This window comes from Carya illinoinensis, chromosome 3 (assembly GCF_018687715.1).
Source record: "Carya illinoinensis cultivar Pawnee chromosome 3, C.illinoinensisPawnee_v1, whole genome shotgun sequence".
NCBI classification, from domain to species: Eukaryota; Viridiplantae; Streptophyta; class Magnoliopsida; order Fagales; family Juglandaceae; genus Carya; species Carya illinoinensis.
Window position 1 is genome coordinate 28,501,493 of NC_056754.1, and position 72,089 is coordinate 28,573,581.

Below are 72,089 nucleotides of genomic sequence, written 5' to 3' on the forward strand. Positions count from 1 at the left end.
CATGAAACTTAACATCCGATGCCCTACGGTGGAGTCCACAATTAGGTAGATTCGTGGTGGTGGGAAGCTATCCTTTGGGCAAGCCTTATTAAAATTGGAGAAATCTAAACACATTCTTCATTTCCCATTTGACTTCTTCATGAGAACTACGTTTAAAAGCCATTTAGGGTAATGGGTTTCTCTGATGAATCTAGCTGCTAGATCGCTATCGATTGCTTCTGCGATGGCTACACATTTCTTAGTACTAAAACTCCTTTTCTTTGTTTAACTGGCCGCACATTTGGATTGACATGCAATCCGTGTTATGTAACTTTCTCATCAATCTCTAGCATGTCCTATTGCTCCACGTGAAGACTTTCCGATGTTCAACAAGGAGCTACTTCAATTGTTGTCTTTCTTTGACTTGCATTTTGGTCCCAATCCTTACTATGGCCTCAGGGTGAGCTAAGTCTAGGGTGATTAGCTCAAGAGGCTCATTGGCTTTACCCAGCTTTAGGGCTTCTTCATCTTGGATTTCCACTTTGTGTAGCGTGATCTCAGGTGGAGGGGGTGGAAATCGATTGCTAGCTACAAGGGACTCGGCCATTTTGATGTCCTTTTCTCCGTTTCTGAGCTGTTGTACGTAGCATTCTGGAGCAAAAGTATTTGCTAGCTATGAACTTTCCCAATGCATGCTTCTGTCGGAAATTTCATCTTTAGGTGGTATGTGAAAGTAACAACTTTGTGAACTTTCAAAGTTGGTCACCCAATAATGTCGTTGTAAGATGATCGGGTCTGTACCACCAAGAAATCTATCATTGTGGTGGCCATATAGGGCCCAGACCCTAATTAGTCCAATAGGGCAATGGAATCAACAGGCTGCACTATTTCTCCTAAAAACCCTTTCAGCTTGGCGGGCTTTGGAAGTAGTCTACTTTGATTGATTCTCATCTTCATAATAGGTTAATAACTAAATTACTATAAGTATAACTCTATATATTTAGTATGAATGTATTATTATATTTTTTAAGATATAACTATAGTATATTGTACTAGTATATATTAATATAGTATAAGAGTTATAGTATAAATTATAATATAGAAATTATAATATACTAAATCACTATAACAATATAACTAGTACTAATACATAAGCTTTGCTATTCATAAATCCCACACACCACATACCACACTTTCTTTTATTTTTATTATTTTTTAAATTCTTTTAAAAAATATTTTTGGTTTTATTGTTCTTAAAATATTTAAATTATTCTACTCACCACCCATCTATCACACATTTTATAAGAGAAAAAAATTAAAAAAATAATAAAAAGAATAGTGTGTGGTGTATGAGGCTTATGAATAGATTTTTTCCTACTATATAGCTATACTAATAGTCTATTATTAATACTATTATATAGTTATACTAATCACTATAATTAATATTAATATATAGCTATACAGTATACTTATACAGTTGTACTAATACTATTAGACTATTATATAGTCTAAGACTCAATTCTAATATAGGCTATATAGCTATAATTAATACTAATATTTATATTAATACTAATAATGTAGAATATAGTTATACTAACTGACTGATTCAATATAACTAATATTACTAATATAATATAGCTATACTAAATTACTATTAGTTTAATACTAATACTATTATATAGTTATATTAATCATAAATTCATAATAACTAAATCATTATAAGTCTATAACTATATATATATTTAGTATCAATATATTATTATATTATTTAATGTATTACTATTAACTATAATATATAGTAATAGTATATATTAATATATTATAAGAGTTATATTATAAATTATAATATATCATATATGTATAAATTTATAATAGTATTAGTATAGTTAACTTAATATGTTATTATTAAATCAGTATAACTACATAGAGTATTAGTATAACTATATAGAGTATTAGTAAGAAGAGTATTACTATTATTTAATATAGTATTGCATAGTATCATAAAGTATTCATAAATGTGTGGGGTTTGAAGAGATATGGTAATACTAGGGCTGCTAATGTGATCTTTTCATCTTGATAATCCGCCATCATGTGCTCTTTGTTAAAACGAGTGAGGTAAGCCTTCAAGCTTTACTCTTCATGTTGCTTCACGATGAGTAGATACACAGTAGTTCTCCATCTCCTTTTACTCACCATAAACTAGGTTAAGAATTGCTTGCCCAATTCTTCAAAGTTGTATATGGAGCCCGACTGCAACGCTTCGAGCCATCCGTGGGCGGCTCTTTTGAGAGTTAAAGAAAACACCTGGCACACGATCTCCCCGGGAAAACTATGAATTGTCGTTATATGTGCTTTGAATGTTTCTAGATGTTTGATGGGATCTTTGGATCCATCGTACATTTAGACCAACGGGACTTTGATCTTCAACATGAGAGGTATTGCCATGATCTTTGCACTATATGGTAAGTTGGTGCTAGTCAGCATCTAGTCTACCGATGAAGATAAGCCTATCTTTCGGGTTGTTTCTTCATATTTGTCTATGAGGCTTCGTAGATCGTGGTGCATTTTTATTTTCTCATCCTCATTTCCAAGTGATTTGCTTGTACTCTACGAGTTTGCCTTTGCCCAATCAACAAGGCTGGACACGGCATCCTCCCTTGAAGCAACATTCTTGTGCTTCAAGACCTCATTTTCTAGCTGGAAAGCCTCCAGTTTCGTTGTCACTCTCCTCAGTCTATGCTTCATTTCTACTAATCTTCCCTCCATGTTATGGAAGTAGCTTCTTAGTCTCAGGTTGCTTGAGAGCATGTTGTTACAAGCATGCAAAATGCACGTTGAGACATAGGAAGGTAAAAAAAAAAAAATTTGGTTTGGATTCATTGTTCGAACTACCTTCTTATTTGACCCCAAGAGGTCATCAAGGGTGACTTGAATTCCCCTGCTGGTCGCAAATCAGTTGATTTTCTTATATATTGATAGTATAGAAAGGCCTGGGCTCATGGCGAGCAGCCCAAGTTGACAACCGGGGTTGTCATGGGCTTCCTCCCTTGGATAGACACGTGGGCGAGGAAGGATTTTGGTCCCTCCACTTTGTTTTTATGTTCATAATTTTTACAATAAGGTGATTAAGAATGTTGATAATTAGTTTACACCTGGCACTAATGCTGCATGACAACCATGCCACAACGTATCTAACGACAGTTTGAATGCATAGAGTTAATTACAAAAAGTTTCAAATCAAAGGATTAATACAATGCTAAATTTTAAAAACAAGGAAACCTTTTGCAAACATGTAAAAATATAAACGACTTATTTTACCTAAACTCATAATAATGATATATAAGTTCAAATATCTTGTCAATGTCTTTCATTAAAAATAAAATAATAGATTTATTTATAAAAATGTGTGAAAAAATCACTTATTTTTTTAGAGTCTACTTTTTATTTTTATTTTTTTTTATTTAAAAAAAAAAACATACGTGAAATGTATGTATTGAAAGCTTGTCCTTAGCATTACTTATTGTTTTATACTACTTGTTGGATTTTAATCTATTGACACGTGATATGCACGATTGTATCGACTGAAGAAGTTACGTGGAAGGAATTAATTGTAAATTAAAATTATAAATTTAAAATATTAAAGTTGAAAATGAGGAGTATTTTGCAAATGTGAAAACTAAGATCTGATTTTGGGTTTCCTAATGATTACCAAATGCGCAAATGTCTAAAAATAGATATTAGTATTTTGAAAATGAGGGTTGTTTGGATACAAGAAACATCTCAACTCATTTTATTTAATTATTATAATTTTTTTTTTTAAATTATCACACAAAATACAATAAACAATTCAAATTTTTTTAAATTTTAAAATAAAAATAATATTTTAACAATATTTTATTTAACTTTCACTTTCAATTTTTATCATATTTCATCTGATCATCTCAAATCAACATCCAAATCTCTCTAAACTTATTTATCAAATTATTGTATAACAAATTAATCAATATAATTTAGACATTTTATTAAAATTGATTTCAATTTTACATTACTATTGAAATAAAGTTATAAAATAATGATAAAAGAATTATAAATCTATTATTTTTCTTTTAAAAAATTTTATTTATAAGGCTGTAAAATAGATATTTTTCGAACAGTTGGTACGACATGTTTTGATTTATAAGAGAAATATAAAATATTAATTTTATAAATTAAATTAGTATTTTCTATATTAATCTGCAAGTGGATTGATTATTTTTTACTTAATTAAAATTAATTTTTTATATAAAAAGACAAATTTATTAAGCACCTTAAAAGATGGCAGGTGGTGGACATGAGCGTGTGTGAACCGAACAAGTGCCACGTAAATTAGTATAAAGAGACGTATCAGTTATCATCCTATCATTGTCATTTTAAAATAATAATAATAATAATAAAAAGAAAAAGAAAAAAGCCACGGTCTGATAATGCCGAGAAGAATCCAGTAACTGTGCCAAGTGTTAAATATACAATTCACGCCGCTGGCGAAGATATTCAATAGTTAAAAGGAAAATTCTAAACATAAACCCACGTATATTTTGTTTTTTCTTATCAAATATTTGATATAGAAATAATGAGTAAAAGGTTTTAATTAATTTAATAAAAATAAATTTTAAAAAATAAAAAATATATGATATGTAATGTGTAGTTTTATGTATAGTAAAGTTCATAAAAATTCAATTTACATCACACATCTCTACTTAAGCAATATGTGAATTGATTTACAAATTTTCATAAAATCAAATATTTAAAATAAGTGAATCCTAGAATATTCCGAAAAACTTATGTAGCTTTCCCCGTTTCATTCTTAAGAGCAGTAGTATTAGACTAGTCAAATGTCAATAAAATTTAAAATATAGTTAAGTTTTGTATAAATGATCTGTATTGAACTAGCTAAAAATTTTTAATTTAGATTTCGAGATACAATAACTCCAACGGAATTTTTAAAATTGAAGTCACTATTCAATTATCAAACTAATATTTTATTCACAAATAATCAACAAAATTTTATTAAATTCTTTTTAAAACTTTTATTAGTAAACAATGCTATATTATGTTTTTATTTAGGAAATATCTTTTGTAAATAAGGCTATATTATGTTGGATAAGTAGGTTGATATAAAAAATAGTTGAGAAATAATAATTTGAAGTAAAAATTAAATTATTAATTAATATATAGAGTGTATTTGTAAAATATTTAAAAAACTATTTAAAAAAATATAATATTATATTATTATTTTGATTTTAAAATAGATAATCTATTGTAAATTAATATCTTCAATGGCTTTTGTTTTAGTTAAAACTTCAACTTTTACCCAAGTTTTAGATCATTACCAATGCTTTAAAATACTGTAATAATATGGCACAATTTATCAACCGCGGCATTTTCATCTTTTGTTTTAAAAAATTAATTGATTTAATAGTTGATAGATAATAACTAGTGTAACAAAAACGGGAAAGGGATTTACACGCACATTTGAGTGTCACATGTACGCACATTTGAAAACCAAGGAGAAGGAAATCCAATTTTATTTTTTAATTTCTCTTTGCAAGTTGACGGGTACTAGGGGGAATTTTCGTTAGGGGCCTAAAGCCCATGTTGATAGCCCCAAACCCATCACCTTCCACTGACCCCATGAGTCTAGATGTCACCGGTCCAAGCCTATGAGGACTCTACCCCCTCCTAGCAACTGGAGCAAAGGCAACCACTCGCGTTGAGATGGGATGTTACTGGAGCAGAGCGAGAAACTTCGGTAGAAGGAAAGGGAGAGAAACATGCCAAGAAGAATGGACGGAACGGAGTAGTAGCACCAGAAGAACACGCTGCATTAAATGAAGATACTAGATACCCAAGCCGTATTAAATGATTGACACCAGATAAAGACAGCATGACGGTGGAGGCTTCGGGAGAGGTCTTCCTCTTCGCCAGAATGCAGGGTATGGCCTCCTAACTTGATGAGCCGAGTATAAAGGGACGCCCTAAATGGCGAGGTAAAAAGGGTGGGATCGATCTAGAATAACAAACTGTTATTAGACTTCTATATTTCTTTTGAAAGCATTTTTCTGGAGAAGAAAACTAACTTAGGCATTGGAGGCTTCCTAGGCTACCAAGAGCCACTACCTTCCTTGTTGTAGGACACTGATCGAGCGAAAGCCAGGACCATGCCCCAAAGACATACAAAATACGACGTTAACAATTAGCGCCATCTGTGGGATTTAACAAATTTTTAAGTCGAGCGTGTCCTCCATATGCCTGTAAGGACCCGTTCTCAGTTGGTACGGGATCACGACGAAGCGATGACGAACGACATGGAAGCAAGAGTGGCTGCTATGGAGTAGCTTGTGGAAAGGCTCACAAATGAGGTGGATATCTTTCGAGAAGAAAATTAGGCCCTTAGGAATAACTTTCTGCGAGTTGTTGCCACCGAAGATCTAAATCCCACCCATGGAAGAGTACGATAGGACCCGAGACCCAGTCGAGCACTTCGAGACCTTCAATGCCCACATGACGGTGCACAGGTTTCTCAAAGAAGTGGCATGAAGAGCCTTCCTGCTGACCCTGAGGGGACCTGTGAGAACATGGTTCGGCTCCCTAGTGCCTAGTTCCATCACTTCGATGAGCTAGCATGCCTATTTCTAACTCACTTCATTGCTAGTTGGAGAAGGAGACGCTCAGCCGCTTTTCTCCTTACCATCAAGTAAAGAGAAGACGAGAACTTGAAAACTTATCTGGCTTGGTTTAATAAGGAGTGAATGATCGTGGAAGATCGAGATGAGAAAATTACGCTGGCAGCATTGCTTGAAGGAGTTTGGAAGATCGGAGTTCATGGCGGAGTTGGCGAAGAAGACTCTCGCGACTTTTCGAGAATTCATGGATCAGGCTAACAACTTCATCAACGTTGAGGATACCCTCCATGCCCTAACTGAGCCAGACGACGGAAGGTAGAGGGAGCACTCAAGAAGGGAAAGGCCTCGACCAAAGATCACGCCCAGGAGAGACGAAACGTAAACAAGGGGAGTCGAGGAGGGAAGAGCCCCCCGCAAGAGGTGCACCGCACAGGCACGACCACTTGACGTTCACCGTCACGAAGGAGGAGAAGAGGCCAACCTCAGAGGAACGTCTTTGCTACACCCACCACCGAATGACCTCCCTCAATACCGAACAATGTTGTCACCTCGGAAAAGCCACGCTCCACCGCGATATCCCCCTTCCTAGTGGCAGGAGTGCCCATGGAGAGGACGCTCCCGGGAAAGGAGCCCTACCAGGGGGTATCGGGGGAGGCGGGAGAACCCGAGGGGAATGAACATCAAGCTCGAACCACCACGCCCTCCCCCTTAACAGATGTCTGCGGGGGAGATTCACACCATCGCAGAAGGGTTCGTTAGTGGAGGGGCAACTTCGTCTGGGAGGAAAGCCCATGCTAGAGAAGCCAGATACTGAGAAGTCTATGTAGCTTCCTACCATCCCAGTAAGTACCTCATAAGTGAACCCACTCTTGTGATCTCGTTTGGAGAAGCCGATGAGGAAGGGGTGTTCTATCCGCATAACGATGCATTAGTAGTCAATATACAAATCGCCAACTTCACAACTAGGAGGATCCTCATCGACAATGGCAGTTCCGTGGATATCTTATTCTATGAGGCGTTCACTCTCATAGGGATAGACACGGCTCAGCTCCGGCCGGCCCCAACGCCTCTCAAAGGTTTTTCCGGGGAAACAGTCTAACCAGCAGGGACAATCGCCATATCAGTCTTGGTGGGCAACCTGCCCTGTATCACCTTGATCATGGTCGACTTTTTGATAGTGAATGCTCCCTTCTCTTGCAACACCATCATCAACTGTCCGACGCTTAACAAGTTGAGGGCCATCACCTCCACTTAGCACTTGAAGGTCAAGTTCCCAACGACCCAAGGAATCGAGGAGAGCAGACCTTGGCACGAGAGTGCTACATGCAGGAGCTGAAATGCACCAAGGGAAGAGCAACACCTAACACGAGCATGCGCCACTCAGGAAGTCGTGACGAGCTCCCATTAAGATGCAAGCTAACTTGACTAGGAGGCGGGATGAGGAGCTATTGCTAAGAAGAAAGGATAGCCAAGGCCCTTCCCATGTCATTTTTTGGTTCCTTGTTTTGTTTCTATAAATTTGGTTTTCCTATCAGTCAATGAGAATGCTAAGTCTCTTTCAAGAAACTTGTGAAACTATTCTCCAATTGCAATCACTTCAATCCTCCCCCGAGGTGACGCACCTCGCCCGGGAAAACTCCCATGAGGGAATGAATGAACCTCCCCCGAGGTGAAGCACCTCTTGTAAAAAAGCTCCTCGGCACGAGAAAGCTTCCTTGAGAGATTGCTCCACAGAGGGAATGAACGATCCTCCCCCGAGATGAGGCACATCGCACGGGAAAGCTCCCATGAAGGAATGAATGATCATTCCTCGAGGTAACACACCTCGCGCAGGAATTCTCTTGAGCGTGGAAAAGCTTCCATGAGGGAATGAATGATTCTTCCCTGAGAGACAGAGCTCACGAGGAAATACTCTCGAGCATGAGAAAGCTGCCCTAAGGGAACGAACGATCCTCCCCCAAAGTGATACACCTTGCTCAAGAAAGCTTCCTTGGGGGAATGAATGATCCTTTCTCGAGGCAATACACCTCAATGGAAATGCTCCCAGGCGTATGAAATCTCCTTTAAGGGAAGGAATGAACCTCCTTGAGGCGACACACCTCGAGCGGAAATGCTCCCAGGCGAGGGAAAGCTCCCCTGAGGGAATTCTTCCTTGAGAGAATGAACGATCCTCCCTTGAGGCAACACACCTCATGCGGGAATGCTCTCGGGCGCAGGAAAGCTCCCTTGAGGGAATGAACGATCCTCCCCTGAGGTGACACATTTCACGCGGGAAAGCTCTCCTAAGGGAATGAACGATCCTCCCCTGAGGCAAGATACTTTGCGCTGGAATGCTCTTGGGCGTGAGACAGCTCCCCTAAGGAAATGAACGATCCTCCCTCGAGGCAACACACCTTGCACAAGAATGCTATAGGGGGTAGGAAAGCTCCCCTAAGGGAATAAACGATCCTCCCCCGAAGTGATACACCTCGCTCAGGAAAGCTTCCCTAAGAGAATGAGCTATTCTCCCCCGAGGTAATACACCTCGCGCAGGAATGCTCTCGGGCGCGGGAAAACTCCTCTGAGGGAATGAACGAACCTTTCCTGAGGAAATACACCTCGCATGGGAATGCTCCTAAGGGCGGGAAAGCTCCCCGATGCAGGAAAGTTCCCCTGAGGGAATGAACAAGCCCCTTTCAAGAAACTGAAGGAAAGGGTATGGTTTAAGGTGCCTCTGCCCCTCCCTTGGTGGAATGCAGACAATACCAAGACTAATCTAGGCCCACGAAGACCTCGAAGTCCCACTGTGTCATTATTGACAGCAAAGGTTGGTAATTATTAAGTAAAGTGTACATATCTGAATTCTTATTGTGCATTATATACGAGGTTGGTAATTCCCATCGGGTTAGCCTGATGAGAATTGGTTGGTTATCTATCAAGGGGAATTTTCGTTGAAGCCTATGCTAACAGCCCCAAGCCCATCACCTTCCCTAGGCCCCATGAGTCTATATGTCACCGATCTAAGCCTGTGATGGTTCTACCCCCCCCCCCCCCCTCCCCCCCTAAAAGCAACTTGGGCGGGCTGGGTTGGAGGGATTCACTCGTGTTGAGATGGGACGTTACTGGAGTAGCGTGGGAAACTTCAATTGGTGGAAAGAGAGATAAACAAGCCAAGAAGAATGGACGGAACGAGGCAGTAACATCATAAGAACACGCCGCATTAAATGAAGATACCAGATAACCACGCCACATTAAATGACTGACAGTAAGAGACCACGCCGCATTAAAGACATCATAGCAGTGGAGGTTCCGAGAGAGGTCTCGCTCTTCCCCAGAACGCAGGGTCTGGCCTCCTGACTTGAGAAGTCGAGTATAAAAGGATGCTCAAAATGGAAGGGGATCGATCTAGAATAGAAAACTGTTATTAGACTTCCATATTTCCTTTGAAAACATTTTTTCGAAGAAGAAAACTAGCTTAGGTATCGGGGGCTTCCCGGGCTACCGAGAGCCACCCCATTTCCTATTGCAGGACATTGATTGAGCAAAGGCTTGAACCGTGAGCAACCTAGCCCAAAGGTGTACAAAACACGACATTAACAATGGGTAAAGACATCTTCTACAATGTTGGGATGATAGAATCATAAAATTTGGTATGTTAGAAAAGTTTGAAAACTAAATTTCTCGCGAATCAAATTCTATCATGTCAATGATATCGAAAATGTGTTCGAATTGAATTTTTCTTGTCATAGAATGAAGAGGGACGATGATCAACAGATATAAACAAGATAGGTTTGTATTAAAACATAATTTAAATAATTAAATTTAATTTTTATTATCGATTTAAATTTTTGAGATAAGATGTGATTTAAAAATGGGATGGATCAGAAAGAAAAAAAAATTTAAAATACTTTATTTTAATAGTAAATAGTTATTCTATTTTTAAAATTGTATTTAGCACATTATTTATATTACCTAAATGATAAAAATTTGATTCGTAAAATTTAAAATTTAAACATCATCTTTTAAATTAAATTATATCATATAAATACTTTATTAAATATATTTTGCACACTGGTTTAAAAATATAATCTTTCAATAAAAAATGTGAGACAAATTAAATAATTAAGTGAAATTCGTTTTATTAAGAAAATAAGGGAAGGCAGACATGCTCCTTATTCCTCGTTGAAAAAAATTTCCCAGAAAAAGAAAATGAAAAGCCAGCCCGTTAAGTAGCAGCTGTCAGCTGAGAGAGGAACTGCATAGTAATTTCTGGAACTTTCTACTGCATTCTCAAATCATCAAAACTAATGAATTTCTGTGCCTTTTCACAAGCACCGCACAACACCACATACAAACTATAAAGCCTACTGCCCCGTTACGCAGGACGATGGCAATTGAATAGGTATAAGAAGAAAGAGCGAGTGAAAAAGTGAGGAAGAGAGAGGTACGAGGTAGATTACTACAAAATGGGTGTGGACTACTACAAGATTCTGCAGGTTGATAAGAATGTCACGGAGGAAGATTTGAAGAAGGCTTACAGGAAGCTTGCCATGAAGTGGCATCCTGATAAGAACCCCAACAACAAGAAAGAAGCTGAAGCCAAATTCAAACAAATTGCTGAAGCTTATGAGGTATTATTCTTCGACAACTCGTCTCTCTATGTACGTGTGCGCTTTTATGGTCCACTAGCGTCCATATAGAATTTTTATACATATGCTTGCCGGTTTTAAGATTATCCATTTAATTGAAGCTCTGAGTCTCGTTGGGTTTTTATTTTTGATATTCATATCTCTGCATATCATGTCTTATTTCCTGGATTTGATTGATTTTTAGTTCTTCTGTTGTATTGGAATCTCAATTTGTCTGGGAAATTTTCTTCTGTTGATGTCTCTGTATTGCTTTCTTTTTGTCTCAAAATTTTGATTTTTATCACAGATTTGTCCGAAATTCACTGGGTTTTTTTTTTTTTTATTGATTCTTAATGGTAATTCTGGTAGGTTCTCAGCGATCCACAAAAGAGAGCCGTATATGATCAGTATGGAGAAGAAGGCCTAAAGGGTCAGGTGCCACCGCCTAATGCTGGTGGCCCAGGCGGAGCTTCGTTCTTTTCGACCGGTGATGGGCCTACGACGTTTCGATTCAATCCTCGAAGCGCTGACGACATTTTCGCTGAGTTTTTCGGATCCTCCAGCCCGTTTGGAGGAATGGGAGGTCGCGGTGGAGGCATGAGAGGGTCGAGCTTCTCAAGTGGGATTTTCGGTGATGATATATTTGCATCTTTTGGGGAAGGAGGAGGAGGGTCTATGAATCAAGGTGCTCTTAGGAAAGCTCCTTCAATTGAGATCAGGTTACCATGTAGTCTTGAAGAGTTATATAAGGGGATTACCAAGAAGATGAAGATCTCTAGAGAAATTGCTGACATCAGTGGGTGAGTAGTTTCTCTTGATTATCTATCTTTATCAGTTTAACTATTTTTTTTTTTGGAATTTATTGGGTGGGTACTGGTGGTCGGTCTGATTACTTGTAAATAAGATGCTCAAAGTCTTGGTATTTTTTTGGTTGTTCAAGAGAATTTAGCCGTTAATTTGAATGTTTGCTGGCATATGACTTGTTTTAGCAGTTAAAGATCACCTCTTTGTATTTGGGTCTGCAATGGAATGTGTCACAGGGGAAAAAGAAGTGGATTTGCACTTCTTAAATGGTGATAACTACTATTTGAAGTGATTTTAAGAGTAGTTTTACGCAATAACTCAGTCATACTTATCTAAATTTGTCTGAATTAAGGACTATAAATATATACATATATTTATATCTATCTATCTATCTTTCTTTCTTTCTTTCTATCTGTCTGTCTGTCTGTCTGTCTAATAATCAGGTGATAATAAAAAATTCCTTCTTTTGGAAGGAGGTTCATGGTGGGAAATTTAGGAATTATCCTTTTCAGGTTATTCAAACAAGTTTTGCATGGTCATGTTTCATCTATTAAGATGATAGCAAGAATGATTTGACATTAACGCTCTAGGATAAGCCGTTTAGGCATTATGTTCTGATGAATTTTAAATATGTTCTGATGAATCTTTCCAACTCTAAAAATTTGACATACCCTTTCTAAGTACAGGATTACTGCTTCTACTCTTTTTATTACTGTTCCTGAATCCACCTCAATTCTAATGAGGCGAGGTTGTGCGCATGAGTCTTATTGGCTTTCAAGGGTCTTTACGTAGGTAAAATAAAGAATAAAGAAAAAGTACAGTTGCAAGCACAATTGTGTACTAATTTGTGTACTAATGTGATATGATTGGTTAAAAAGTAGATTTTATTGAAAACAATGTTAATTTAAATTTTAAGTATGAATAAATCAGTGTTGGTACACAAATTAGTGCGCGACTGTATTTGTATGTAGCAAAATTCTAAAATAAAACCCTCAATAACTCATCTGTAAAAAGTAAAAAATAAAAACACAATGCTCAATATATGGAGTTTTACTATCCTCATATGCTGATTGCCTTGTCATTTGGCTGGTTGATTTAACATAGTTCTATTGGAATGTCGATGTCACACATATTTCTTAATTCTGTTTTGCAGCAAGACCATGCAAGTGGAGGAGATCCTTACCATTAATGTGAAACCTGGTTGGAAGAAGGGCACAAAGATCACCTTCCCTGAAAAAGGGAATGAGCAGCCAAACGTTATCCCTGCAGATATTGTATTTATCGTTGATGAGAAGCCCCACAGTGTGTTTACTCGTGATGGAAACGACTTGATCGTCACCGAGAACATATCGTTGGCAGATGCCTTGACAGGTTATACTGTCCAGCTGACCACTCCCGATGGTAGAAACTTAACAATTCAAATCAATAATGTCATTAATCCAGATTATGAAGAGGTTGTACCTAGGGAAGGAATGCCAATGCAAAAAGACCCAACAAAAAGAGGCAACTTGCGAATTAAGTTCAACATCAAGTTCCCAAGAAGGCTTACCACGGAGCAGAAAGCTGGGATCAAGAAACTCTTGGGTCAATGAGCAAGTAATATGCTCGGCCAAAATGCAGCACTTCTGTGAATATAAAAGTTTTGTATCTTAGATGGTTATACTTGTTTTAGTGTCATAGAATTGACAGAGGTTGATGTTATTAAATACAAATGATAGTGTCATCTTTTCTTTGGTTTTTAGCGTCTCGTTTGTAATTTGACACGACAATTTACCCCTTCATGTCTTCGGAATGATTGGATTTTGGTTGGATGCTTCTGTGATTCTCTGTTTGGAAGTACTCAGATGGGCTAAATAAACGGCTTTACAACTAAATCTTGACATGTTTAGGATGAACTTGGTGCATGCTAGTTAAGTTACCATCAAGTTTAAACTGAAGTTGACTTCCTATCAAGTCAGCTTCGCAAGAATATAATCTCTGGCCCAATCCTTTCTTGGGCGAGAGTCGCCCCTTTCGGGCTTTCATGGATCTTAAGGCTTTTAATGTAGCCCTTCTAGCAAAACGATGCTGGGAATTCTTCAGGACACTCGAATCACTTTTGTATGAGGTGTTCAAGGCGAGATACTTTGTAAATGAATATCTTTGACACTCACGTTTGGGGAGTAATCCATCGTATGCATGGACAAGTATAAAGCAGAGATGATAGTGAAGACTCATTTGGGTTTTAATGGTACTGCAGATCAGATCGTCAGGGGATGCAACAAGCAAGGGGGTTTCAAAATCTGCCTATCAACAAGACTTAAGAATCCGTGGGGAGGGTTCATACGGGATGACAAGCAGGTTTTCTGGAAGAAATTATGGAGTCTTAAGTTGCCAGGTACAATCAATATTTTAGCTGGGAGTGCTTTGTAGTGAGAGTTTGACTAATAAAAGCAACCTAAAGAAGAGAGGAAACACTACAAATGATTTGTGACTATTGCAAGGGAGAAAGTGAAGACAACGGTCATACTATTTATCCCTACCGTGGAGTAACACAGACATATATGGCTAGGAAGAATAAGATCGACTTGTAGCTGCTGAGAGGTCAAGGTAAATGCCTCTCTGGTTCGGAAAATTATGCAAAACAAAGATTTAAGATATCTGGAAGTGTTATTAGCAATCCATTGGGGAATATGTGATGTCCTAGTAGAATAAGAATTATTTTGATGGCTAGCTAAACAACTGAATCTAGAGTTCGACACTGAGGAAATCGCAAACAAGAGAAAACTCTAAAATTAGGGTTTCTTTAAAAAAAAAAAAAAATGTCCTCTAAAACCCACAAGCTGGGCTTAAATAGCTAAAACAAAGGCAAATTTTCAATTATGATCAAATAATAAAATACAGAATAAAATAAGTATCTTACTAAAATCTAGTCCAAAAATCTAAAATAAAATTGTTTTTGAAAATAAATATTACCATAAAAGAAAATTGATTGAAAATGAAAAATAACTTAAAATGACGATTTGAAGAGGGAAATGATTGATTTTGAGATTGAAACAGGGATCACCAGACATAACATGGTGACCACAACTTGTGTTGAAGAGAGCTTTCTAAATTAGATATGTGCGATTTGGATATCTGTAGTTAAAGCTATAGTTAAAATATTGACGTTTGCACAATATCGTTACCTTTTTCTCGCCCAATTGAGAATTGCTAACCTTTCCTTGTCAAATCAAGGAATCTTCACCTTTTTCCACTAGTTTAATGCTGATCTACCTTCTTGAGATAGTCCAGTGCTATAAATGTTGAGTTTACCAACTTAGCATCATCGAACTTGGATCCTCCTACATTAGTCTCCCTGAGTTGGAAAGAACTCAACCTCAAGCTCATGCCATCATCGATAAAGCATGGACTGAGGTGTTTGACATGAACATATATGAAGTCTTTATATGATTGGGAAGATGTAACTTGTATGCATTGTTGTTGATCTTCTGAAGAACTTCACAACGTCCAATCTTCCTGTCCTTCAACTTATTGTACTCGCCAACAAGAAAACAATCACAGGTTATCATAACCCAAACAAAATCCCCAATATAAAAGGTACTTGGCGACACGATTGTCAACCTGGGCCTTGTACGTCTCATGGCTCGCCTAGATTGCTTGTTTAATTAGGTCATGTACTCCTTGAAGGTGCCATACCATCTCCTTGGCTCTAACGTTCATGTGAATTGACCTGTAACGGTTGCTGAGCCAAGTATGTCCAATAGAGTCTACTTGTACATAACCTCAAGTGGGCTCAACTGTGTAAAATTCTGTTCTTGGATCCATTGTAAGCAAACTCGGCCAAAGAGAACGCGATGTCTCACTATTTTGGCTTAGTACCAGCTAAGCTCCGTAGATTGTTGCCCAAAATATGATTCACCACCTTGGTTTGTCCATCTGTTTGGGGATGGTAGGCACTACTAAAGTTTAGCTTCATTCCCATTTTCTCCCACTAACTTTTCCAAAAATTACTCATAAATTCGTCTCTCGGTCTGAGATGATGGACTGAGGACATGTAGGCAAACAATCTCCTTAAAGAAAAGATGGGCAATCCGTGCGACATCCATGGTCTTTCTAAAAGCTACAAAATGGTTTATCTTATAAAATCTGTCAACTATGACCAAGATCGAATCTAAGCTTATTAGATTTGGGCAAACCCAAGACAAAACCCATGTTGACATCAAGCCATGGGCTCTCAGGAACAGGTAGCGAGGTGTGAAGACCAGCAATGGTGAGGGTTCCCTTCATTCATCGACATACAAAACATCTTGCCAAGTAGCATGCAACGTCACTGGTCAATTTGGGTCAATAATAATCTGTGGTGATCAAGGCCAAAGTCTTTTCTCACCCAAAGTGCCCCTCTCCATGTAGTTCCTGTATAATGTGCTCCCTCGAAGAACAATCTGGAACACATGATTGTAGGCGATGAAACAAAAAGTCGTTTTGTAAAATAAAATCACTATGCTTACCCTTAGTTACCTCCATAAAAAATTTTCTAAAGGAAGGATCTTCTGCATATAGATCTCTAAAGGTGTCAAAACCCGTCATTCTGGTACTTATGGTAGTGAGGAGTGAAATCTGTTGACTCAAAGCATATGCAACCCAGTTCACTCCCTAACTGGTGTCTTAGTGAAAACGTAAACTTTTGCAAATAGGCAAGGTTCATTTGGCATGTCACTTTCTCACCTTCTATTGGCTATTGATGTACTTCAACGCCTCATTGTCAATAGTCAAAATAAACTCTTTTTGCACTAAATACTATTGCCAATGCTTCATAGACAGTTCAATGGCCTAGAACTCCAAGTTGTACGTGTATTCTTTGATTTTGATAGCTTCTCATTGAAAAATGTAACGATCTGTCCTTCTTGACTCAAAACACCTCCAATACCCACTTCGGAGGTATTGCAATACACCTCGAATACAAGCCGGAAACTGGTCTCTGCTTCTTTGGACCAATGGATTACTCACCCCTACAAGCACTCTGTGATGGGAGTAATTAGAATGCTGAAATTCTGAATGAATTGGCATTAAAAGGCACCAATCCATGGAAACTCTGCACATCGTTTAGGGTCTTAGGCGTTGGCCACTCCAAAATGGCTTCCACTTTGGACTAATTTGCATGGACACTGTCAGTAAAAACAACAAATCCAAGAAACTGACAAAAGTGGTGAAAAATGAACACTTCTTCCCATTAATGAACAAACACTCATTTCTTCATGTCTTGAATACAACTCGGAGGTGCTCTATATGTGTCTCCCACGTCAGACTATATATGAAGATGTCATCGAAGTACACAACAACAAACTTCCCATTAAACTGTTGCAATACTTGATTCATAAATCTCATAAATGTATTGGGTGCATTGGACAGTCCAAAGTGCATGCTGTCCACTCATACAAACCATGTTGCATCTTGAACTTCATCTTCCATTCATCGCTAGGCCATATCAAGATATGGTGATACCCGCTTTTAAGGTCAATTTTGGAACAGATCTTAGAACCTAAAACTGGTCCAGCATGTCATCTAGGCATGTAATAAAAAACCTGTACTTCACATTGATTCTATTAGTGGCTTTGTGAACCGCACACATACGCCACGAACCATCTTTCTTAGGCACCAGGAGGGTAGAAACTGTACACGAGCTCATGATCCCACGGATGTAGCCCCTCTCCAGCAACTCTTGAGATTCTTTGGGCTAAGGCAATATGCTACTCTGTTGGGCAAACTAGATCTTAGTACCAAGTCAATCTGATATTGTATCTCTCATAGGTGGCTAGGGGGAAGGTCCTCTGGCATTAAATCTGCAAACTTAGATAGCATGTATTGTACTTCTATCAACAAATCAAATCAACTCTACCACTGCACGTGGCACCAAGGTGTACACCACACCCACTTTCTCTGCTTCCTTCTAGAATTTAACCTTAGACAGAAGATTGTTCCCCTTTTTAGCCTCAGGAGCATAAACAACTCCTTCCCTACGTCGTGCTAAAATGATCTTCTAGTAGGTGTTTTTGCACCCATTGTTAACTAGGCTTTTATCATACTGCCACAACCTGTCTAACAGTAAGTTGCAAGCATCCATGGATAACATGTCACACCATGCATTATCAAAATACTTCTAGCCAATCGAAAAAGAGACCAAACATCGTCGGTCGACTTTGACTTTGCTGCCCTTCTTCAACCACGATAGCTTGTATGGCTTCAAGTGATGGTCTATTTTGAGTTGGAGCTTTTGAACTATTTCCTCGAAGACCACATTCTCACAACTACCAGTATCTATAATCAGTTTGCACACTTTCTCAGAAATAGTGCAGATAGTTCAAAAAATATTAGTCCTCAATCAATCTCCACCTGAATCACCCTTGGGAGTTAGTAAAATTTTTCTTACAACAAGGGTCTTATTACCATCTCCGTCAAAAACATCCCCTTCTTCGTCATCCTTATCTAAAAGACTGAATATTACTGGCGCTCGAACTCTGACCTTGAGTTGACTACGAAGTAGGGAGAGTCTTATGTGGACACACTCCATGTGTATTCTGATTGCTCCTAGGCGCATATCACCTTGTCTATTGTTTCTCCACACTCAAAGTGCGTTGTTAGGCCTCGAAAGTAGTCAATAGACAGTGGAGGTTGAGGAGATTTGCAAAGGCTGCCGCAAGCTAGCTAAATATCATGCCACCATCTACTCTACAATCCCAAAAAGATCATTTCAAGCCACCAACTGATAGAACTCCTCAGTGCATTCATCAATGAATCTTGCCCCCTATCTCAACATATGAAGTCGTTGATACAAGATTTGAGTATAACCAAAGGACCAAAAGCGCTACCCTTCATTTTCTCCTAATCACCAAACTTGGCCTTGTGTTGTTGCTCCCGAGACTGTTTCAACTTCTTCAACCAGGCATACATTTGACTCGTCAACTTGATGACGACCAGTTTCACCTTCATACTATCAGAGCCATCCTTGTGATAAAAAATATGCTCCACCTCATGTAATCAATTGATGAATCCTTCTCAACCTACAAAAAACTAGAAAATGTGCTCTGAAGCCTAGGTTCCACCTTGCTCCTCCCTACCATAGTACTTCCAAAACAGAGCACAATTGTGATATGGGTAAATTGGAGTCAAAATATTATCATACGTCTGACCCTCCAAGTTTGTGCCTCTAAACACTGGGATAATTATGCTGTCTGTTTCTACAAATTTGCAATCATCACATCCTGTACGTTTATGATCGCGGTGAGGGACTTCCTTAATTAGAATTTATCCATCCTGACCACAACCTCCACCACCAACCATGAAAACTAATGATAAATCACCTCAAAAAAAAAAAAAAAAGGTTAAAGTTTTGATGCTAGCTGATATTAGAGTAGACTAATAAGTATTATGATGGCTAGCTAAATAACAGAAGCTAGAGATTGAGAAAATCGCAAATAGAGATAAAAATCTAAGATAAAGTCTGAGATTAGGTTTTCCTTTTTCTTTCTTTTTTTTTTTAATTAAAAAAAATCAAATGTCTTCTAAAGGCCATCAACTGGGCTTAAATAGCTAAAAAATTGGCAAAATTTCAATTATAACCAAATAATAAAATACGGAATAAAATAAGTATCTCGCTAAAATCTAACCCAAAAATTCAGAATAAAATCGCACCTAAAAACAAATATTACCATAAAAAAAATGACATAAAATGAAAAAATAACTTAAAATAGCAGTTTGAAGGAAAAAATGGCTGATTTTGGTATAAAAAAGGAGACCATCAGGTATAGCATGGTGACCATGATGTGCACATTGAAGAGATCTTTCCTAAATTGGGGTCATATGCACAATTTTGATATCTATAGCAAAAGTTATATCTAAAATACTAACACGTGTGGAATATCGCCCATTTTTCCTTCGCCCAATCGAGGAGTCTAATCTTTCCTTGCCAAATTGAGGAGTATTTCATAGGTTTTGCACTGATCTACCTTCTCAAGATAATCCAATGCTATTAACGTCGATCTTGCTAGCTCACCATCGTCGGACTCAAATCCTCTTACATCAATATGGAGGCGGATAAATCTAAGAGTGCATGGGGAGACTAGTCATGCTCCTTTGGAAGTGGTAGGTAGCTTTTGGCTAATGTCAAGGGACATAAGATACCAGCTAGTTAGTTGCCTGAAAGGAGTGTATCCTGAGTTGGAAAGCACCCCCAATTGGAAAGGTTAAACTTAACTTTAATGGGCTTTGCTCCAAAATCTTAAGGAAAGAGAGTATGGGGGCTATTTCGAGGAATGACGAAGGAGAAGTTATAATAGCAATGAGTATGTTGGAAGAGATGGATACTGAAGTGAACGACATTGGGACGCTACTCCGAGGGTGGCAGATGATAAGTATAATATGGGATTCAAGGAACTGATTCTCGAAGGGGATGAGATAGAAGATATTAATTCAAGATCTGATAATATCTCTAGGCAGAGAAAAAAAATTATGGAACTCTAGGCATTACGTAAGACACTTGAATGAAGTACTCCATGTAGGTAGGTAGGAGAATGAAGTAGCTGAGCCAAATTTGCTCGACATGTTGACCTTGTGGCTCTATGGTGGTACCAGACTGCTGTGATTGCCTCTAGAGTCAAGGTAGGTTTTGAGTTGTAATCATTCTGCTGTTAAGGATCTTGATAATGAATGATGTTTTTCATATTTCAAAAAGAAAAAAAATGTTTTTCCTATTTCAAAAATAAAAAAAAAAACTGAAAAAGTAATGAATTTGTTGCCGGTGACCCTGGGACAGCAATAATTCTGGGAATAAAAGACAATGCACCATTTCATAATAATATATATATATATATATGTATGTAACCTTTTACTCGGTCCAACACGATTGCAAAACAATTAATACTTTGTCGGGGGCTCAATTTTTTATGGCAATCTATTCTGGTGAAAACTGCCGAAGCCCTTCACTTAAAATAAGTTATATGGCAATATATTCATATCATTCTCGGGAAATTTCTGTGATATCTGGTGCATATGAGGCTATTGCTTTAAGCAACGTTGACAACAATTCTCGGTACACATCCGAGACATGAGAAAAACTTTGGAGGTTAAAATTTCAATATAGGTCAATGCTTTGCCTATGGGAAGTTTGCAGCAACATTTTTAGCAACATTTTTAGATCAGAGCTCTCGTAAGAAATTACCTCCCAATTAATGAAGACCAAGCTCTATGCCCTTAATGCCAAATGAAAGGACTCTTTAACTCATCTATTCCTAAACTGCCCATACTTTCGGATCTTACGAAACAGTCTACATGGCCTCTAGATATCTCTCTTGCTGCATCAAATTCCAAACTGGATCGAGATAATTCTCAATTCATCAGAATACTTTCAATTGTTTGCTAGTCTTGCTATGGACAATATCTAAAAAGAAAAACACAATTGTGCACTAATCTGCACACTAATTTAATGTAATTGGTCAAAAATAAAATTTTATTGAAAACAATATTAATTTAAATTATAAGTATGAAAGAATCAGTATTGGTATGCAGATTAGTAGACGACTTTGTTTATATGTAACAAAACTCATCTAAAAAACCAAAGGAACACAACAATGCTTGGGTTTACAAAATCTAACTACAAAACTCAAGTTTGAAATCCCCTCCCAAAGATCATTTTCATGCGGCAGTGAGAAACATAGGAATCACCGGCCCACCATACGCAGATCTATAGCACCTCAATCTTTGTCAAAACAAGCTTCATTAGCTCCATCGAGAAGCTACTGCCATCCTCATGGCAGTCCAAAAAGCAATACCAAAAACCATAAAAGAGATCATCATCGAGGGAAATTCCCAGATAGTGACTCAGGCAATTGCACAACCACTTCTTGCATCAGATTGGACCATACAATCAAAGCATGGGACAAAAACTATCGTTAAAAAGTTTAGAAAGAATGAATCTTAAAATCATATCGATGAGAGCATGGCACTGTGCAACGGGCAAGCTTCAAACCTGTATGGAAGCATCATCTCATAATAATTCCTCAAGTGAAACACCTACCCAGCTTGAATCTGTAATATTATTTATAAACAGTTTGTAGTACCTTCATCGATGAATCTTGCTTAGCCCAAAAAAGATTGTTTGAGCCTACATATATAGCCAAACAGGCAATTTAAGTTCCGACGTGATTCGTGGGGTGTAAAAAAGGAACAAATTTCAAGTCGGAACAGATGCATGGTTAAGAAAGAATCAAGTTAAAACAACCTGTTGTTCAAATTTTACCGATCCCTCCTTCCAATCCCCCCTTCTGGTCTCCTCCCTTGAGCTTTCCTCAACCTCATTTGAGTTATCAATGTTATAAGCTGTCTGATAATTGTGAATCATCAATGCTTACGTTTAGTAAATGTGCTTTGCACAGTAACAGTAAACTTTATAAATACAGTTGGATTTGAGGATGATTCTGAACCATTGAACCGACATCCCCCAACCCTCCCCTGAGAAAAAGGGAAAACAACGATGAAATATCACTTATACAATAAACATGTGATCTCTTTACTCACTGTACTCCGATGATGTATATCCTGCACCTTGATCTTGGTCAACATTCTGCTCTCTGTCTCCATCACCGTTTTCCTCATCATCCGAGTCACCGTTTATATATTCCTCAACATCAAGATCCCCTTGCTGATCTTCTTCATTTTCATCAGCGTCATCATCATCATCATGTTCCTCTACATCTACATCATAATAGGTCCCTTGAAGCAAGTCATCAGACCTGCCATTATATTGAAGAGCATAGTCATCCATCACCGTATCATCATATTCATCTCCTGTTGCCAGACTGTTTTCATCATCATAACCGGATCTTTCTGAATTACTGGTATTTCCAGCATCCTCAACTTCCAACCTCATTGTTTCATCTTCATTCCACTCCTTCCCGACCAAGTCACTCTGTGATTTCTCAATGATGATCTCTCTGGGGTTATTTCTTTCTGCACCAACAAGAACCACCTTTGCAGATCTCTGCCTGCTTCTAATGCTCCGACGACCTCGCCCACGCCCTCCTCGTCTACGTGGTCTCCCTTTCCATCCCGTTACCTGCCCAAATCTGTCACTTTTCATGGTTGTACTTCTTTTGCCAGACTCAGCCCTGGAACTAATGACCTTTCTCTGTGATCTCCCACCACGAGTACGAGTGCGGCCTCTTCCACGGCCACCTCGTCCACGAACATAGCTATTAAGTCCAATAACGGAGTCAACATGGTTCTCTTCATTCAGATGTTCGGCTTGATATGGTGTATGAGCTGTACCATCATCTTTTGAATTCTTGCCCGCAGCATATTTTGATTGAAGCTTCTGACAAACACAAAAATTGTCAGTTTATTTCTAAATAGAATCAAGACAAAATTAAAAAAAAGAGAGCAGTCATTCATGGGACCTAGAACTACTGGCCACTTGTGGTATCAAGCCACAAAGGTTCACTTCCGTTGTAAAGGGGTGCAGACACTGCCATGACCAAGGTGCCTTTGGTGAGCCTGCAAGAATGTAACCCCATACATGACCCATAGTGCAGACACTGCCATGACCAAGATGCCTTTGGTGAGCCTGCAAGAATGTAACCCCATACATGACCCATAAAATCATATCCCTCAGGCTGATTATAGTTGGAGGCAACAAGAACCATATCCCTGGACCCTCGCTATGCTCCTAGGCACTAAAGTTGGCACCTCCATAGATAGAAGACTGCTTTCACACACACATCCACACTCACACACACGACTGATTTTAGCTTGAGGCAACTAGAATCATATCCCTTGCAGCTCACCATGCTTTTAGGCACTAAAGTTGGAACCTCCATAAATGGATGACTGCTTTTACACACACATCCACACTCACACATGTATACTTAATCTTTTTATACTTGACTGAATATTTGTGCATATATACTCAAATATATATTCACGAATGTATATGTATATACTTTATTTTTTATAATTTCACTGAATATTTGTGTATATATACTCTTCTAGTCTTTCACAAGCAACTTGAGCTTCATTCCGACTTCTACTGCTTGAAGAGGTACTATAACCTATAAAGCTCAGCACTGGATAAATTTAAACGAGGGGGAAATCACCCTCAGTCTTTCTTTGTTACCCAAGTGAAAATCACAAGATATTTGAGGGTGTGATACCCCATACTAAATGATGTGTAGGTAGTGTATAGGATCCCAAATTGCTTGGGAGGGAGAAGTTCTTGTCCTTCATAATGGTTCCAACGGAGCTCTAATTGCACCATTGACTAGTCCTTTTGGAGAGGGCCCAGATGTGCCTTGGGCCTCCCTTGGGGCGTTGCAAGAGGAATTATTTTTCACCCATAAACTAAAATCTGTTTTAACTTTGCACCCCCAAACTACCTATATTTTTCAATTTTTCACCCTTAGTTAAGATAAAACTGTTTGGATGAACTACAAGATTAATGTTTGGGTGTAACTTGAAACTTTTGGTAGTTTAGGGTATAAAGTGAAGAACACATGGTAGTTTGTCAGTGAAAAATGTCACTCCTCCAAATGTTTATCAGACCCTAGACTACAATCCACCATTTATCATCTTTATCGCCACAAGACACAAGCCCATCAGAATTTGATGATTCCACTACTAAAATGTGCTGCTGCTATTCAATCATAGAAATCTGAATTGATCTTATAATGCACGTACATTCACACAGGCTCAGCATGTGAGCTAGGTTTTAGAATTCTGAGTTTCAATTTCTCCAGCTAAAGGAGATTAGAGGACGGGCACACACACGAACATGCACATGTACACATACACACATTATCTTTTAATATGACACTTAAAAAATATATATGAATGTATGTGTGTACACACAAACGTTGATTCCAACTTCTATCTTGTTAAATCATTGTAGTGCATGTCAATGTCCATGCTGAATTTTTCATTTGAGTAGGCTTGAACTATAACTTCAAGAACAAATTATAGAATAACAAGTTGTTCCAATTATTGCCTGGCACAAACACCTCTCTTAACATGAGATACTTGAAAACAGGAAAAATCTTCTTTCCACCAAACTTTCTCTCACCCAATTCTTTGCCTTAAATCGTACATCCTGAAGACAGTAGATAAAAGCCTCTCCAGCCTACTAAATCTAGTGCCTAGGTGAAAGCCACCAGTTAATACAGTTTACTTGTATTAGTTCATTTCGTCAATTTGATATAATTCAGTAGTAATATGAAAGGACTACTCACTATAATCCAGGGTCCCCTGCCCTTCTGAGAGTCCATCTGCTGCTGCAGTATATATGAGATGGAGGCGTCAAATTCCATTAACCTTAGTGCCACAGCAGCAGTTGTATCTGGTATCCATGGAAGTACAGGAACTGTTTTGGGACCACTAGAATAATCTCTAGCAAATCCAGAAGGGTCAGAATAATCCAAAAGATCACTTGTGCTCTCAAAGTTTGAAGACAAATAGTCTCTCTTTATGGCACTTTCCAATGATGTCAGGATCTGAAAAAGAACACAAACAAACACATTCTTTGGTGGGTTCTCCAAAATTATATAAATTGCTTCAATTAAAAAAAAAAGTTTTTTTTTTGTTTGGGGGGGGGGGGGGGGGTGGGCGAGAGAGAGAGAGAGAGAGAGAGAGGGAAAATAAGAAAAACCATGTTAGATATATCAGTATCATCCATGCTATGATTAACAACAGCTTTTGAATATAAGAAACACTAGCCATGAAATCTCCAAATTGGTTTTATCATGAACCAGATAACAAAATTACTAAAATCATGACGGAGGAAATTTCAAAGCATGGAGAGTGAGGGAAGAAACAAACTATGCTCATATTACCCCGACTGGCAAGGTTCAAGCTTTGCCTTTACTCACCATTGTCCTGGATAAGGCGTTAGACAAGGAGAAGGGGAAGCAGGTCAGTGCAGTGCGGGGAGGCATGGAACCTTTTGCCAGAGACATCTGGACCGACGACTGGTACCCTTGCTGAAAAGCTGATGGTACCAGCATCAGAAAATGACGTTTTAGCTCAGAAACAACAATCTGTTGACTTGGAGTACAAGGAAATAATGGGGGAAACTAAGTGCATAGTGCAGGAGGTTGAAATGGAAGGAGCTTCAGTTTTATTTGAGTTTAAAAAGGGAGAGGGGTGGGGGAGGAGAGTGTAACATTTCTTAGAACTGATGGTAGAAGGGAGAGAGTATGCAAGGATGGGAAGGACAACAGCTGAAGGGGAATACCTATCCCTCTTAATTTGTTTCACCCCAGCATGTCCGATTGGGTAATTCAAAAAGCTATGGAATTAAGCATTGTGTAGGGATCACGTGCAAAGGTTTCGAAGATGAATTCATGGCTTTACTTGGGTATAGAGGTTGGATATTCCCACCCTAGCGCAGATCCATCTGTCAATTCAGCCCAAAAAAAAGAAGAGAGAATTAAAGAGGCTTACTTGGGCAATGAATGATGATGTTGGAGATGGGAGCTCTAGCCGGAGGCGGGGTAAAGATGGTCTGTTTATGAAACCAAAACTTATATGGGGGCTGAATGAGAGTAACAAGCAACTCCAAATTAGAAACTTACTTCACCAATGGAAGGGTGATATAATTTGTTTGTAGGAGACCAAGCTGGAATTTATCACAAGCGAATTAATTCGAAGCTTATGGAGATGTCAACATGTTGGCTGGTCCTACTTGCCATCTAAATGGGCATCCGTTGATTTAGTTATGTATGATAAAAGGGTGGTGAAGAAACTAGATGAATGTGTGGGAGAGTTTACAGTGGCTTGCTCCTTTAAGAACATAGATGGACTCATGTGGGCATTTGCAGGAGTACATGGCCCTAACCTTGATATGGAAAGAAGGTTATTGTGGGAAGAGTTGGCGGAGCCTCTTAGCTGGTGGGAATACCATGCTGCATCGAGGGTACTTTAATGTCACTCACTTTCTGAGCGAAAGAGCAGGTATGTCTCACATTAGCCCTGCTATGAGGGATTACTTTGATTTCATTTTCGAAAATGATCTAATGGATATTCCATTAATTGGAGGCATATTCACATAGTCCAACAGCCGCAAACACCAATATTCCATATTGCTGCAATATGAGAGTTACCCCGAAGGCCTCTCCAGGAAGCAAGGAGATCGATCACCCTTCTCAGCATCACCCAAGTTAGTCCCACTTGAGTGAAGAAATCATTTCATAAGGTCACAACAATCTCGCAATGAAGTAATAAATGATCAACAGACTCCCCACTCTTTTTGCACATGCAACACCACTTCATGACAATGACTCGACATTTCCTTATATTGTCAAGTGCGACAATCTTTCCCAAGGAAGCCGTCCATACAAAGAAAAGTGTCTTTAAGGGTACCTTTGTCTTCCAAATACTCTTACATGGGAATGGATTTGTATCATGCGTCTTCATGGCTTTTGATAGGAGCAGCTGATGAACTTCCCTTTCTTGGGCTGATGCCAGAAAATCTTGTAATCAACTTTCTCCCTCTAAGGTCATAAAAATCCAAAATTGCATTGACTTCCCAATCATGTGCATTGCTAAAGGAAGTGACATTCCATTGAGGAACACCATTTGATAGAAACAAAAGGCTCGACAATCGAGGCTTCTTTCATTCTTGCTATAACATAGACTTATGGATAAGCTTCCTTGAGTGTCTTGTCGCCACAGCATACATCATGCCAAAATTTGATTTTGAATCTGTCACTCACCTCAAAGCGAGTATTTCTAAAGTCTGTATCTCATCCTCTTCTAATGTGCTTCCAATGTCCCACCCCATGTGACCCACTTACCTCATTTGAACACCATCCTCCTCATGCTTCACCGTACTTCAATTATCCACAAGGCCCCCCCGCCCATTCTTGATGGAATCTCCCAAGGCTTGAATATGATCATGTTTGGCCCCATTAAATATTAGTGTCCTGAGCAAATAATAAGTGAGATATACTTGCCTCCCCCTCTAAGACTCCACAAAGGAGTCCACCCCCCACAACTCCTAAGATCATCTTGCTAAAGGCTTCCATTATAAAAAAAAAAAAAAAATAGTAAAGATAGAGGATCACCTTGTCGTAAGCCTTGTGAGCTTTTAAAGAATCCCATGGGTGTGCCTGAAAGTTCTTGGATAGAGGATCACCTTGTCGTAAGCCCTGAAAGTTCTTGGATACCTCGTCATCAAAAATAGAATCCCATGGGCGTGCCGTTCACCAAGATAGAGAAACAAGCAGTTTAGATAAAATGGTTGATCCATGAACATCATTTTGAACCAAAGCCACATCGCTCGAGCATGTAAAGCAAAAAAATTCCAATTGACAAGGTCATAAGCCTTTTCCACGTCAAGTTAAAAGTTTGGGTTCCCCCGACTTGAGTCTACTAATTAAACATTTGTAGGCAATAAGCACCGAGTCAAGAATTTGCCTACTTACAAAGGCTTTTTGAGGCTTTGATATTAACTTCTCCACCGCCAAGCACAATCTATTTGCCAAAACCTTTGTCAAGATCTTGTACATCCCACTCGCCAAACTAATGGGTCAATAATCTTTTACCTCTACCACATCGGATTTTTTGGGAATGAAAGCAATAAAAGTAGCATTGAGATTTTTTTCAAAACTTCCATTTTCGGGAAATTCATGAAAGACTATCATAGTGTCATCTTTAATCTTTCCCCAACAAGTATGAAAAGAAGCCAAACAAACTTGGAGCTTTGTCACCCACCATACTTTGTATTGCTTTTTGACACTTTATCTCTGTGAAGGGTCACTCAAGTTGTGCTACTTCTTGTGACCCGAAAGCATCAAAGGTAAGTCCATCTAAGTTCAGTCTCCAAGAAAATTGACCCAAAAGCAAATTCTCATGGTAATTTACAATGTGGTCATTGATCGTTGGTTGGTTTGAAGTAGCCAGCCCATCCACCAACAATGTCTCGATGGCATTGTTCCTCCTATGCGAATTTGCCACCCGGTGGAAAAATAGTGCATATGTCCCCCTTCTATAACCATAAGGCTTTTGATTTTGTCTCCAAGATATTTCCTCCAATAATGAAACCCTTTCAAGTTCCGCATACACTTGGAATTTATGAGCTCTATCCTCTTCAGATAGTTCCCTCATCTCCTCCACACCCTCCAATCCCTTGATTTCTTCAAATAGAGTGTGTTTTTGGCCTTCCACATTTCGAAACACCTGCCCATTCCAAGCCTTCAGATCTTTCTTCAAAGCCTTTTTTTTACATGCCATGACATATGGTTTCCATGAAATTGGTAAGAATATCACCACTGTTAAACTCTCTCAATGAATCCCTCTAATCTCAACCACATAATATCAAAGTTGAAGTACCTTGGGCCTCCATGAATACCTCCACAATCAAGGAGGATGGGAAAATGGTCTAAGCAAAGCCTAGAGAGCCTCTTCTGAATAAGATTCGGGTACTGTGCTTCCCATTCAAATGATACCAAGAATCTACAATCCTTGACCAAGAAGGGCGTTCTCGATTGTTCGACCAAGTGAAGGAGCCACATGCACGAGGAAGATCTAGTAATTCTTGTTCAAACATTAAGCTTTTTTTATTTTTTTTATTTTTATGTAGAAAGACAATTTTATTCCTTTAATGAAATGGGTGAAGCCCATGTACACAGGACGTATACAAAAGAAAACACATGAGTACATTCTACGAAGTAGAAAGCAACAAAAAATATGAACTGAAGCTCCATTAATCACTAGAGCAGAAAACCATTGCAATAAAGATTAATGAGTGCACACAAAAAAATTACGAATTTCCATCATGGTGCACTCCTTGTCATTAAAACACAGCTCATTCCTTTCCCACCAAATGCACTACACAAGACACAAAGGAACCATCTTCCACAAAGCAGCCACATGAGAGCAACTATATAGCCCGTTCCAACACGCAAGAAGATCCACTACTCTCAAAGCTATCACCCAAGGCAACCCAACTCTACTAAAAAACATAAGTTAGAGAATTCTACCATTGCCAAATTGAAAATGAAGCCACCCGATCTTTCACCTGGAAACCGAGTGACGTTGAAGTTACCACCAATATACCAACGTAGGTCCCATATGTTGTTTAATCCAACCAACTCATCCCATAATAGCTTTCTTGCATGATCTAGATTAGGACCATAAACACCTGCAAAGGCCTATTGGAATCCACCCATGACATTCTTGAACAAACAAGCTACCATGAAGTCCCCCACACAATCTTCTATCTTTTCCACCACCATTTTATCCCACATCACTAAGCTGCCTCTTGAGGTTCCATTGGATGGAAAATGAAGCCAACGCACTTGACTGCATCCCCACAAACTTCTAATTGTATTTAATGAGATGAGTTCCAATTTCGTTTCTTGTCAACATACAATGCCTACTTTCTATTTCTGAAGCTGATTTCTGATTTTGAGGTGCTTTTCCAGCTCATTCAGCCCCCTTACATTCCACAAAATGATTTTTGGCTTTCATTGCCCTTCCCTTCGATCTTGCATGGCCTGAACTCCTCTCTCTAGCTTTCTTATGAACTGTACAGTTAAGTTTTTTTTAGTTCTCTAGCTTTTTTCTTTGCTGAACTGAGCTCATTTTCTGAGTGTGTATGACCAGCCTCTATGGCTCTAAGAAGAGGGAATGAATGGTCCTCGAAGCCATCACATATTATCCCTACACAATGTTGGATCTCCTTTGCTTTGTGTAATCTCCATCACATATTGCTGTTTCTACTTGGGTGTACAGAATTCAGCGGGAAGACTTCCACCCAGGTTTCTTCATCACTGTCCATGAAGCTCATCTGGGATACCTTGTCCAGGTCAGATCTCAGCCCTTGATTGTGTTCTCCCATAGCCCCATCAAAATCGTACACCACCATAGCCCCTATCGCCTCTATTAAGTATTCTGTCCCTGCTATATGCATTTTGCAGTGCCCTTCCTCAACTTGAACCCTTTTCAAACTCAACCCTCCTGTGTGTTTCTATACTGCCAGAGGTGTCTTGGTATCAATAATGCTGTTATTTCTGTCTGTTTCCACTGCACGAATGTCATGTTCTGTGTCGAGGGCATGTTTTACAGCCATATCACTTGTCACTGGCGTAATCACCATCAAAGCATCCACCACAGTGCCAGCCACCTGATTGCTGCTTTCCGGTGAAGGTTTCTGTGCAGTCCCCTCCCCAAAAGTCATTGGCGCCAATGACTTTTTCACAGTTCAGACGAGAACCTAGTTTCGAAATGTGCAAACACATGTTTAACCCGCCAACTCCAGATCAGGTTGCTTGTGGGTTGATGGGCTTTATTATTCCCTCTCTCTGTCTGCAAAAAACGCAGCCCATTTGATTTCCTTTTATCTCACAAGCCCAACTTTGGGTCTGAAATGCCAGAATCCTGAGAGCCCATTTTGCTTGTGGGTAAATGGTGCTTATGGTTTGAAAGGAATGGGCAATGTTTTAAAGATAGAGAACACTCAATGGGAGAACTTAGAAAGTTTTTCTTTAGTACTTTGTGTATTTGGGGCAAAGGCTCTTGTATTGAATGGAGATAATCTTCATGATTTGCTTTTAGCTTGTATTTAGGTATTTTCTATTGTATACTTTGTGTGTACTTGGGCTACGCCTAATTACTTGTCAACAAAATTTTCTTATTAAAAAAAAAAAGGTTTCAGTCCAATGTTGGACATCAGCCCTACATAAGAAAACGTCTGAATTGGAAAAACCAAAAACCCTTCTAAAGAGAACAAACTAGTCTTTCTTCCATGCTGCCAAGTAATTTTCAAATTTTTAAACACTTTTATTTGGTTTTACATTCACTTCAGTTTCCCCATAGAGCAGACACGTATATAGAATTCAGAAAGATATAATGTATTCTTTTCATTTTGCCCAAGCAGCTGCAGTATCATTAGCTCTCACACAATAATACTGGACAAGAGAATCAATAAATTTGAAGTCAAGAAAATTTAAAAGATGATGATTGGAACCTCTAATGCATATCCCTTTGAGTAAGGCTAACATATAACCTGAAGAAGGTCTTCAGCCGATGATGAGGACTGCAATTTCATGCCCCAAGATTCTCGATGGCTGTAAGTCCAGAAGGGATGAAGAGCTTCTGGTGGAACTGAAACCTGCCAAGCCAAGATGAAGATGTACAATTTACCAAAAGATTTAGCCAAGGAGAACAAATAAACAGGCAACAAAGCTTGTCAAAATGCAATTCAGAGTGTAAAGTTTGCATTAAAAAATTTACGGAAAAAATGAAGAATAAAATCAAAATTTCAGGAAAAAATAAAGCAAACACCCCTTGTTATATGGGCCTTATGGGTTTTAAAAACCCAGCCTCATATTTTCAGCTTTTGAGACCTGAGTACCTTGTAAAATCTGGCCTCTCTTTCAATCATTCCATTGAAGTACACCAAATATCATATAATATTTTAACTATATCCTATGAATTTATAAATTCTAAGAAAAAATGAAAATTTGGTCTGTGGAAGGCGAACCTCCATAGTTAGCGGTCATGGTGTCAGTGGTCTGTGGCTCCTCCATGCACCAATATTTTTTCACTTGTTTTGAAATTTTTAATTCAGCTATAACTGTAATTTTTATTGTAAATTTAATGAAACGACATCATTATTAAGAAAAAACAGGATGGGGGTTACAATCAAAGGCAGGAAACTTTGGTCTAAAAAACAAAGATTAGAAAGTGGGATCTTAGAAGCCAAGAAGTGTTTGCTATACTTTCCCTAAAACATATAATGTACAAAAAACAAAAGCCTGAAAATCGCAGACATTACCTCAACCAAAGCTAACTGCACTTTAAGCAATCTTATCTGGAGAGGAGCTGAGGGTGAACAGTGCAAAGTACAATAAGGGCCAAGCTTTGATTTCTCTTCACATTTTGACACATGCTCAGAAAAATTTAAGCTTCTCCCAGATGCACTGTATGTCTTATGGCAGGAAGGACAGTGGTTGTCTTCAAAAGAATAAATATCATGACAATAATCACATGTACCCAGCAACTGTGTACACCTTTTCTTCCCATACTTCAAGGCACTTAATACGAAGGAGTTAAAACATTCTTTCCACATCCATTTTTCAAAATCATTATATCTCTTCAAGGCATCATTCTTTTCACTCACAGTGCTTCCAAGCTCAATCGCAAAAGATGTTGATGTCTCTGAAGTATCTGAATCAGCAACACAGACAGTACTTCTAGGGCTATCAGTACCTATGCTGTAATCAGGGCCACGAGGAATTTCAACAGCTCCTGTTTTGACAGAGTCTCCACTATCTCTCATCCTAACACAAGGCATCTTCCTCCTAACCGATTCCTTGAAGGACATCTCAATCTTTTGCAACATCATGTGCAAATGAGATTCTCTAACACCACGTAAATCTAAAGATGACACCAGAGCATCAAAGCCCTGCATGTAGGTAAAAAATAATGAAAACCAGCATACATACTAAGTAGATACCCATTGCTAATTTTAGAAGAATCACACTGTCAATGCTTCAGGATAAGTAGCACTTGAGAACAAGAAGAAAGATAAAATATTAAATTACTACAGCTTTGCCAAAGATAAATACTGAGCATGGCAGAAATGACCGAGTTTTAGCAAACGGAGATTCTAAAGAAGCAAATATCTCTTGCCTCTGATTAGATATTTGCCTCTGATTACATCAGATATTCTAGGGTAAGGACAGTGTAGCAAAGCTGCTACAGAAACAATGTGAAGCACAGAAAATAGATAAAGTTATGATTGTGTCTAAATAGACTGCTAAAGAATGTATTGGCTCATCAAAGAGAAAGTACCTCCTCAGAATCAATGAGCCTCCAACGTCCATCATGCAACTCCACAAAGATCCTGCCACAGCCAGGATCGTTTTGGGAAGTAGATGTAATAAACCGCCAGTATCGATTATGTCTGCGATCCTGACCCAGAGGCAGTGATCTATACACGCACATCTCTTCCGCCTTGTAACTGATGTAGGATTTTAGCTGCGAGCGTGACCTTTCAGCAACATACCCGGCTTGCTGACATGGAAGATTATCTGGGCCAGCACAGTAATCTTGCATTTGCAGGTTCTCTTCAGAGGGCAAACTGTAAAGATAATTTTGCTCATTCTGTACATTTACTTGTTCTTGTTGGACAGCAGCGGCAACAGACATCTCATTGCTTTTGTCATTGCCAATAGGAAATGAACTTTGCCTACCTTCTGCCAAGGACGCCGTAAGGTTAGGTTCAGTCCTGTTCCCCGTAAATGATGAATAATGTGTCTTCATTACAAACTCTTCCTTCATACGACGCTTATCGAGTTGTGCTTCTGCCCACATTTGCTTTTTCAGGGCATTTGCTGCTTCTAAACGTTCCTGAAAAGTATTCTCATTTCAGATCACGGACAATCAAAAGCAACTCAGGAAATTATTTAAAACTAAGAACAAAAAGGAAATAATACCTCAAGAATAGTGCGAATCGAGTTCCCCTCAATTGCCACGCCAATTAAAGCAACAAGTGCATTAAGGCGTTCCTCGACACTCAGATCAGAGTACTCCCCTTCTATAAGTCCCTGAACCCAAGGCTCACCAGGATTGCTCTGGTCGATATCTGTATCTTCTTGACTAACAATGGCCATATTATTTCCAATTCCAGAGACATCAACAGACTGTGCAACAGAGAAACCAGCACCCTCATCCTCATTTAATCCTTTGGCTTGCATTGAAGACAAATCCTCAATATTACCAAGATCTACTTGTGGATTTTCTATAATACCATCACTCCCCATCTCATTTCCCACAGGAGTTTTAGGACTGACTATGGTTTCTTCTTTCAAATTATGGTTCTCTTTGACTGGATTTATTTCAGCACCAACATCATCAACCTCAGGATCCTCTCCTGCGTCACTTTCTGAATCTCCATCTCTTTCAGCATCATCAGCATCTTCTCCATCTACAATCCCACTCGTAAATACCCGGATTCTTTCCCTGGCAGCAGAGAGTATTGCCTCGGCATCAGCTGGGTCCTTCCTATAGGCGGACCGTACACAATACGTTGAAGGAGCTGTCCTCTCAAAAAGTTTTGAATCCCTAGATAAGGCAGCAGCAATAGAGGCTTCGGGTGTCTTGCTTGTTGTGAGATCCCTAAGTCCAGATTTCTAAGAGCAAAATTATAAGCTGATAAACAAATCAGTTAAGCACACAAACTGAAAGTGCATGCACACATCCACCTACAGTTACCTGAATTTTTTCTGCAACTTCTAATATTGTTACGCCTTGACTTCCCTCAAGAGAAAGAACATGAAATGCTGCAAATTTAACAGTTCCAGGAGTCAATCGATGCCTAGATCTGCGTGGATTAGAAAAACCCCTTTCTTGCATTATGGCAACAGCATTTTCAACTGCCGCTCCATTGCGCAAGATAGAAATTGCATCTTCACCATCATTACCCTGCATTGCACCAGGTTAATAAAATAGTAAAACACTGCAAAATGTTTTTAAAAAATATTTGGCTACCACATCTAGACGCACTCTTTTCCAACTTCTGCCAAAGCAAAAAAAAAACAACGAACGAACTCAACAGTGATCTGAGATATGCATGCAATTACTTCCAGATTTAGAACAAGAGAAGAACCAAAACAAATTTGTCAACAATCACCGGTTCATGAAATCCATGTTTCTAATAACTTCTCTTAACAGTTAATGACAGTTCTCACAATCCTTTGGAAACTGTATAAGTCATAGTTTCCTCAATGTTCTGGAAATTTTATTAACACACCTCCAAATGAAAATAATGCCAATGTGAAGATACACACAAAAAATCATTAACATGTAGTAATGCTTTGAAAAAATAACATCAAAACTTTCTAAAGACTAAAACACAAAATTATATAAAAATAAAAAAGTAGGAAAATTGTTGAAAGAATTATTAATACACTAGGAAAAGATAAATATAAAAATCAAATAAGATAAAATAAATTAAGAAAAATTGAAAAAAGGAAAAAGAAAAAAGAGGATGGACTTGTCTGGGGCTGCCAAGGGTGCCACATATCGATCCACTCAAGGGGGCCACTCCGATCATGGCCCAATCTAGGCCACCCCCACCCAAGCCAGGGCCAGCGATCCCAGATAGTGCCCACCAAGGGGAGCCTGATCTAGGCCGCGTAAAGGGGCAGTGTTAATTTATTTTATTAATATTATTTACTATTTTCTTTTTAAAGTGTTTTAATAATTGTCTTTAACAATTTTTTCTGAAAATTGTTATAATTGTATTTTAGAGATTTTAATGTTGTTTTTTAAGATTTAGTTTCTAAATTTTATTACTTATTTCTTAAAAAATAAATTATTGTTTTCTAAGATTTTTGTGTTTTTATTTTTTATTCTGTTGGTTTTCTTGTACATGATGACGTGGCATGCTGATTGTGCATTTTTAAAATTTTTAAATACTAACAGTACCTAATATGACAAGTGTTGTGTTATAATAGGCCATAACATGGAAGTCAATTGCCACATCAGCATTTTCCATTAGGAGAGTAACAAAGTCTTGAAGGTGGGACCATTTTAAAACTTCACCATAGCCATAGGTGCTAGTCTTAAACTTTTTAAACCATATGTACTGGTTTTTAACAAGTGCAAACCTACGGATTCGAACAGTAATTTCCGCAAAAAAAAGACTGCTGGTTATTTCCAATTATTTTCACCAGAAAACTATCTATAACTATCATTTTTCATAATTCAATATCTTTTCATTTATTTTTTCTCTCACTTTACTATGGAATTCTTTTCTCGGTTATTTAAAAATATCAACTTTTGGCATTAGTGGGGATTTCTGTGGTATGAATTGCCAAGAGAAGGGGTATTGCAATTAATTTCCTTAGCAGGGTCAGTGTTGAGTGGCTTCAGGCAACAGGGGAAGACTAGTGACAAACTGATGAAATGAAGGAAATTGTAAGCTTTTACTGTATTGGAAACAGAGCGTTGAACACATAATGGTGCACTAATTCCTTTGGATGGTATTTTTTTTCTCACTACGTATGGAGGGGCGGTGTTCATAGTGGGTATGTTATTATCCTAGAGATGCTCGTGAAGATGGGTTTCATCTTTTGTTGGCTTAGAAAATAGAGGATACAAAGTTCATAGTTTTTCCTAGTCATCTAGTTTGGGGAGTAAGTTATCGGTGGAGGGTCAAAAAATTCCAAGTGTTCTGGCAAGTCCCAAGTGATATACGGAGGTGCTGGACTGCTGGTAGAGCAGAGGTGGACTCCAATTTTGACCATCATTAAACCACTTGGGGATATATTGAACAACAATAACAATAAGATAAGATATTTCATTTTGATAAGTAACAAGAGGAAGTCAGGATCAACACGATCCCCGACCTTGACAAAGGGCATAAGTGTGGGTTGGCCACCCAAAACTTTCAAGGAAAAATGTTTTATGATGGGGCAAAATGTTTTATCAATGCTTTTTAAAGACAATATGTTAACAACTCTTTTACAATATGACTGAGTGTTCGATTTGTTTTTATGTTTTAAAATGTCCTAGTTAACAATGAGGATGAGTATGCAGGCCAAAGTCAGTCGAGGAGACAATGAGCCAGTGAATCCAATGAAGGCCATTAGAATCTTTGTTTGAATATGCTGAATTTCATTCATTTATTATTTTGAGATCTTAACAATGTGATCAGTAGTGTTTGAAGTCTACATTCTTGAACTCTTAATACCTGGTGCTATGGAAAATGTGAAGGGGTGTTACATACAAGAATCATCAAGCAGACTTTGTATATACTCAAAACAAAGCTCATATCCCTTGACAGTAAATGTAACTTGATTCATTCGAGACTGAAAAAAGAAATAAGAACATATAAAGTACGTTCTGACGTTCTGGGCTTTGTTTAATGCAACTTGTCTCAGCATTGCATTTTAACCAGACTCGTTTTACCATGAAGAACACATCAGGCTAAATTATCAAATATGTAGAAGAGCTCTCTTTGGAGAACTTGATCAACAACAAGATTATCAAAATCTATAATGAAATAGGAATCAAGCTAATGTAACACAAACAGGCAGTTTACCACTAATATAAGAAATGATAACAAATCGTAGCCACTTTTTAATTGATTTAAGTTTTGAATTGAAAATAATGTCACCTCCTTGTCCTCGCGAAGATATGTCTGTTCAGCATTCCTTCTCTTCAGTTGTGGCCCAAAACCTGCTGATAAAGCAAATTGCCGCAAAATCTCTGGCCATGTCAAGGGATTTAAGTGGCGCTGCCAGTTACATATATCAAAACCCCAAGCATATGCCTGATACAGAATCCAAGTGACAAAAAAATAGAAAACAATAAGTATTTTGTATGGGAGGGAGCGAGGGGGAAAGACCAAAGAAGTGGAACAAAACAGCAGCAGTTACGACCACTACTCAATTGTTTACCACTTACAACTGATTGTGTTTGGCAATAAAAAAATAGTTTACCCCTTCAATAACCAGTGGGTGTCCACCTCCAGGATTAGCAGCACAATTTTGAGTTGCTCCCAGCCCAGTAGAGGGTGTTCTGGCAACATCCTCTATATCTTTTATGATGGATCTGAGAAGAGCAACATGTATCTCACCCAACAACCTTGGATCCTGGGTGCAGGGAGTAGAGGGTGCTGTGAATCTGGTCACAAACATAATCGTGTGTGTGTATGAGGGAACGCACACCAGAGAGAGAGAGAGAGTGACCTACATAGTCATGAAAAGCTTGGACGAACTCATCCAGAGTAAATGGCCAAAGTCCAAGAACATCAACAAAAGTAATTAAGAACCTCCAAACCTGAAAAAAAAAAAAAAATCTCGGTTCAATACATTTGAACAGATGAAAAAATATTCTGAAGATAAAAGATACTGGACTGAGAATCCACTAAAATAAGCAGGATTTCTAGCACAGGATTTCACCTCCTTTCTGCAGAACATCAGGGCTTTGCAATATAAGCAAAAGAACACCATTCACCATTTACAATTAAAATTTCAACAACATAATGAAAGGAGATTTTATACTTGCAGAACTCGAGTAAATCACCATGCTGGTGACAAAATAATTTAAGGTGTTCTGAAATTTACCATGAAATGAAAAAATGAAATGGACCATCAGCAGGGTATGAAGAACAAACTTTGACATACAACACTATTTTCCTTTAATATGTTTATTTTCATTAGCTGAACAAACCAGAGCATGATCAGACCCCCCCCCCCCCCCCCCCCCCCCCCCCCCCCCCCCCCCCCCCCCCCCCCCCCCCCCCCCCAAACAAAAAAAAACCACCAAACAAAAACAAAAACACCAAAACAAAAAAATTAACCACAATTCCACAAGGGTATAGAAAGAGCATACCTTCCTGAAGCATTCCAGTCTCAATATGGATTTCAAGTTCTTATCAGGAAAAGTGGAGTAGAAAAGAGAAGAGACAATGTTCAGACTCACCATAACAAGATTCCCTATGTTGTCTTCTGAGTCAATCCAGGGTTGAACAGTGAAAGGCCTTTTCAAATTCACCGATTTGGGTGGGAACGGAGTTCGCATATCTAAAATACAGACAATGTCAGCTGTTCCAAAGATCAAAATTCAACCATACATATCAAGAAAAAAAAATACAAGTTTCAGGTGGTCAATATTGAAGTTAAGCAACTGAGTCTGCTAGCAGAAACATTTACACAATGAGAAAGTTGACAAAATGTACAGATGCAATCACCATTATTCTACCATTACTAATTTCTAAGTTCTGACCATCGTTGCTATGGGAAAGAATGAGACACATATATAGCATCAAACCCATCGCTTCTCTCTCAAGCTCTTAGGCAAGGAGGAGATGCAACCTAGTCCAATGACCATTGGTTATGTTTATTTTTTTCATAAGTAATGACCATTGGTTATGTTAAGACCATATCTAATGGCTATATCTTTCTTTTTTTGATAAGTAATAAGATATTTTATTGATGAAAAGATAGGCATAGCCCAGGTACACTGGAAGTATACATGTGAATACACCTATTTAGGAACTAGTAACTGATACAAGAAAATCATGGAAGCTAAGACCATTCAACTCTAAAGCTATGGCCCACATAAATAAAGTCTTCCAAAAAAACCTCCTAAACTCTTCTAGAGAGCGTTCCTGATCCTCAAAAAGTCTATCGTTTCTTTCACTCCAAATACACCAAAGAATACAAAGAGGAGCCATCTTCCATACGGCAGCAATCTGTGATGTCCCCATGATTCCTCTCCAGCTGGCTAATAGTTCCACCACCCTTCCCAACATGACCCATGCTATACCCATTCTGCTGAAGAAATAATTCCATGTTTCCCGAGCAAATTCACAGTGTAGAAGTAGATGGTCCACCGATTCACCATTCTTTTTGCACATACAACACCATTCTGTAATGATAAGTCCTCGTCTTCTTAGGTTGTCCATAGTAAGAATCTTCCCTAATACTGCTGTCCATACAAAGAATGCAACCTTAGTAGGCGCTTTGCTCCTCCAAATGTTCTTCCAAGGAAAATTATTGTCTTTGATGCATAGTAATTGTCATAAAAGGAGCGCACAGAAAAATCTCCTTTCCTAGAAGGTCTTCATACCATCTTATCTTCATTTATGGCATCAATAACAGTGTTATGCAGCAGGCTGAGAAACTCCACCAGCCCAATCACTTCCCAATCATGTGCATCCCGAGTAAGACTTATGTTCCACTCCTCTGTGTAATTGATTATTACCCGCAAATCAGCCACCATAGCTTCTTTATCCCGAGCAATTCTGAAAATAGTAGGATAAGCATCCTTCAGGACCATGTCTCCCACCCACACATCATGCCAAAAGCTGACCTTACTGCCATCCCCCACACATTTAATGGCTATATATCAAATTATGTCCTTTTCCTTTTCCTTTTCCTTTCTTTTTTCTTGGGCACATGGATGGATGTGCCCTATGTGTACCTTTTATCAATGAAGTATATTTTATTCAAGATGCAAAGGGGCGCAACCCATTTACATAAGAAATATACATCAGGTTACACCCAGCTATAGGGACTAATAAAAAGAACACAACTCCATGAAATCTAGAAAGCTATAGGAGTGGAAACTATTGCTGGCCACCATCCATACATAAAAGGATATTGAACATAAAGACTCTTAATTCTAGCACGATCCTCTCCACAATCATCAAAAGCACGGGCATTGCGTTTCCATCAAATACACCACATCAAACACAAGGGGATCATCGTCCAAATATATATGGTTATTGGTATGCCAAAAAGCCATAACAATCCAAATCCCCCATCTGTTGGGACATAACCCACTCAATCCCAAAAGTACAAAATATCCATGCCCATAACTCTGCAGACATCTTATGATACACAAAGAGGCATCATCCTCCAAACACCAATCGCTATTGCTATGCCAACAAGCCACATATCCATCAGCTTTTGGGACAAAACCCACTCAATTATTCAATAGATCAGGAGCTCAAAGCTTTCTTTTCAAACATCTAACTTGGGACAGCTTCTATAAGACTTTAATAGGTTCAACTTTCTTTCCTTCTTTTTTATTTTTATTTTTTGGAATCCTTTTCTCCTTCTAGATTGGTGATTCTCTTACATACATTTTGTGTACTTAGGTAACATCTTTTGCAATTTTTAGCGAAGCTTTATTACTAACAAAAAACAATATATTCTTCTGCAACAATGATCTCTCTTCCTTTATTTACTTCCCTATTTGTTGCAACTTCCTAATATCTCTAAGATCTTACGATTTTTTTACTATTCCTCTATAGATCACATATAGCTTATTTATCTTATAGAATGTATTATATAATTTTTTATAATTGTGATTATATAATTGATTTATATATTATGTTATGTTCCCTAAGCAGATTATCTTGATCAGAGCATATATTGTGCAAGTCTTAGGCTAAAAAAAAAAAAAAACTAATTTAACTTGAATGACAGAACAAGCAAACTTTTACGGTAGCGAAACAAAAAGGTACATAACAAGTGCTTCACCATGAAAAATTATAAGTAAACGTACAGCGATCAACCCAAACTCCAAAACAAGATAAAAGTAGAACTATAATAGTATCCATGATTGTTACTTCTATGAGTTTTGCTGAATTGAAACCCTAAGAATAAAGATTTAAGTTCAACATCAGCAGATTAAAAAAAAAGTCTTATTAAGTTAGTAATGTAAGCCGGATAATTTTAAGATATGTAGATATATCCCATAAAATACATCTTCATCAAAATTGAACAGAATATAAGGGATGTGAATCATAATCTACCTCTATATATTTCAAGATTTTGTGCAGTTTCATAGTCAAGAGAAAGTATTGAAGGTAACCCCTTGCTGGATGTGGCTAACTCCATGAGTTCCAAGCGTTCATCTTCAATGAGTTCCATGGACTCTTTAGCAATCCTACGAGCAATGGCTCTCTCATTAGCAGCTTTAAGCCTTGCAGCCTCCTTTTCCCTGCGAATTTCTTCCTTTTGTCTTAACTTCTCAGCCTGAGTACATCAACAGACAACAATGTTTTCTTCTTAAATCTGTCAAGAACAAAATAGTAACATTTTTTGATAGGTAAAATAATAAATTATACTCTCGTGTTATATTATAAGGATGCAGCAACAAAATCAGATTCTTAAGCTTAATAAATTAAACTCTCATGTTATATTACAAGGAAGTAGCTACAACCTCAGACTCTTCAACTTACTCTGATCGATTCCTTCTGCAAAAACTTCTCCCTCCGCTCCAATTCACGCCTTTGCTCCCTTTGATATCTCTCTTCCTCTCGCTGCTTTTCTCGCAACAGCCTTTCTTCTTCCTTCCGCCTGTCACGATCATGCCTCTCCATCTCTTTCCTCATTTGCTCTTCTCTCTTGATGCAAAAGAAAATCATATTAGTTCACAAAAAATAAAGTTTACAGAGAAAATTAATGCATAGTTACAGACACAACCTTACGCCTCAATATATCTTGTTTTTCAAGCTCTTTCCGAATCCTTTTCTCGTGGGCTTCAACTTCCCGTGCTATTCTCGCTTCCTCAGTCTGCCGAGAGGAAAATAAAGATGAATTAACTGCAGATCATTACTTAGAAAGAAGTAGATAATAAATAGTGCAGCACAATACCTTGCGCTTCCTCTCCATCCGTGAAACATCCTCATCAAGGATGACCCTCCTGTCAGAGGACACAAATGGATTTTCCATTTGAGTTATTGGATGAGCACCAAGATGAGCATCCATGATGTTTGTGAAGGGGTTCTTTCGTGAATTATTGTCATTCTCTCCTGAAACAGAGGGCAATAGATGACCCTGCTTCCCTTGTTGAGGCAAAAGATTTAGACCAGGCATCTGACCTTGAAAACCATAGCCAGAAGGTACATGTTCATTTCCATGCATGAATATGCGGCCAGAAGATAATGATGAAGTCCTGGCATTTGGACAATCACCAGGTGAACCATAGTGGTAAGATGGGGCAACTCTCTCATATGCATCAGTTCTGACAGTTGGCTGCTCTGGAAGAAATTGGTATTCATGGAGAGCCCTGCCTACACCCTGAATATAAACATAGCTGGCTTTCATTTTTCTTTGTCAAAGAGAGAGATGCCATGAGAAATATCTGAAGATAAACAGTTATAACAGTTGGCTGCTCTGAATATGGAACTGTGTGAGCATGTCTAGCTTTATTTTTCTAGGTCAAAGAGATATAGTAAATATAGAAAAGAAAGGGATCCAACTTGCCAAATAAGAATGTTAAAAAGAAAAATGTGAAAGCAAGACAAAGGTACAGCTGAAAAGTTTATGGTTGAAGGATTCTATCTGATGGGAGCTAGACAAGTCAAGGGATAGAAAATCTAAAAACTTGTTTTTATATAGGTAAAATATTTAGAATAGAAACTCTAAAAATTCAAAAAACAAAAACAAGATCCTCTTCGGGTGAAAGCCTACCACCATTGGGTGCTAATAAAATAGCCACATAAAAGCATGAACACCCCCACAATCTTTACTCCCTCTCCCATGACCGGGTCACACATTCTACCAATTACCCACTATAAACATACCGCATGCAATACCTACTTTAACTAACCATGCATTACAAGTCACACAGACCCCTAAACTCACATTCAAAGATGCTCTTAACACAGCCAGAACCACAAAACCAACACTTGAGAGTTCAGATGGAACTTCTTCACAAAAGAAACACAGCAATGATTTTAAGGCCCTGTTTGTATAGTGAAGTGTTTCATCTCATCTCATCTCACCATTACAACTTTTCCAAATTCTCACACAAAATATAATAAATAATTCAACGTTTTCAAATCCCAAAACAATAATAATATTCTAACAATATTTTATTCAACTTTCAACTTTTATCTAAAATCATCTCATCTTACTATCCAAACCGCACCTAAAAGAACTGCATATCTGGGAAATTGGGAATATGACCCCAACAAATCCAATGAAGTTAAGCATGTACTGTCTAAAGCCAATTTTTTTTTTTTTTTTTGCTCTACATACTTATATTTGAGCTAATTTCTCTAACAAGTTATCTCCTAAAACAATTATAGATTGTGGCACCCAAAGATATGGTCACCTATCAATACAAACTGTAGACATTCTTCCACATTTTGGTTGTCTCAGCAGTAAATTGCCGATACTTAATGTTAATAATTGTTGAGGGTCCAAGCTATATTTCATATATCTCAAAACTCTTGACTACATAAGAAACACAAATTTCCTAGAAAAATAATCTAAGATATTGTTGGAAAGATGAACTGTAACATGTAATCTAGCTTGAGATGGGGAAAGGGAAAAGGGAGGACAAAGAAACGGTTCATATGCTATTGTCCTTCAATCCTTTTCCTGACAAATTTGGCAAGATCAATGTTATTGCTATTATAAAAATGCTAAAAATATTATTTCAAGAGTCCCGATTTGTACTTTTGACTACCATCATGAAAGGATGACATTTCTATCACAAGTAGAGTCTTACTCCTAGCAGCAACAATTGGTGCTTTTTCCAGATATTTGGGTAAGTCATTACAATCACTCATATACCATCTTCTTTATTTGGGTGGCAAATAATGCTCATTAAAAGAGCTGAAGGGAACAACTAAGTACACAGAAAGTATACAAAAGGACACCCATCTAGCAAGAAGAAAAAGAGAAAAACTCCTTTAAACTCCAAAAGACTGGAGACATAGCAAAATTCCTTGAACCTTATTGGTAGTTTAGAGTTCACATTGTAACTTTTCACTGTTCCAGATCCATATTGGAAATGGGCAGTAACTCAAGGGTGTAAAGTGTAACTCTCCCAAGGAAAAACATAGTTTTGCACTCACATGTTGCATCATATACTTCCTAATTACAAAAACCAAGTATTTTACACAGCACGGGACAAAGCTTCAAAGTCCATAACAATACAATATGTTGGATAACAAGGCAATAAAAATTTGGCACTTCTTAAGATGTCATATATATATATAAAGAGCTTTGCTACTCATCATCCCACACACCACACCACACTTATGATTATTTTTTTAATTTTTTTTGGTTTTATTCCTCCTAAACTAATTGAGTTGTTCTATTCATCTCATCCACATGCCACATATTTGGTAATGGAAAAAATTAAAAATTAAAAAATCATGTGATGTGTGGTGTGGGGATGATGCGTAGAATTTTTCACATACAAATCTGTATTAAAAACCGCTTTAAAACCAAAACCTATGTCATAATACCACTGATGTGACTTTATCCATCAAAAATACATGCCACTGCTGTGAGTCAAGTGTATCTGACCATAACAGGGGACACGACTAAAATTGCATGGTGCAATTTACATGTGGAACGAGATACATTACTCATTATTCAAAATGATGCCTGTATCTTAAACGACAAACCACAAACCAAAACAATCATGTACAGTCTGCGCTCCAAAACTCTCTTTTATGAGATTCTGTAAGATTGATGCTTTGATGGCCACCACAAACCTTCTGCGGATTTTTCTTTTTATATTCAAGGAATCAGTAAAATTTAAGATATCACATGTGGTAAAATTTAATAACTGAAAAAATATATATATATATATTTATACTTGAATTGGTGCAATTAAATCCTTTATATTAACAGAATTCTTCATGCAAGTTTGGAAATCCCAATATCTATATTACATCATAAAGCTTCTATGAAGATAAAAACTATTGCAGTTCTTTGAGTTGTGAGTAACACATGCCCTCGTGTCTGAAGTTTGAATCTAAAACCACATCCCCAGCCTTATACAAAGACACAGTTTCATTAAAACTGGAACTCATTGGTGACAAACATTAGTACTTGCACTTTCAAATATCAAAGACAAAAGGAAGCCCAGACCATAGCTTACTATGCACAAAGGTCCTTCAATTTTACAATTTTACAGGAAATAAATTATCTATGTCTTACAGCCACAGCATAATGCGTCAATAATGCACACTGGGCACCAACCAAAGTAGATAAGGATACAAACATTTAAATTAACATACTCAAAAGTACGGTCTAACCTTTATTGATTTAGCATCAGGCTGCTCATATAACTTTGGCTCAAATGGCCGCCCAGACTGCTTCTGCGGCCCCACTGTTGGCAATCCTAAAACCATTTTAAAAGGTTATCACGATTTGACCACATTAGAGTATCCTTTTCAGTTAAAAGCTATATGACATGACCACTACGCTTCCATGCACAAGCTCAAAAAATTTTAGCTCATATTTGATGCAAGAAAATGAGAAAACAGATTCCAAGACTTGACGAGTGAAAACAGTCACAATCATGCACGCAAGGCATTAATATGGGAAGTATATGCAGCGAGGAGCACGTAAGATGAAAAATAGAAACCTCTAAGATCAAATCCCATGTGCTCCATTTGTGTGCACCATTTTTTTTTTTTTATAAGTATTTGTGTGCACCATCAAAGAAAAGGAATGCATACCAACCATGCCCACCCCCCCTCTATGCCCTGCTCTTCCTAAAGCCAGAATAGCTTATGTAAACATGCAGTCGCCCTATGAAGAACTCTAGCAAGTAGCCATTTCTTACGTGATAATTTTTCTTTTGGGGATAAATTACACCACATTTTCCTAAGCAAAAACTGCATTAATTTTTTTCATCAATGCTCAGCATTTAAAGATGCTATCGAAAAACAAGAAGCCAATCAAGCCGAGAAAAATTACCTATAGGCGCACCAAATGCATCCGGTGGCAAGGGATCAAACTCCATCCCAAGAATAGGCCCATCCTCCCTCAGAGGCTCCCCCAACTGCGCCTCCACAAAAGCAATAGCTCGAAGCTCTTGTATTGACTGCTGCGGCTCATAGAACCTACTCATTGCCCCCATATCACTTCCAATCCTTGGAACAGTGACCCCCGGTCGCCCAACAACTCGCCGGGATTCCACAAACTTACTCGATACCAAACCCAACCCCGATGCGTGCTCATTTCCCACCTCTCCCACCACCATTTCCTCCACAGCCGGAGAGTCCTTCGGCTGCCTCTTCACCAGCGGCCCCTTCCGATCTTTCAACCTCCTATGACAGAACCACATCTGCAATTGACGATCCGAGAGCCCCAATCTCGTCGACAGCTCCGCTCGCAATGCCTCCGATGGGTATGCCTCCGCTAAACCAAACCAAAATTCCAAGAAAACTCATACTAAATTCTTTTTCAAAAAATAAAAGAAAAGAAAATCCACACAGAAGTGAAAGTCACCTGCTAAAAATCAGCTCAAAAAATTATTTAAAAAAAAAAAAAAGGACAAACCAGCATAGGTCTTTTCTAGAATCTCCAACTGAGAAGCGGTCTTCATTTTGCGCTTCGTCTTGTTCTCGCCCTCCGGCGGCTTCTTCTTCTCTCCCTCCGAACCAGCAGCCTCCATTGACGAAGATCGAGCTCGCCACCAAACTAAACCAAGAAAACCCTAAAAATCCAACCTCACCGTGGCAAAAACCCAAAAACATGAAAACAAAAATTTCTCTTACTGAGTAAAACTAAGAGCTTGAAAGAAGGGAAATCCCATTAAAACCATGCATTGCAAAATATGGGTTCAGAGAGCGTGGAGCAGCTGCGAGTGAAACGTGGGTGAGGGAGGGAGAGAGAGTTTGGTGCGTTTGAAGAGGGGGATGAAGACGAAGAAGAATCGAAGAGCGTGACGGAAATGTGCGGTGAGGTTTAGGGAATAACAAAAGATAATGATTATAATAAATATAAAAACAATAACAATAACAATAATGATAGAGGAAGAAGAAGAAAATACGAAAAAGAAGAAAGGACTGGGAATTTTGATGGAAAGAGGAACAACAACAAAAAAAACTAGTACTACTTCTACTGCTACGAACAAACGAACGAGCAGTCATTATCTCTCTAATCGCACCCATATTTCCGAATTTCTCTTTTTGTGTATTTTGTTTTGGAATTAATAATCGCAAAAAAAGAGAGAGATAGAATAATAAATATTTGGGCATTTTGTCAGATAGAGATGATATGCCTTTTTGAAATTTGAGAGAGAGAGAGAGGGAGATAGATCTTAGAGAAAGAGAGAGAGAGAAAGAGAGTGGGTGTATCATATGTGTGTGTGTGTATATATATATATGCAAAGCGAACGAGCGAATGAATTTGGGTTGGGTGCCTTTGATTGTGGTACTGTGCAGTGTGCGCTCTGAATTGGGATTATTATTAGGGGATTTAAAAAGGGACGTTTTTACGTTTTATGTATTATTTTATTAAATCATAATTATTATTATTTTTATTTATTATATATTTTATTGCTTCCGGAACGCTTGCTTGCTTCTTTTCGGGGTACGGCGTGTCTTGAATTTTCTTCTGTACCAAGCGCCGCTCGCTACTAGTCTGATCTATAAAGATAACTTTGTTTTAAGAGAGGAGGGGCAAGTTTGGAAGTTCATTTTTTCTCCTTTTTCCCTTGAGGAAGATGAGTATGGATCTATCGAATTTTGACCACTATCAAGGAATACGCACCTACCGAATGAATTGTCAAACCCTAATCTATTGAATACGAGTAGCGATATTAATTTCGAACAGATGTATTAGCCTCTCGCACGATGTCCTCTCCCTATTAACCACATGACACACGTATTGCTCCTCATTTTATATTTAACCACCCACACCTCCTCTACAAACATAAGGGATCAATAGAATAATGCTATATATAATTATAGAATACACAAGAGTTACACATTTATTTTAAAAGATAATAAAATTTACTATTAAAAAATTATTTTTTTATTTAGATCTTGTATTTACTCATTATTTCAAAGAATTGTGTGGTATTTGCACATTCCATAATTGTAAATATCATTTCTCAGTCCAATTTCCTTTATCAACCTATTTTATTGCTTCTTCATAAAATTAAAGTTGGCATACTCATCTATCTATTTGCCCCCCTCCTAGTTTGGCCCTTGCCTATCCCATGTGAGTTGCGGAGCATCCGCTTGCATGGTGAAACCATTCGAGGGTGGGGGTAGGACCCGGGCTGGGCCTAAGCCCACCCGAGGTTTACTTCATTCGAACCCCACCCCCCGCGTGTGCACACACATGTAAGAAATAAGTTACTCTTCCTATCTTCCTAATAAATGGTTATTGGAACATGAATATCAGCCTATTAAATTTGTTTTTTATGAGATTAATTATAATTATATTTAATAATATCTTGACAATATTGTCAAGATAAGTTTTGATAATGAGGTTAATTGTAACAGTCTGTTAGAAATTCAATAGTAGAATTTATATAGGTTTTAGGAAAAAACCTCATGAAAATTCCTGTAAGTTTTCACGAATCGACCTATCGTTTAAATTTTAGTCTGTCAGTATAGTCAATGTTATCACTCACAATGGTGCTAGATACATAATTTTAATTATTTGAGATAGTTAAAAGTGTCAGAATACGTTATAGTCTATGTGATTAGACTCATTTGATCATTTAGGATTTTATGATGTAATAATCAAATTTTCATATTTTCGAACGAAACGCCTATTTTAAAGTGTGTTTTTATTTTTAGGGGTACTTCAAGATTAAATTTTAATAAACGAATTTTATCGTTAGCTTTGTATGAATATTTAGGATTTTTTAGTGTAAAGTTCATTGGTCATCTAAGTGTGAATAGTAACCTCGATAAACGCATCAAATACAGTGTTTTCAAAATCATAATGTGGAATGTCCAAATTAGGTTAGAAAAGTTTTACTTGGACACTTGGCACTTGATGAATAGTATTGGATACTTCCATAAGGAACCATTAGATGGATATTTAAAGAATCAAGGTATGAAATCATGTCATTTAAGTAAAACCATATTCCATCTAACCAACCAGATTTTGTTGAACCAAATAGGGTTTCAACCCTAATAAAACTCAAAATGGTTGAAATTCAACTGAAATCTCAAAAGTACGGTTGAAACTGAAACTCTAAACGGTTTTCTCAAAACCCTATAGTTGACCTTCTAACCCCAACTAAATCGATTTCTAGCATTATGTTTAATCATTCGATTAAATCACTTTCACATGCTATTAATCCTTCAAATTTATGTTATGAAATCACTATACAACCTTTTAAACTTTGGATATTTAATTGGGTCAAGAAAAATTGAATTTGGGTTTGATAGCATTCCAAACCCTCTTTAAACCCTAAATTAAGGAACATTCAGTTAAGGCACATTAAAACCCACGAAATTGGCTACCTTGGCAATGCTTCTTGGCTAAGTTTTCTCCCCCGCATAGCAGACCAGCTCTACCCAAGAAAGCCCTAGCTTGTACTTGAAGTGAAGGCCAAAAGCCACCTCACTCTTCTCCTCTCACACGGCACCTTGCAGAGAAATATATTGGGCTAGTTTTGCCCACTATTTTGAGTTGACAAAGCCATCACTCAAGGTTATTTACAACTCTCTCATCATCCCTCACTTGTGTAAGAAGTTACCCAGCCCACTTCATACTCATTCCATCTATTTCTCCCACTTCTCTTGGAAAGAAAGCAAAAGACTCTCTTGGGCAGTTTTTCTAAGTCACTTTGCACACTCGTTTCGAAGCTTTTATAAGTGTTTTCTCACAAAATTTCCTTCATAAAAGTTGTTTATTTTGTAGTCTAGTTTCCGTGGATATCTTGTGTGTTCCATTTGATCGGTCAAAGGTTGTTTTAACAACGGAAATGTCATTATGGACGATAAACTGGAAAGTGTGTTATATTTTGTATTATATTTTGGAGTTTTTAACCAAGCTAATGGATAGATCATTGTCCAAAATTTTGGCATACTCATCTATCTATTCATCCCCCCTCCTAGTTCCCTCGCCTATCCCATGTCAGCTGCAGGGCATCCGCTCCCATGGTGAAACCATTTGGGGGAAGGGGTAGGGCCCAGGCTGGGCCCAAGCCCATCCAAGGTTTACTTCGTCCAGACTGCACTTGGGCACAAACACACACACACGCATATATATATATATATATATATATATATATAAGAAAGATGTTACTCTTCTTAATAAATGGTTATTGGAACATGAATCTTAGCCTACTGTCAAGATAAGTTTTGATAATGAGGTTAATAAACCTTTATTAATCAATGAAAGAAAAAATTATTTCGCTAGATCTCCTATTTCAGAAAATCTAGTAAAGAGAGATCAAGATTTCAATGATTTTCTAAAAAGTACTGTTAAGTCTTATTTAAAGCTAAAGGGAGTCGCTAGTAATGCCTCCCAAGTTAAAACTACTTAGTATACTACTAAAAATACATATTTATCTAAAAAGGATAAAATTGTTAAAGAAGAAGAAGATACCTCTTCCATGTCTCTTATTACTTCTAATTTTGTGGCTCCTATCATTCACAACCAGTTATTTGTAATAAAAATAAAAATAAAAAGCTTTTGAAATTAATCTGATTTTTTTATATAATGAGTATAGTTCTGTTAAAAACAAAGAAAAAAGAAAATGATATCATGCTACTTTTGACAAGGACTATTTATCCGGGCTGGTTTTTATCCGGCCCGACCCAGAACTTGGATAACTGAGTTTCCGGTTAAGGTTTTCAGCCCAGATTTGACACAGGACGAAACCCGATTTTTCAAAACCGCATGTACACGGTCCGAACCCAGGTATGAAACTCGGGTTCCAGATTATAACTTGGTTAACCCGGGTTTGTATAAATGTAAAAAAAAAAAAAAAAAAAAAACCTTATCTCTCTCTCCCTCTCTCTCTCTCTCTCTCTCCCTCTCTCTCTTATCTTTACGTCGAAATCAGTTTGAGCAATCTCTCTGAAACCCTAGCCATCATCTTCATCCTCGTGCCTCGTCTTCATCCGCATGCCTAGTCTTCATCCTCGTGCCGTTGTCTTCCTCACGTCAAGCCATCGTCTTCTTTTCTCCTTTCTCTAGGTCATGTTTAAATGCTTGTCTACTATGTTATATTTGCTTTGTTCAAAATATTTGGTTTGTTTGGGTTGTTTTTGCATTCGAAATGGATTAGATGGACTATTTTTTTAAATGTGATTTTTGTCTACTATATTCTGTAGAGAGTTGTTCTGTTTTATTTTATTTTTTATTTTTTAATGTAAATTTGATGCTCGACATTTTTTGGTTTGTTTTTTGGTCTATATGGGGGTATTTAGTTCTTGAATCTTCTTTGAATCCTCTCCGCATGAGTAAGCATCTCTTGACTCTGCTTTTTTTTTTTTTTTTGGGTCATTTGATTTTATAACATTTGACGCAAGTCTCACTCAAAAGTTCTAAACCTCTCTTGGCTTTGAAGGATCTGAAACTTACACTCCAAGTTTGTGTGTCTTTCATCCTTGTTTATTAAATTTGATAGATTTAGATCTGGTGCAATTTCCAACTCTTTTCAATGATTGGGATGCCCCCAAATCCCCACGCACGGACACGGGAAAATCGAGACGTCCGGATGGTGACAACCCGGGTCACCACCCTAACGACGGGTGCCAAGTGTGTGCAAAAGCAACATATGTGCACGAAGAAACACGCAGCGGATAACGAAAGTCATATAACTAAGTACCAGAATTTTTCTTAACGTATTACAAGCTGTTCAAAACATACATAAAATATTACAAAACACTAACATAGTTTTAAACCAAAAACAAAGCATAACATCAGCAACCCGGCGGAGCCGCATCCTCGGGCTCAGCTTCCTCCTCCTCATCCTCAAAACCTGCACCAAAAGCTACGGAACCAAAAATGGTACCGCAGGTAAGTAAAACCCAAACACCACCAGATAAAAAGACATAGAACTCAAACAAAATGCATGAAGCATGCCCAATGCACAACTCCCAAAAACATAATTTTCCACACACGCCAAAAATCCCATTTGACCCAAAAACACATCGTTTCCAAAAACCACGCCAAAAGTCGCATTTGGCCTCTATAACCGCCTCAAACCAAAAATCATATTTATCCGTATGCACCATGACCTCCCCTAGGGGTCATCCGCACACCCTGGCTCCAGTGCCGCACCGTAGAGTACCACTACGCATGTGACACCTAACGAGCGATGCCCAGTTCCACGCCCCATGTGTTCGTAGCCAAGCATCCTCTAGCCCTCACCAGCGAAGGGCCATGGAGTCGGTGCATAGGACGATGCCCGGTTGCGCTCCCGGCGCGTTCGTAGCCAAGCAACCCCTAGGCCCCGCTCCCGTCATCGCCCAACGACAACTCAAGGGACGTCACTCAGTTTATTCCACTCCCGAGTGACCAGAGGAGCTCCACCGAGATAATACCTCATTCCGGCTTGGGGTCGTGATACACACGCACCCGTAAGTCCACTTACGCCAATAAACAGGCTTTTCACAGTTAAACAAAAACACACGTGCATGCACTATGTAATGCCATATCAATGCACAAAAATAAATAACCAACATATATCAAATAAACAAGCAACTCTGTCCTCCATCAATCCGACCCCCGAACTCCTCGGACTCAGTCCGGAATCAACCAACCAACAGATAAAATAATTGAAAGAGCAATATATATTTAAATCTGAAAATAGGGTTTGGAAAATACTTACAGTGCTATACGGTAATTTTAGAAAACACTCGGCGTTGCAAACGGCGAACCAGGAGCAACGTTACAGTGAAAATTCACTGTGGCCGTGGGTTGCGAAATACCCACTTTTGAACGGGGACAAACCAGGGCTTGGGATTGATAGGGAATGGTCTAGGGATGATTGTGAAGCTATTGGAAGTGGTGGTTGGTCATGGGTGGCGGCGAAAACGCCGGAGAGAGGCCGGATTTCCCAAAAAGGAAAGCTAGTTCGTGGGAGCTGTTCCGGTGGTCGTTGGAGGCCGAAAATAGGTGGGTTAGGACGGTAAGGGACCGGTGATGAAGTGGTGAAGAAATGGTGGCCGGAGGTGGAGCAACGGCGGCGGATCGAGGCAAAACCCGTGTAGGCTTTAAGGGAGTTTTCCGGCCAAACTGCCGGCCGGATGGGGCTGGGAATTGGTGGTGAGGTGCGCCGGAGGGAGAGGAGTCGACCGGTGGGGGCGGTGAGCCGCACGGCGGTCGGACGGCGGCGGGTCAAGGGCAGAAGCAGCTCCGGCGTGGGTGAGGAGAGAGAGAGAGTCAACGCTCGGGATGGGGAAGAAGAAAAAGAAAGGAAGAAGAAAAGAAAAAAAAGAAAAAGAAAGAAGAAGAAAAGAAAAAAAAGAAAAAGGAAAAAAGAAAAAGAAAAAAGGAAAAAGATGCAAAAAGAAATGAGGTCCAATCCTCACTCTGGGAAAACGAAACAAATCCGCCGAAACGAGATTAAAAACCGTAAACAACTAAAAGAAATAAAACACAACATCAATTAAATTAAAAAAAACAATTTTGAAATGCAATAAATTAAAATAAATAAACTAATATATTAATTAAAATAAAAACAACCTTTCAGTGAAAATACACGCGAAAGCGGGTCATCACATTCTCCCCCCCTTAAAAACAAATTTAGTTCTCGAAATTTGCAAGATCAACCACCAACTTAAAGAAGCCACATAAAAACACACAAACCATCTGTGACCAAGATTAGGATACATACCTTCATCCTTCAAACAAGTACGGGTACTGCTCCCTCATGTCCGCTACTCGCTCCCGAGAGAAGTCTTGAGCTAACGGATCTCCCCAAGCCACCTTAACCAAAGGTATCGTCTTGGACCTCAACTGTTGCTCCTTCCAATCCATGATCTGCGACGGAACAACTTCATAAGTGAGATCCGGTTGCAACTGAATACCCGCTGGGTCGACGAAGCGTGGCTCTTGCTGTCCAAAGCTCTTCTTCAGGGATGATACATGGAAGACATCATGAATATCCTCAAAATATCCTGGCAAAGCAACTCTATAGGCGACAGACCCTACCTTCTCCAGAATCTGAAAAGGGCCGACATACCTCGGATCTAGCTTCCTCTTCTTACCAAAACGCTTAACACCTCTCATGGGAGAGACTTTAAGGTAAACCCAATCACCAACTTCAAAAGATAACTCTCTCCTCCTGGTATCAGCGTAACTTTTCTGGCGACTCTGAGCTGCCATCATTTTATCTCTGATGATCCGGACTTGGCTTTGCATCTCTTGAATCATTTCGGGTCCAATTATCCTACTCTCCCCGACTTCATCCCAACACAAGGGCGACCTGCACTTTCTCCCATAAAGAGCTTCATAAGGAGCCATCTGAATGGTCGCATGGAAGCTATTATTATACGCAAACTCGATGAGCGGCAAATGGTTTTCCCAACTCCCCTGAAATTCCATGACACATGCTCGCAACATGCCTTCAAGGGTCTGTATTGTGCGCTCTGATTGGCTGTCTGTTTGCGGGTGATATGCAGTACTGAACTTCAACTTAGTACCCAAAGCTGCCTGCAAACTCTTCCAGAACTGCGACGTGAACCTCGGGTCTCGATCCGACACTATACTCTTTGGTATGCCGTGCAGCCGCACTATCTCCTTGACATACAAGCGGGTCAACTTACCCAAAGAGTCGGTGTTATTAACAGGTAGGAAATGAGCACTTTTTGTTAACCGGTCAACAATCACCCAAACAGAAATTTTCCCACTAGGCGTTCTCGGCAAACCCACTACAAAGTCCATCGTGATGTCATCCCATTTCCACTCGGGAATAGGGAGGGGTTGGAGCATACCTGCAGGTCTCTGATGCTCGGCCTTCACTTAACGGCATGTGTGGCATTTCTCAACATATAGGGCAATATCCTTTTTCATTCCATCCCACCAGTAATTTTTCTTCAAGTCCCGATACATCTTTGTACTGTCGGGATGAACTGAATAAGGGGCCACATGAGCTTCCGCCATGATCCGCTCCTTAAATTCCGAGTCCTTTGGGACCACTCTGCGATCTCGGAACCGAAATATCCCATCTTTATCCATGCTAAAATGCAACGGCCCTCGAGATTTTCTTATTCTTTTTCTGATATTCAGCAGCTTCGGATCCTTCCTTTGAAGAGTCTTCAATTCTTCAAAATCGGTTACCCGAATATCCAGAACTGAAGATAAAATCTCTTCTTGCTGCGAACTCTCAATAAGGAGCCTTCTCATCCCACAAAGCAGCAAATTCAATTCTGACGGCTCGGCTTCATCTTCCAAGTGCGACTTCCGGCTCAAAGCATCAGCAACTATATTAGCCTTCCCCGGATGGTACTTGATCTCACACTGATAGTCACTGATTAGCTCTAGCCATCGCCTCTGCCTCATATTCAGATTTTTCTAGGAAAACAAATGCTTCAAGCTCTTGTGATCAGTAAATACCTCACAAGCTTCCCCATACAAGAAGTGCCGCCAGATCTTGAGAGCAAAAACAATCGCAGCCAATTCTAGATCGTGCGTCGGATAATTCTTCTCATGGTCCTTTAGCTGACAAGATGCATAAGCTACAACCCGTCCTTCCTGCATAAGGACACAACCCAAACCAAACTTAGACGCATCACTGAAGACTACGAAAGGCTTATGCAGTTCTGGGAGCGCTAACATTGGTGCCGTCATCAACCTGTTCTTTAATTCTTGGAAGCTTCTCTCACACTTATCTGACCAAACAAATTCTGTATTCTTCCGAGTCAAAGCTGTGAAAGGTCCGGATAGGCGAGCAAATCCCTCCACAAATCTTCGGTAGTACCCGGCCAGCCCCAAGAAACTCCGGATCTCGCGCACTGTAGTTGGGCGCTGCCATGACAAAATGGCTTCTACCTTACTAGGATCAACAGCCACTCCGTCTCAGGAAATTACATGCCCAACAAATTTAACTTCTTCCAACCAGAATTCACACTTGCTGAGCTTGGCATACAATTGGTGTTCTCTCAATTTCCCAAGTACCAGACGAAGATGATATACATGCTCTTCAACATCTCGGGAATAAATCAGAATATCATCGATGAATACTACCACAAATGAATCCAGATAAGGTCGAAATACTCGATTCATTAAATCCATGAAAGCAGCAGGGGCATTAGCTAACCCAAACGGCATCACCTTAAATTCATAATGCCCATACCTCGACCTGAAAGCAGTTTTAGGCACATCCTTGTCTCTGATCCTCAGCTGGTAGTATCCCGACCTCAGATCAATTTTAGAGAACACGGCTGCTCCTTGAAGCTGATCAAATAAATCATCTATCCGCGGGAGAGGATATTTATTTTTGATGGTCACCTTATTCAATTCCCAATAATCTATGCACATACGGAGGGTTCCATCTTTCTTTTTAACAAACAAAACTGGTGCACCCCACGGTGAAGTACTAGGCTGAACAAATCCCTTCTCTACCAGCTCTTGCAACTGAGTCTTCAACTCTTTTAATTCAGCCGGTGCCATGCGATAAGGAGTTTTATGCACAGGAGCCGCTCCAGGTTCCAAGTCTATAATAAATTCCATTTCCCGCACAGGGGGTAGTCCAGGCAAGTCATCCACAAACACATCGGGGAATTCTTCCACAACTGGAATGTCTGTCAAAGACTTCTCCTTGGACGGCATGGACACCATCTGAACCAAGAATGCATCCGCTCTCCATGCAATCTCCCTTTTTGCTTGAATTGCCGATATAATTATCGGCTTTTCTTTTAACTTACTCCCTGCAAATTCCAGACAATCACCATCTGGAAGCTGAAATCTAATTATCCGACTTCTGCAATTAATACTTGCAGAATATCGGTATAGCCAATCTATCCCGAGGATAATATCAAAACCCAACAGCTTAAACACCACCAAATCAGCATCCAAGAACCTTCCCTCAAAATTTAACAGGCATCCCAAAGCAACCTTGGAACACCACACCATTTCACCATCGGGTAGAGCCACTACCATAGACTTCGGCAACGGTTCCGTAACCAAATTACACACCCGAGCAAACGTGGAAGATACAAATGACTGCGACGCACCGGAATCAAACAAAGTGCAAGCATAAAACTCATACAAACGGACTCTTCCTGAACCAAACACACAACCCATGAAATCTAAAAAACAAAAGAGAAACCAAATACACCAAAATTAAATCCAACTTAAAATTAAATTAATCCATACCTGTAATTACTCCAGCATCATGGGTCGCTGGCGCCTCATCATCCACCTCTCCGGGTGTGACAGCATAAATCCGGGCTTGCACTGCTTGTCTCAGGTTGGTTCTTCCACCGTGTCTACCTCCACGGCTTCCTTGAACTCTGACGGGGCAATCCCGAGCAATATGTCCCACTTGGCCGCACCGGTAACACTGGGGTCCACTACTCACCTGACACTCGCCCTCATGAGCTCTATTGCATGCTCCACAAATTGGTACCCGTCCTCCCATACGAACACCTGAGGACGTTTGAGGTCGAGTTCCGGTCCACTGAACAAATTTTTGGGGCGAACCCGAGCTGCTTCCTTCACTAGAAAAACTCCGTCTCTTATGCCCTGGAGGGGAGCCCATACTCAGATTGTTTTCTCGCTCCACAAGGGTGGCCACATCCACTAATTCCTGAAAGGTGGATATCCGATGGCTGACCACCATACGGCGTATGTCATGGCGTAGTCCCTCCTGAAAACGATCAGCTCGCATCTCCTCGGTGGCGATAAGGTGAGGAGCAAATCGCCCAAGTTCTATGAATCTCCGGGCGTACTGTTCCACTGTCGCGCCCCCTTGGACCAGGTTTGAGAACTCTCTTGCCTTTTGCTTCCTTACCGCTGCGGGGAAGAAGCGGTCATTAAACTCCTTCTTGAAGCGCTGCCAGGTCACAGCAGCGAAAGACCCCAATTCTGATTCCAGCATCACCCTCTTGGTATCCCACCAATCAGACGTAGTGCCTTGCAAGAGATAGCTGGCGTAGAGTACCTGTTGCGCCTCGGTGCAACCACACACCTCAAATGTTCTTTCCAGATCTTTGATCCATTTTTCAGCTTGAAGTGGATCCTCTTCTCCAGTGAAGTGTGGGGTTCTGTGCGCCAGGAAGCGCTCATAGGTGCATCCGGCTTGCACCATGCTACTGGACCCTCCCGGGTACATCCAAGGCCCTCCCTGATGTGGCCAAGGACCTCCTGGTTGAGGCCAAAACCCTCCTTACTGTGGACAAGGCCCTCCTTGTTGTGGCCAGGGACCCCCTTGTGGTGGCCAAGGTCCTCCTTGTGGCCAAGGCCCTGCCTGTTGTGGCCTAATATTCTACTGCATAAACTCCGTCATCTACCGTATTGCTTCAGCTATGGAGTCATCCCTTGAGGTATTGTCCCGTGGCTCCTGAGTAGATTTCCTTGGTCTCCCCATTTTTTTTCCTGTCACCACAACCTTTGACCCCCTTTCAGAAAACAAAAAAACAAATAAAACCAACAACAAACAAAAACAGAACCACATACCAACACCACATCACAGAAAACAAAAAAAACCAACTTGCAAAAAACATAACCAAATAAATAAAAACAAACAAACAAGCTCAAACAAATAAAACAAATAAAACAATTAAAACAATTAAAACAAATCAAATAACTTTACTTAACATAATTTTCAAAACACAACTTTAAAAGCATTCTGGTACTGCCTACGGGACATGTGGTTTTACCCAGAGCCAAACTGCTCTGATACCACCTGTGACGCCCCCAAATCCCCATGCACAGACACGGGGAAATCGAGACGTCCGGATGGTGACAACCCGGGTCACCACCCTAACGACGGGTGCCAAGTGTGTGCAAAGGCAACATATGTGCACAAAGAAACACGCAGCGGATAACGAAAGTCATATAACTAAGTACCAGAATTTTTCTTAACGTATTACAAGCTGTTTAAAACATACATAAAATATTACAAAACACTAACATAGTTTTAAACTAAAAACAAAGCATAACATCAGCAACCCGGCGGAGCCGCATCCTCGGGCTCAGCCTCCTCCTTCTCATCCTCAAAACCTGCACCAAAAGCTACGGAACCAAAAATGGTACTGCAGGTAAGTAAAACCCAAACACCACCAGATAAAAAGACATAGAACTCAAACAAAATGCATGAAGCATGCCCAATGCACAACTCCCAAAAATAAAATTTTCCACACACGCCAAAAATCCCATTTGGCCCAAAAACACATCGTTTCCAAAAACCACGCCAAAAGTCACATTTGGCCTCTATAACCACCTCAAACCAAAAACCATATTTATCCGTATGCACTATGACCTCCCCTAGGGGTCATCCGCACACCCTGGCTCCAGTGCCGCATCGTAGAGTACCACTACGCATGTGACACCTAACGAGCGATGCCCAGTTCCACGCCCCGCGTGTTTGTAGCCAAGCATCCTTTAGCCCTCACCAGCGAAGGGCCACGGAGTCGGTGCGTAGGGCGATGCCCGGTTCCGCGCCCGGCGCGTTCGTAGCCAAGCAACCCCTAGCCCCCGCTCCCGTCATCGCCCAGCGACAACTCAGGGGACGTCACTCAGTTTATTTGGCTCCCGAGTGACTAGAGGAGCTCCACCAAGATAATACCCCATCCCGGCTTGGGGTCGTGATACACACGCACCCGTAAGTCCACTTACGCCAATAAACAGGCTTTTCACAGTTAAACAAAAACACACGTGCATGCACTATGTAATGCCATATCAATGCACAAAAATAAACAACCAACATATATCAAATAAACAAGCAACTTCGTCCTCCATCCATCCGACCCCTGAACTCCTCGGACTTAATTCGGAATCAACCAACCAACAGATAAAATAATTGAAAGAGAAATATATATTTAAATCTAAAAATAGGATTTGGAAAATAGTTACAGCGCTATACGGTAATTTTAGAAAACACTCGGCGTTGCAAACGGCGGAGAAAAAGCAACGTTACAGTGAAAATTCACTGTGGCCGTGGGTTGCGAAATACCCACTTTTGAATGGGGACAAACCTGGGCTTGAGATTGATAGGGAATGGTCTAGGGATGATTGTGAAGCTATTGGAAGTGGTGGTTGGCCGTGGGTGGCGGCGAAAACGCCGGAGAGATGTCGGATTTCCCAAAAAGGAAAGCTAGCTCGTAGGAGCTGTTCCGGTGGTCGTTGGAGGCCGAAAATAGGTGGGTTAGGACGGCAAGAGACCGGTGATGAAGTGGTGAAGAAATGGTGGCCGGAGGTGGAGCGACGGCGGCGGATCGAGGCAAAAACCGTGTAGGCTTTAAGGGGGTTTTCCGGCCAAACGGCCGGCCGGATGGGGCTGGGAATTGGTGGTGAGGTGCGCCGGAGGGAGAGGAGTCGACCGGTGGGGGCGGTGAGCCGGACGGCGGCGGGTCGAGGGCAGAAGCAGCTCCGGCGTGGGTGAGGAGAGAGAGAGAGTCGACGCTCGGGACGGGGAAGAAGAAAAGAACAAAAAGAAAAAGAAAGAAGAAGAAAAGAAAAAAAAGAAAAAGGAAAAAGGAAAAAGATGCAAAAAGAAATGAGGTCCAATCCTCACTCCGGGAAAACGAAATAAATCCACCGAAACGAGATTAAAAACCGTAAACAACTAAAAGAAATAAAACACAACATCAATTAAATTAAAAAAAACAATTTTAAAACGCAATAAATTAAAATAAATAAACTAATATATTAATTAAAATAAAAACAACCTTTCAGTGAAAATATACGCGAAAGCGGGTCATCACAATGATTACCTTAATTGCCTTCAGGTTCATTCATTTTCAATGATTTAGAAGTTTTTGGAGTCTGTTTGAGAACTGGGGAGCAAAACCGAACCCTTTTCACATGCTTTATTGGCTATTCCAGCTCTTGATTTCAATATAGGTTTTCATTCCCTCTAACAGTGTTTGTAATTCTATTTTGGTTGTCAATATGATATTGGAAAGGTTGAATTCATTGATATATTAATTAAAGCACTCTTATTTTCAAGTCTCTGGACTACATTATACCCCATATCTTTGTCATAGGTACAGGAGGAGTTGGATTGTGTTTTGCAATCAATTCTCCCATGTCCAAGGTCTGTTCATTGGCCTAACAGTTATTTTTATTGGCCCAAAAATCATTTTTTGGGTGCTTAAACTTTTAGGTAGGTAATTGGAACTTATATGAAAGATATTCCATGGATTTCCCAAACAGTTGTAGAAAGTACTAAATAGTAAATGAATTGCTAGTATATATAGGCAAAACATTTTTTCATCCTCTTGACTCTATTGCTGCTCCCACCCTTTGGTGGTGGTTGCTACGAGCATGAACCTGTTTGTTTTTCTTTCTATTGTTCAGTATATTTTGGTGCATGAGAAATTACTAGATCCCATGCTGATCAACTTTCTGTTGTTTCATGCAGCAGTGAAATGCTACGGTTTGATAAAGACGGGATTTATGTGTTGGCATCGTATATTGAAACTTAAATCACTGGAGAAGTCATTGGTATCATAGAGGTTTTGTCTTCCCAACCTGAATACAAGTCTATGATAGTGGCATATGGTGTTCTTCCTTCCATTCTTAAAGTGCTCGATACCAAGACCAGAGACTTTCACAATATTTGCTCCAGTCTTTATCTATATATCATGTTATGTATTGACTCTTATCCGCTTTTTGCCTAGCTCAATCCCTTGCTTGTTCCTTTACTAATATGCGATTGGCTTCTATCCCACTTCCAGGATTCCTATAAAAGCATATTTTGACTCTTATCCATACATTGATATACATACATACATACATATATATATATATATATATAACTTTTATGCAGATTGATGGGCAATTACGTACCTCAATTCTTCAATTATGAGAGCCTTAAGTAACATCTATATTTTGATTAAACTTATAACTTGTAATTAGGATTAGGGAAGTGGGCATCAAATTTTCATCATTTGCTTGGGAGAAGAAGTGTCAATATCATGGAAAACATAATCAAATTTTCATTTTCATCTTCATCTTCATTTTTTGTTTGTTTTGGGCATATGATTTCATAGTGTAAGTTTATTTTAATGCCCAATTGCTAGTTAGTTATAAAGTTGCAGTTTATTTTAATCTATTTTTTGCTTCTTATGATTGCATCTTTTATAGGAAACTATAATATAGCAGCCCAAGAACATTATTGAATACATCTTGCAGATAAGCTTGGACCAACAATGGCTGGAAGAATGTATTGGTTGCATGAAGCAGACATATTATGTAATATGTATTGGTGGCTCAATGTAATCCACTTTTTATATGTAATTTCATATATTGTAATTGTGTTTTGTAATGTAATGTATAAATACCAAATAATATAATATGTAATGATTGCATTTTTATTTTTTTGCATGCATTTACACGATCGATATTAAATTTATTTTTTTCAGATGCATTTAGTTAAAAATAATAATTAGTTTTATATATAAAAGAATATGCTTTTCAACTATTTTTTCTTGAAAACTTTGTAATAGAACATAGGCTTTAAGATAAAAATAAAATGCTTTTAAAAGAAATTTAATAATATAGGTTTTTGCTATATATATATAAAAAAAAAAAAACCTCGAAAACTAGAATCCGGGTTTTGAAAAACCCGGATCGGACCGGGTCTGATTCGGATTAACCTAGGCCGAGTTTCAGCCCGGATTTGAGACCTGGGTTCCAGTCTGGGTGTACCCGGGTTTCTGGGTTAGAACCTGGATGAACAGTCCTATTTTTGACAAAGAAAAATTAAGTGTTAAAAGAAAATGTAAAGAAAAAATGCATAATATGCAAAAGCATATACTATTTTTTTTATTTTGTTGAAAACTATTATATTTCAAAGTTCTTCGAATAGTTTAAATATGGTAAAAAAAATATAATTTTGTTACGGAAGACAAATCTATTATTCAGTCAAACTATCCACCTCTTGAGATGCTAATTATTAACCATCAAGGATTTAAGGCTAAAACTTTTCCTTTTAAAATTCCTAAGGGAAGCAAGAGTCTAGTCCTTTTGGTATCTTGTTCATTGTATTAAGGCTCTAATACCAAAAGGGGGCAGAAGCAAGAAAGAAAGAAGGTGACCAAATGATTGTAGTGAAAACAGATAAGTGATAAGATAACTAGAGTTCAAAAGGATCAGATAACTTTAGTGAAAATAAAGAATGTGCAAGTAAGTAAATACTAGAACCAGATAACTAGACTCCAAAGGGGCCAGATGAATGGAGTACAAGTTATAAGTAAGAAAATAAATAATTGAGGTAGAAAGAAAGTAAGATAAAATACTCAAAATACTAACAAATTATCAATTGAAACAGTTATAGTTCTTCATTTCAAATGAACGACAATACATTAATATTTATGAATTACAAGGGAATAGCAAGAAAGTAGGAGAAGAGAATGATTCTTAGGTTTTGAAGCTCCTAAGGCTCTCGAAGTAAAGTCCTGTCTTTTAACAAAATCAAGCCCTCCTTATATAGGGAAATAGGGGCTTACTAGTACAATAATTCTTCGAGATGAACGGTGTGATGAACAAAGATTTTGACTATTCATTTTACTAGAAAAAAGTTACTTGAAAGTAGGGGTAAAGCAGTGGTAATCTATGACTTTGTAGGAACCAAGAACCAGTAGCAGGAATCAAGGGGTCTTAGCAATGGTCTTCAACAATAATGTGGTCATTTTTGTTGGTTTATACTAATGTCAATAATTTCGTCATTATTAAATGGGGGATCAATCACTGGATAGCCTTGGGGTGGTTTCTAGATCATGTTCAAATATATTATTATAAGGAGCAGTATTATCAATAGAGGCTTCAAAGGATACCTTAGACCCATCATCAGAATTATCATTATCATCTTGGAAGGACTTCTTCAATAGATAAATTAGATATTTTTTTGAGTCCTTGGAGAACAAACTCTTGAACTAGTGTTTTAGTAGTAGGAAAATTTGCGGGAAAATCTTCAATACTTCCTAATTTGGAGAAATAAGAGGAAAACCTCTGTTAACATTATCAATCATGTCTTGGGTATGAGGAAATCTATCCCACCACTTAACAAACCAATTGCAAGCAAAGATTTCATTTTTCTTAGCATAACTCCACTTCAAGATCCAGGGAACTTTGAATTTCTTGCATAGGTGAAGAAGAATAGGGAACTTTTGACCATGCTGATCAGTCTTGTAAATGGTGGTGAAGTATTTAATAGCATCAGTGAGTTTGTTAGGAAAAAAATTCAGAATTAGACCGAACTGTGTCCACCATCTCAGAAACCACAGCAGGAACTGGGAATTGGACTCCTTTTTTTTTTTTTATTATTAATCAAAGATAATAAACCATGAATGAGACATCTCAGTATTCTGGAACAACATGAGTTCTTGGCTTCAATTTAGTCATAATAGCAATAAGAAACATCTTAATCAGGGATTTTCTTGACAACATAGGGATGGGTTTCCCATTTTTCTTCGGTGATCAAATTTAATATGTAAACACTGCTAGATCAATTTGATTTTATTAGTTTTTATCAAAAATAGGTTCAACCAGGATGGTTTGAGTTTGAGTGAAAATGGAGGAGTAGTAGTGATGGCTCTTTTGAGTATTTTCAGGAATCCAATAAAAATGAGAAAATGATTATTTTTGGAGGAATCGGTATATATTGAATGATTAGGTTCACTATAAAACAAGTTTTTGCAATATTGATGTTGGACATAATCAGTCTTTGAAGCAGAGTTTTTATCAGGATTGGAAGATTGAATAGGTTGATGGGATTTAGCAATGGCATTGGCATATGAATCATGCGAGGTAACCAAAGTGGAGGAGAAACTGGTCTTAGCATTGGTTGTAGTACTTACGGTAGTAAGCCAGTTAGAAATATCAAGTGTAGAAACAAGCTAATGTTTCACTAGTTGCCTGTCAGGGACAGGAACATGTGGAACATGCTTATCTTTACTTGTTTTTCTACTTATCGTGATTTTGTATAAATTCATGAGTGATAGCATTTTGGGAGCCCTTAATGTATTCAATATTAAAATAAAAAACACTTAAAATAACTTGTCATCGGGCAAAAATATGTTTCAAAACAATAGTCTCAACATCTTTTTCTAATACATATTTAGCACTTTTGCAATCAATATGTAATAGAAATTTAGATTTAATAAATCACTTTGAAATTGAGATAACTATAGATAAAATTTCTTTCTTAATAGTACTATAATTAATTTATGCACTATTTCAGGCTCCAGAATGGAAGCAAACAATTTGTTCAAACAAACCTGGTAAAATAATTTGTTTGAGAATGCCACCATATCCAATGTCGAAGGCATTAGTTTCAACAATTTTGAAAAAATTATTAGTAGGAATACCAAGACAAGGTAAAATCTTGACATGAGTTTTAATTTGCTTAACAATGGAAGTATGAATATCTAACTAGGGAGATGGATTGGGTTGTAACCTCTCAAATAGTGGTTTACACTGTTTCCTGAGGTCTTTGTAGAATTTAACAACATAATTTAATTAACCAATAAATTTTTAAAACTGGATTTTATTAGTGATGACATTAGATAATTTATTAGTAAATTGGATGGATCTATTGATAGTACGAATGTCCTTCAAAAATATTATAACCAAGGAAACGAATCTTGATTTGGAACAATTTAATTTTCTTAGTAGAGACAACAAGACCATTTCTTTTGATGAGTTCTAGAAACGAATACAAATGTTTTGAATGTTTATCGATAGATTTGGAGTAAATAAGAATATCATCAATATAAACAATGGTAAAATGATTAAATGAATTGAAAATATCATTCCTAGTATTCTAGGTGCATTCTTAAGACCAAAGGCGGTAACATTCCACTCTAAAGGTAGTGATAAAAGCAGTTTTGTACCTATCACTCTCACTAATTTGGATTTACCATAAATCAGATTTCATATCAAATTTAGAAAAAATGAAGCATCACAAAGTTTGTAAATCAGGCTATTCTTATTGGGAATCGAATACCTAATCTATTCTATAGAGGTTTATAATTAATAATTAGGTAAGGAGCTCCTCTCACAATCTCAACATTTTTCTAAACATAGAAAACAGTACAAGACCATGATAACTTACTATGCCTAATAATCTTTTTAGATAGCAAATCATGGATTTCATTTTTGTAAAATCCTAAACTCTTACAATTCATTTGAATAGGCCTGGTTTTAGTAGGGATATTCTTTTTAAAAAAATTCTTAACATAGGTCAAATCAACAATGTGTTTCAACCTATGCCATAAAGCAATAAAAAGATAAGAATAAATATCATCAAAAAGTTTTTGTTTTTATTAAAACTATCAATTTTTTATTGTAACAATTTATCACGTAATTGTTTAGTAGTTTTTTTTCCCCAATTTGATTTCCAGCTTTAGGAAATTCAAATGTTTAGTCTTAACAGAGATCAAAGCATTCAATCCATTATTAGCATCAATATCAAACTTTGAAGCAGCCTCAAACTTTATTTTCTATCTAAAAGGGTCAGTAGTAATACCATCATGTTCAACAAAAAAATGATACAAAGAAGATATAAAAGGCATAGAAGGAATCACCCTTATCAGTCATATTTTTAATAAGATGAGAGGAATTTTAAAACAGAAATTGTCTTGGCAAACTAGAGCACTATTCATTTCATATTTATTTTTCATTTGAGAACCATTGGAGAAAATAATTTTTCAGTGGACATTTCACTATATTTACTAAGAATTATACCTTCTTAGATACAATTCACATCAACTCCTAAATCAATCAAAGTAACAACATAGAATTCAAATTCATGGCAAACAACAATCTTTACTTTGAAAAACTATTTTAAAGGAATTAAGCGATCAATTAAACATACTTTATCAGTATCAGAAAAAGGTTCTTGATGATTGGGGCAAACACCATCATTTTGCTTATCAGTATTAGAAACATTGTGTTGATCAAACTGCTTTGCAATTTTCAAAAGTTATAACTCTTGTTTAAGGGAATTATTATCAATTTTAATATTGTCCAACTCACTCTTGAGCTCAAAAATTTCTTTTTTCATAAAAATAATCTCATGCTGGAGATCATTAATAGAAATTTCTTTGGATTTCTTCTTAATCTTTACAAAATTTCATCAAGAGTAATTTTGGGTTTAACAATTTTTTTTTTTGTTATGGTGCTTTTTCCTCATGGTCTTCTTAAGCTTTTGTAGATATTCTTTCTTAAGCTCAGGGTTGGTAATTTGGCTAATCAAAGTAATCAAAAGGTTTTCTTGTTCTCCATCCTTGGTGAGAACAATAATGGTTTTGTAGTAAGAATCTTTAAAACCAAGCATAATATTAGGAGAATTAGACTCTTCAGTAACAGAGTGATAGTCAAAATCACTTGTACTAAATTTATCCATACCATATTATTCATAAGATTTTGATTCCAAAATATGAATCAGTCTTCTTTAGCATTGTTATCAATGTTTAGCTAATTTATCCTCTTTTTCATCCTACCAAGTTTTCTAGTACAGTCTTTACTAAAATGACATACTCACCACAATTGAAACATTTTCTTTTAATAGGATTTTGAATAAAATGTTTTTTGTAAACGAATTTTGTTTTGTAAAAATCATTATGTTTTTTAGACTTGTATTTTTTGAATTTATAAAACTTGTCAGAATCTTTATAAATAAGGTTTTTCCCTTTTTTCTTGGAATGGACAATAGGAGGGAAGCCAAATTGTTCACAAAAATTTTCTATTTCATATTTAACTTTCTTAGTAGTTTTCAACTATTGTTGTAACATTTTTTATCATTACAAATAACAAATTTTTTAATAGTATAATATCACCATATGTGAAATTATCATACTTAATCAAACCAGTAATATCAGTAAGTTTATCTTTGACCTTATGAGCAAGAAAATGAGGTAGTCCATCAATGAATAAGGTTTCAAACTATCTTCCCATAGCATTACTCCGGAAATGAAACATCTTGATACCATTATAATCAAACATAGTGGGGCATCTTAAATTATTCAAATAATGTTTAACAATAGCGTAAAATCAAAATATTAACACCATCTGGGATACCGTCATCATCATGTTTAACAATATTACTGATGGTTTTTCTTGAATCATCAGTAAAATGCTTATCCCATTAATTATGAAGAGTACCAAAAAAATCTCGTAGCTATCAAATTAACAATTTTAACATGAGTAAGATTATGGTTAGTAACATAAGCATTAGTAACCATAGACATCTTATTAATTTTTTTTGAGGATTTTTTGTTCAGATAATCAATTAATGTTCCATTCATAAAAATTATCAGAAGAAATAAACAATTGTGTTTGAAAAAATATTTCTTCAAATTGTAAAAGGAGGAGTAGGTTCGAAATACCAATGTTTTGTAAAACTCATGGGATTAGTTTTCTTGAAAACCTTTTTATCTCACATTTTAATAAATCAATTTTTTTTGAAATTTTCTTCAATTAATGCAATATCATGTTCTGTAGAGAAATTATAAGATTCAATTTCTGAGTTTTCATCAAGGATTCCCTTCTTACCTTAACTATTAATAACACAAGTAGTGTTACTAATAGAAGCTTGGAATTCTTGGTTCTTACTTTTTATAAATTAGAAAGCATTTGGTCAAAAGTTTCAATTATTTTGGCTTGGTTAGTCTTGAGGCTTAAACCTTGCCTTGTTTCAGGTAAGTTGAACAAATGTTTTTCAATCTTAATAGAAAGATTAGGTTTTTCAAATTTTTCTTCAATACGATCCAATTATTGATCAATAACATGTAAATAATTATTGATAAAATTATTTTGTTCAATAACATTCTTTGTTTCAATACAAGTATGAGCATTAGAATCAAAAACAGGAATTTTAAAAGGAGAACCTTGAACCTCAGATCCTTAATGGTTAATAAATACTATCGTCTCAAAGAGGTGGATGGCTTGACTGAATAATAGATTTGTTTTTAGTGACAAAATTAGATTTTTTGACCATATTTAAACTATACTGAGAAACATTATTTGAAATATAATAGTTTTCAACCCAAAAAAAAAAAAAAATAGCATATGGTTTTGCATACTAGGGCATTTTTTCTTTCCATTTTCTTTTAACACGTAATTTTTCTTTGTCATCAAAAGTGGCATGATAGAATTTTCTTTTTTCTTTGTTTTGAACAGAACTATACTCATTATATAAAAAAATCAAATCAATTTCGAAAGCTCTTTTTATCATAGATAACTGGATGTAAATAATTGAGGAAAAAAAAAACTGGCTATTTATAATAGGAGAGGCAAAATAAGAAGTAGTATGAGATATAGAAGATGTCTATTCTTCTTCTTCTTTAACAACTTTATCTTTTTTAGATAAATCTGCAGTTTTAGTATTATAATAAGCAGTGTAGTATAATAAGCAGTACTAACTTAGAAAGCATTACTAACAACTCCCTTTAGCTTAAATTAAGTTTAACTGTACTTTCTACATAATCTTTGAGATCTTGATCTCTCCTTACTAGATTTTCTGAAGCAATAGATCCAACAAAAGAATATCTTCTTTCATTGATAAATAAATGTCTATTAACCTTATTATCAAAACTTATCTTTACAGTAACGTCAACATATTGTTGAATATAATCAAGATTAAACTTATTATAAATAAATTTAGTAGGCTAAGAGTCATGTTATAATAACCATTCATTAGGAAGAGTAACATCTTTCCAATCAATCATTTTTGGAATTTGGATCTTAGCATCAGGAGTAAAACTGTGATGACCCGCTTTTACGTGTATTTTCACTGAAGGGTTGTTTTTAATTTAATTAATATATTAGTTTATTTATTTTAAATTATTGCATTTTAAAATTGGTTTTTATTTGTTGGATGTTGTGTTTTATTTATTTATTCGTTTTACGGTTTTTAATCTCGTTTTCGGCGGATTTGTTTTGTTTTCCGGAGTGAGGATTGGACTTCATTTCTTTCCTACATCTTTTCTTTTCCCTTTTTCATTTTTCTCTTTTTCTCTTTTCCTCCTTTTTTTCTTTTTTCTTTCTTTTTCTTTTTCTTCTTCCTTTTCTTTTTTCCTTCCCGCGCGTAACCCCCCCGTTCGTCTCTCTCTCTCTCTCTCTCTCTCTCTCTCTCTCTCTCTCTCTCTCTCTCTCTCCTCTCCCACGCCGGTTTCAACCTCAGCCCCGACCCACTGCCGTCCGGCCACCGTGGTCGACACCACCCCCGCTGGTCGAACCCCCTCCTGCCGACGCACCACCCCACCGAACCCCAGCCCCATCCGGCCAGCCGTTTGGTCGGAAAACGCCCAACAAGCCCCACGGATTTTGCCCCGATCCGCCACCGTCGCTCCACCTCCGGCCACCACCTCTTCACCACTTCATCACCGGTTCCTTGCCGTCCTAACCCACCCATTTCCGGCCTCTAATAGCCACCGGAACAGCTCCCACGAGCTAGCTTTCCATTTTGGAAAATCCGGCCATCAACCACCGTTTTCGCCGCCACCCACGGCCAAACTTCACTTCCGCTAGCTTCATAATCATCCTTAAACCATTCTCTATCAATCCCAAGTCTTGGTTTGTCCCCATTCAAAAGTGGGTATTTTACAACCCACGACCACAGTGTAAATTACACTGTTACGTTGCTTTTCCTCCGCCGTTTGCAATGCCGCGTGTTTTCTAATAATACCGTATAGCGC

The 72,089-nt window shown here is 38.1% G+C and overlaps 2 protein-coding genes across 5 annotated transcripts; one reads left to right on the forward strand and one right to left on the reverse strand.

Annotated features, from left to right (window-relative positions):
* The first annotated feature begins 10,890 nt into the window (after positions 1–10,890).
* LOC122304038 (dnaJ homolog subfamily B member 4-like) lies at positions 10,891–13,869 on the forward strand. Its single transcript, XM_043116062.1, has 3 exons — positions 10,891–11,251; positions 11,618–12,048; positions 13,206–13,869. Exons 1-3 carry the CDS (start codon positions 11,087–11,089, stop codon positions 13,642–13,644), a joined length of 1,035 nt encoding a protein of 344 aa, XP_042971996.1. The 5' UTR covers positions 10,891–11,086; the 3' UTR covers positions 13,645–13,869.
* Positions 13,870–22,413: 8,544 nt separating this feature from the next.
* Positions 22,414–48,654, reverse strand: LOC122304039 (homeobox-DDT domain protein RLT2-like). 4 transcript variants are annotated; one of them, XM_043116064.1, is made up of 19 exons: positions 48,075–48,651; positions 47,857–47,997; positions 47,272–47,715; positions 46,605–46,690; positions 43,198–43,623; positions 43,027–43,116; positions 42,783–42,947; positions 42,354–42,576; positions 39,512–39,612; positions 38,780–38,866; positions 38,527–38,679; positions 38,202–38,357; positions 35,294–35,503; positions 34,516–35,211; positions 33,872–34,429; positions 32,853–33,482; positions 32,082–32,186; positions 25,306–25,566; positions 22,414–23,399 (listed from the first exon to the last, which is right to left on the reverse strand). In XM_043116064.1, the coding sequence occupies exons 2-19, from the start codon at positions 47,969–47,971 to the stop codon at positions 22,596–22,598; spliced, it is 5,310 nt and encodes a 1,769-aa protein (XP_042971998.1). In that variant the 5' UTR covers positions 47,972–47,997; positions 48,075–48,651; the 3' UTR covers positions 22,414–22,595. The 4 variants fall into 4 exon arrangements, with proteins under 4 accessions (XP_042971998.1, XP_042971999.1, XP_042972000.1 ...); XM_043116065.1 differs by having other exon boundaries at positions 43,198–43,355; positions 43,425–43,623; positions 47,857–48,651; XM_043116066.1 differs by lacking the exon at positions 25,306–25,566 and having other exon boundaries at positions 47,857–48,652.
* Positions 48,655–72,089: the final 23,435 nt, after the last annotated feature.

Bases quoted from the DNA above. Each gene is read 5' to 3' on its own strand.
- LOC122304038 (XM_043116062.1), top strand. From the start codon at position 11,087: ATGGGTGTGGACTACTACAAGATTCTGCAGGTTGATAAGAATGTCACG. The intron at 11,252-11,617 runs GTATTATTCTTC...TAATTCTGGTAG, and splicing joins AAATTGCTGAAGCTTATGAG to GTTCTCAGCGATCCACAAAA. The intron at 12,049-13,205 runs GTGAGTAGTTTC...TCTGTTTTGCAG, and splicing joins GAAATTGCTGACATCAGTGG to CAAGACCATGCAAGTGGAGG.
- LOC122304039 (XM_043116064.1), bottom strand. From the start codon at position 47,971: ATGGAGGCTGCTGGTTCGGAGGGAGAGAAGAAGAAGCCGCCGGAGGGC. The intron at 42,577-42,782 runs GTAAGTTGAAGA...TGATGTACTCAG, and splicing joins TGCAGAAGGAATCGATCAGA to GCTGAGAAGTTAAGACAAAA. The intron at 38,867-39,511 runs GTGAGTCTGAAC...TTTTTTTTTCAG, and splicing joins ACATAGGGAATCTTGTTATG to GTTTGGAGGTTCTTAATTAC.